Source organism: Amblyomma mixtum, chromosome 8 (genome assembly GCF_055824585.1).
Source record: "Amblyomma mixtum isolate Tamu chromosome 8, ASM5582458v1, whole genome shotgun sequence".
NCBI classification, from domain to species: Eukaryota; Metazoa; Arthropoda; class Arachnida; order Ixodida; family Ixodidae; genus Amblyomma; species Amblyomma mixtum.
In genome coordinates, this window is record NC_143019.1 from 82,015,081 (window position 1) to 82,086,512 (window position 71,432).

Consider the following 71,432-nt stretch of genomic DNA (forward strand, 5'->3'; position numbering starts at 1 on the left):
GATAATGCTAGCGTTTTTCCAAGCTCTAGGTACGCTCGAGGTCACAAGGCATTGCGTATACAGGGTGGCTAGTTTTTCGAGCACAATCTCTCCTCCATCCTTCAACAAATTGCTGTTATCTGATCCTCACCAGCTGCTTTCCCCCTCCGCATTGCTCCCAAGGCTTTCTTTACTTCCTCCTTCGTTACTGGCGGGATGTCCCATTGCTGTGTTCCACTGCCTCTCTCAGTAACATTCTGATTGCAATCGCTAGTGTATAGTGTACACCTATTTATTTTTCTTTGTTGCACTTACACTTGTTGCTCCCTTCGGAATTTGCGTATGCTACCCCTACGTAATGCCCAAGATGAATAATCTTTAAAGGAGTATTGAATACAGGAAAAAAAAACTGGAAAGACACTTACCGGAGCGAGAAATGAAGAAATACCCCCTAAACTCGCTATTCTGGCCACAAAGACGAAACAAGCACAGCTGGTGCTCATTACCAGCTGGAAAATGCGTGAGTGCGCCCGCCATATGAAACGACCGGCTAAACGCCAGTCATGGTGCACATGAGCTTGGGTGACGGCCCCCGATGGTGTTATGTCGAGGGCGCTCAATCTTCACGTGAGGAATTAGGAGTTAAAGTTTAGTGTCATATCTCATGTGATTAATTTTACGGCTTTCCTCAACGCCGTCAAGAGATGAAGAGCCAGGTATTAACTGGGTGAGACCAGTCGAGGCTCCTATTGTGTTTAAAGAAGATATACCAGTTGTTTCAGCGAACAGTTTCAAAAATTTTCAAATATATGGTTATTCGGGTAAAGGTATGGCTTTTGCGGCATAGTATTACTGGTGTTGGCGGACACTAGAAAACCGGTATATCGTATTAAGTAGTAAGCTGGTTTACTAAATTTTAATGATTAATTTTAACTAATAGAGTTAGGCGCCTAGTTGCAATTAGACATTTATAGCCAGTGGTTAGTAATAGCCATACCAGTTTTTAGAATTTCGAAAACGCGACCACCCGTGGCACTCTGGCTAGACAAAATTTGGCATTGTATAGCCACGCTGACTGGAGGGGTTGCTTTGCCTGCATGCTTTCGAAAGCGCATGTATTTTCACCCGACGCAGCCAGATTTTGTCGAGCTACAAGGACGAGGTTAATCGCGTTTTCGAAGACCTGAAAACTGATCCGGCTATTACTAACCACCGGCTGCAAATCTCTATTTGCAACTAGTCACCTAACACTATTAGTTAAAAAGTTAATTATTAAAAATTATTTAACAGCTTACCACTTAAGTCGATTAACCGGTTTTCTGCTTTCCGCCAACATTTGTAATACTATGCCGCAAAAGCCATATTTTTACCCCAAAAAGCCTATTCTTGAAAATTTTTGAAAGTGTTCGCTGAAACACCTGGTATATAGCCCAGAGCGCTCCCCTACCTGCCCCAGTATTTTCCTTGCATTAATTGCATTTTATTTTCCTTGCCCTACAAGTTAGAGCCCTTCGGGAGAGGGTTGACAAGGTACATGTCTACACTCTTAGGACTGAAGGACCGCTGGGAACGTCTTTTGGTGGAGCATTCGTTTGTACCATATCCGCTCCTTTAAACAGAATCGCCGGAGTCCTGCCAAGTGCACCCCTTCTCTAGGAGTTGGTCTAGTCCTTCTATTACGAAAGTACTGAAAAAAAAAGCTTCGCCGAAGTGACCAACCTAACCCCCGAAACTGTGAATTGCGAGCCGAGACGCGATACCCTTTACTACCACTGAGACGGTCATCAGTAAATAAAATAAATTGGGAAATTGTTTTTTGAGGAAAGGAAATGGCGCAGTATCTGTCTAACATATATCGCGGACAACTGAACCGCGCCGTGAGGGAAGGGAGGAGCGCATTCTCGCCGAACAGAAGAAAGGCAACACAGCTTACGACCGCAGACACTTCCTAGCGCGTCTCTTCAGTGCCAGCGACATCGTGTTCATGACCAGAGCACCTGAACAAACAGGGAAGCCGACGAAGGCTCAGCCGAAGTACAGAGGGCCCTTGGTGGTCAGTGTAAGCATTCGAGTCTCCCACCATCTCCGGACGCCTAGCGCCAGCTAGGCGATATCACGAGAGCTAGAAGGTGAGAACCACGGCCACCTGGACCGGTGCGCGCGCGTGACCTGAGCGGCCGTGTGAAAACGGAGACGGGACTGTAGAGAGGGCGGCAGAGAAAGAGGGGAGCAGGAGAGCGACGCCGACCGTCATGTGATTTAGATCATGTATCCGAGAAATGCCTTCAATAAACATGTTCAGTTGTAACTGGTGTGATCGATCAAGGCGACCAGCGACTGACATCAGTCAGGTCTTACCATCAGACACGTACAGGGTGACCGAGCTTGATCAGGGCAAGAACACCCGTTTTGCGACCTCAGCTCACGTTTCGCAGCTAAAAGGCTGGACGTCGACAACATCTCAAGATTGTCTCGAAGGCGACGAGTTGTCGGCTGAGGAAGAAGAGAGTGTGACTGAGGCGGACAGTGTACCGCTTCCGAGGCGTTCAACACGCAAGCGACCGGTGCAGAGATAACCAGCAATTTACGAAACGTTCGAGAATGCAGGCAACTTGTTTATTTCACCTGCTGACTGATGTTCACGTCAGTTAAATGTTTCTTTTACGTGTGCGCACTGTTTCCGTTCGTTCTAAGCTTTTTTGTGCGTTTGTTTTAACGAGGGCGTTAAATTCTGTCAGGATGCCCGAATGTAAGCGATCGTACGACGCAATTTCTCATCGGCGCCTACTCCCGTTCAGACGGCGGCAGTCGTCTCCTCGACTCAAGTGGCGCTCACGTGAACCTGGCTCGGTGCGCCGGTCGGTACAGAGTGCATACCGCATCGCCTGCCTATCCTCTTCCATTTCTTCCCGGCGCCGTCAGGACGCCGTTTGTGTTTGTGATGCTTGTGTTTTCGCGAGTGCGGCGCGTCGACTCATCAGCGTCGGCGGCAGGAAGCACAGAGGGAGTGTGTGGTGCGCGAGCTACCTGAGCGGACGTGCGTGTAAGACTGTGCGAACCCTTTTGAAGTGCGCGAACTTGAATTGTAACTGCAATATATCCGTTGTTTATTCCAAAAAATTTCTGTGTGCGTGGAGTGTTCTTACTCGCTCCCCCTTCCTTTTTTCGGTCATCGCTAACAATCCGCAGCCTGATCCGGAATTCAATTTCAATCCGGCCATCACCTTTAAAGAGATCACCTCTCTTTATCAAAACTTTCATGGTCTCTATCCCCCTCCCTATAAAGGCCTCACCAGGGTGGAGGAGCGCTGGCTTCTCCGCCTCTATACCAATACTGTACTGTGCCCGGCAGTACTTAAGCACTTCAATTCATCTTTCTCGGGTGCGTGCCCACACTGTGAGGAGGAGTTTTCGGACACCTACCACATGGTGTGGGCATGCCCTTCCAATCCTGCCTACCCACCCTACCTCCACTCCACTCGAGAGGACTGGGAAGCTACCCTGCGCGGCTGCTCCGAACTCCATGCCCAACAGGCATTGGTAGCTAGAGCCCGGGCCGCTGCGGAAGCTACAGGGATCCCGGACTAGGGATCCCTCCTAGTGTTTGTAAGGGGCGGGCTCTTCCGGCTCGCCCCATCAACCTCTCACTGTAAATAGGAATGAAAGTTTTCCTCCTCCTCCTCCACCGTTTTGAAACAAATGCACCAGAATGTGAATTGCGGCTTCGGGGGGTATAAAAGATTGTCACTTACCGACAGAGCTATTTCGAGAGGTGGTGACGATTCGGTTTGCAGCCTTCGGGCTGCGGCCGTGTATCTGTTTTTTCAGCCAGCGTCTGCTCCGGCGGACGCGGTTGTTGCGACGCGCGTCTTTACTCTCTCTTTTACTCTGTCCCCTTATCTTTCAACTCTCCGCTGCCTGTACGTGGCAGCGGTGGTGGCTCGGCTGGAGCCAGTTGGCAGGCCCGTGCACTTTTCCTTTTCATCCTTCTCTCAGTCGCAACCACCACCACCACAGAGCTATTTGAGATAAATTGTGACAGTTACAAGACAGCCGCTTCTCATATGTACCGAACTGCATGACTGATCTTTGCTCAAGTTTTTCGCCGTTTCCCTGGAGCTCAAAGTGCTGTTAACGTTCAGAGGAATCAGGGAAGCACCTAGTTGTGTGAGACGCGGGTCATAGATGTCTATAAAGGGTGTGTCACCTAAGATTTTACACAATTTTTAAAGATAGTTTGTTTTAGTTAGGAGAGCGCTTTTTTTCGGCACATCATTGCCAGCGGTGTAGTACATCACATGCAGCCAAGACATGCTACCAAGCAAGCTGGTTAACTAATATTGAATAGTTAACTTTTTAACTACTACTGTTAGTCTCCTTAATTAAGGGGCATGTAGCCCGCAGTAACTAATATTCATATCAGTTTTTAGAATTTCCAAAAAGGCAGTAACCCTCGGCGCTGTGACCCAACACATATTGGCTGCATCGTGCAAAATACACACGCTTTCGAGAAGCTTGTAGGCAATGCAATCCCTCCAGCGAACGTAACTCGTCGAAATAGCCAGAATTCCTTGGGCCACAGCGTCGACGGTAACCGCTTTTTCGAAATTCGAAAAAATGGTATGAATATTGTCACGTTTTAGTGACGGCAGTCCAGCGGTCAGGAAGGCACCAGAAATACTTGCAAACGAAGCTCTTTATTAGGGCTGACTTGCGCCCGCAAAAGAACTGAATCACTCGGTGGTGGCGTAAGCAACAAGCGTGCTCGTCGGTCGTCGAACTACGAATGCCCGCTGCTCGCGGCATCGTTCAGTTTAAAGCCGGCAAGAAACTTCGAGATAACAGGTCGAGATCATCTAGACTAATCTAGAAACACGTAGATGCAGCTGTTCATGGCTGTGAACAAGCGAGATAAGTCCGGTCGCTCCTCGCGTCACGAACAAAAATGATAACACCCCTTTTCTGCGGCCTTGCGCGAACGAACGAACACTACAATGATACGTGGCATTACCCCCCTTCCAAAGAAGCATCGTCTCGGTGCTTTAAAATGAAATTAAACACGGAGAAAAACTTCGAATATTTTAGCGTTCATAATATGGCTTCAGGCGTACGACATGTACGACTTCCGGGCGTGGGCGGCGTCGCTGAGATGCTGTCGTGCCGTCGGGGATGACTTCATAGTCGAGGTCACCGATGCGACGGAGAACCCTGTACGGGCCAAAGTAGCATCGCAGCAACTTTTCGCTCAATCCACGGTGGCGAACTGGCGTCCATATCCAAACCCGATCACCTGGCTTGTAATGCGTGTCTCGTCGGCGCAGATTGTAGCGTCGGGCGTCGGTGTGCTGCTGGTCTTGAATGCGAAGCCGCGCAAGTCTTCGGGCTTCCTCGGCGCGATGAAGGTAGGCGGCGACGTCGAGGTTGTCTTCGTCGGAAACGTGCGGCAGCATTGCGTCGATTGTTGTCGTGGGCTTCCTGCCGTATACCAGCTGGAATGGAGTAAACCTGGTTGTCTCCTGGGCGGCAGTATTATAGGCAAAGATCACGTAGGGCAGAATAGAGTCCCACGTCTTGTGTTCGGCGTCGATGTACATGGAGAGCATGTCTGCGATGGTCTTGTTCAGACGCTCTGTGAGTCTGTTGGTTTGCGGATGATAGGCAGTTGTCCTCCGATGGCTTGTCTGGCTGTACTTTAAAATGGCTTGCGTCAGCTCCGCTGTAAATGCCGTCCTTCTGTCTGTGATGAGCACTCCGGGGGCGCCGTGTCGCAGGAGAATTTGTTCCACAAAAAATTTTGCGACTTCTGTTGCGGTACCATTAGGCAACGCTTTTGCTTCGGCGTATCGGGTCATATAGTCGGTGGCCACGATGATCCACTTGTTACCTGATGATGAAGTCGGAAAGGGGCCGAGGAGGTCCATCCCGATTTGCTGAAAGGGCTTAGTTGGCGGTGGTATGGGGTTCAGGAGTCCGGCTGGTCTAGTCGGTGGCGTTTTGCGTCGCTGACACTCACGGCACGTTTTCACGTAATGGGAAACGTCGGTAGCTAGCCGCGGCCAATAGTACTTCTCCTGGATGCGGTGCAACGTGCGAGCAATCCCGAGATGCCCTGCAGTCGGCTCATCATGACATGCCTGCATAATTTCTTGCCTGAGATTTTTGGGCACGACAAGAAGATGCACTGTCCTGTTGGGCGCGAAGTTCTGCTTCAGAAGGACATTATTGTGAAGGACGAAGGACGACAGTTGGCGCTTGAACCCCCGGGGAGGCGATGCGGTCTTGCCTTTCAAATAATCAACTAGGCTTTGCAACTCAGGATCCGAGCGCTGCTGCTGCGCGAAACTGCTGGCGCTTACCGGTCCTAAGAAAGCATCGTCGTCTTCCTCTTCCGGTGCTGCGTCTACGGGGCCTCGCGATAGGCAGTCTGCATCCGAATGCTTGCGGCCAGATTTGTAGACTATAGTTATGTCGAATTCTTGAAGACGCAGGCTCCAACGAGCAAGGCGGCCGGAGGGATCTTTCAAATTGGCCAACCAGCACAGAGCATGGTGATCGCTCACAACCTTGAATGGTTGTGAGCGATGGTTGTGAGAATGGTTGTGAGCACATTCCAAGCTAATTAAGCGCGGAATCGTTGCGACATGCTTGAATGCAGCCTTGGATAAATCGTGTGAGCATGAGATGGCACAGAGCTTCGATGCGCAAATTGAACGCTTTCACCAAGCCGGGTACCCAGAACACCTCATCACTAGCATTAGTGAGGACCTGGTTAAGAAGCGCAAGCGGATGTTGATGGGAGAACAGGGTCAAAAAAACAAGGATAAAGAAAAACAACCGACGGTGGTGATTCCCTATATTCACCGGCTTTCGCACAACCTGAAGAAAGTGGCCAGCAGATATAAGATCAACGTGGTGCTTTCTGCTCCCTGCAAGCTGTCACGCGTTTGCACTTTCAACAGAGTAAGAAAGGTTAAGCAGTGCAAAAAGAAACACCAAATTCGCGCCACTGAATGCACGGCTGATGTTGTGTATGTTGTTCCTCTAAGCTGCGGCAAGGAATATATCGGCCAGACAGGTCAGTGCTACAATGAAAGAGTGAGGCAGCACAAGATTGCTGTAAAAAATGGCTATGGCAGCCACATGGCCACTCACTGCAAAAGCTGCAAATGCCGTCCTGGTTTTGAGAACACCAAATTCATTGCAAGATCAAAAGACAGATTAGAGCGTGAAATAATAGAAGCCTATTACATCAAACAGAGGGGCGATATCTGCATAAGCAAGCCATCTGTGTCATTGTCAGAAGAAGAGATTAGGTTTCTGAGTGGGTCTCTTGCAGCGTTATAATCATTCCTTTGGTCCGTTTGGCACGTGTATCTTTGTTAAATCACCCCTTGTTTCTGGTTTGTCTGTATCTTTTTGCATGCAGTGTGGTTCTTAAGTGGTTTTTTCTGTGAATAAACTAGTTGGAAGTTGGCGCCAGTCCTGTCCTGTTGTGTGTGTTGTCTTCGTTTTTTTAGCGCCAGTACGCCTTTTGCGTAAACATGTCATGCTACAACCAACTAGCTCAAATCAAAGTATTGCTCAAAGTATTGTTGAATGGTCATCCGTACAGGTAACGGCGAAATTTGGACGAGGCCCAAATAATGGCGAGACATTTTTTCTCTGTCGTCGAATAGTTGGCTTCGGCTCTCGACAGTGAACGGCTAGCGTACGCGATAACTTTCTCCTGTCTGCCATTTTTCTGAACGAGGACCGCTCCTAAGCCCACCCCGCTTGCATCGGTATGAACTTCGGTTTCGGCGTTTTCATCAAAGTGCCCAAGCACAGGAGGGGACTGTAAGCGGCGCTTCAGCTCGTTGAAAGCTTCCTCTTGCGGCCTTTCCCATTTAAAAGGCACGTCAGCCTTGGTAAGTTGGGTCAAAGGTTCAGCGATGCGCGAAAAGTTCTTGACGAATCGCCGGTAATAAGCGCACAATCCAAGGAATCTGCGTATAGCCTTCTTGTCATTGCGCTGTGGAAACTCTGCGATCGCAGCCGTCTTCTTGGGGTCTGGGCGAACTCCATCCTTGCTTACGACGTGACCAAGGAACAGCAGCTCCTCGTAGGCGAAGTGGCACTTCTCTGGTTTCAGTGTCAGGCCTGAAGACTTGATCGTTTCCAGCACTATCCGAAGCCTTCTGAGGTGGCCTTCAAAGCTTGAGGAGAAGACAACAACGTCATCTAAGTAGACTAGGCAAATCTGCCACTTCAAGCCTGCGAGCACCGTATCCATTACTCGCTGGAACGTCGCTGGGGCAGAGCAGAGGCCGAATGGCATCACCTTGAACTCGAAGAGTCCGTCTGGCGTGATGAACGCAGTCTTCTCGCGATCTCTTTCGTCGACTTCAATTTGCCAGTAGCCGCTCTTCAGGTCCATCGATGAGAAGTACTTAGCGTTGCAGAGCCGGTCCAGTGCATCGTCGAAGCGGGGGAGGGGGTAGACATCCTTCTTCGTAATGTTGTTCAGGCGGCGGTAATCGACGCAAAAGCGAAGGGTGCCGTCTTTCTTTTTCACTAGGACGACCGGTGCTGCCCAGGGGCTCCTCGATGGCTGGATGACGTCGTCACGAAGCATTTCCTCAACTTGCTTGCGGATAGCTTGGCGTTCTAGCGGCGATACGCGGTAGGGGCTCTGTCGCAGTGGTCGTGCGTGTTCGTCTGTGACAATGCGGTGCTTGGCAAGCCGGATTCGTCGCACATTCGATGCTGATGAGAAGCAGTCGGTGTACCTTTGAAGAAGACTGCGTATTTGGTCTTGTCTGCTCCGGGGTAATGCCGGGTTGATGTCGAACGTGGGCTGATGGCCTTGTTCAGATAGTTCTGAGGGTTGGTCGGGTAGGGCGCATACGTCTCTGATGTCTGCCAGCTCGTCGAGGAAAGCGATCGTCGTACCTTTGTTTACATGCCGGTATTCTTCGGTGAAGTTGGTTAGCAACACCTGGGCTTGGCCATTTCGGATTTTTGCGACTCCCCTCGCGACACCCAATCCTCGATCCAGGAGTAACTGGGTGTTCCCCTCGATAACGCCTTCGGCATTTTCGATGTCTCCAGTACCTACGCCGACGAGAACACTTGATCGGGGCGGCACGCTCAAAGCTTCATCGAGGACGTTTAAGGCAACGTGATGAGTCGCGCTCGTCGCAACAGGTATGGCTTTTTCCGTGCAAAGCTTGATCGACTTAGATCGAAGGTCGATGATCGCCCGATGATCGTTCAGGAAGTCCATTCCCAAAATCACGTCTCTGGAGCATTGCTGTAGGATCAGGAAGGTTGTCGCATAGGTTCTCCCATTTACAGTAACTCTCGCGGTGCAGCGTCCTGAGGGCGTAGTAAGGTTGCCACCTGCGGTGCGGATCAGCGGGCCATCCCAGGTTGTTGTTACCTTCCTGAGTCGGACAGCGAATGGGCCACTCATGACAGAGTAGTCAGCTCCCGTGTCCACCAAGGCAGTAACCGCGTGACCGTCGACCGTAACTTTAAGGTCACTTGTTCGCGTTCTCGTATTGTACGTTGTCTTCGGTGTCCGATCTCGGCTTCGTCGAGTAGTGAGGCTGCGGTGGGCGTACTGCGACGTTACTTCACTGGGCAGCGGTAAAAGCTTCAAGTCTGGCCGCGTCGTCGTCGTCGGTGTCGTCGTCGTCGGTGTTGTCGTCGTCGGTGTTGTCGTCGTCGGTGTTGTCGTCGTAGTTGAGGAATGGTCTTGAGTACTCGTCGATGGAGGATCTTTGTCATTGCGCTTAGAAGCAACCTCACCTCCAGAGGCTGCTTTATTTAGTTTAACCTTCGGGGGCTGGGGGAGTGTCCACGCACGGCGTAACCTCGGCTAGGAGATACAAAGCGCGGGGACGATGGCGACGGGGAACGTGATAGGCGGCTCGGCGATGAGTATTCTTCCCGACGCAAAAACTCCTCGATTTCGGCTGGTCGCTGGCCGGATCGGGGTCGTGGAGCGTCGTAAGAGAACCCTCGGATGCCCAGTCTTCTGTATGGGCAGTGCCGGAGGACGTGACCGGCTTCGCCACAGTGGAAGCATAGTGGGCGGCGCTGGTCGGGAGTTCTCCACTCATCGCATTTCCTCGGCTGCGCGCGTCGCTCGTAGGATGGGCGGGTTGGGGCGAGTGGGCGGCGGTCCAACGCAGCTGGCTGAGGGCGATAGGGGCTTGGGTCCCGTCGTCGAGGTGCAGGACGGCGCACAGCTGCGGCGTAAGTCATGGCTGGGGGCTGCAGAGGTCGCTGGCCGGGTCGGGGTCGTGGAGCGTCGTAAGAGAACCCTCGGATGCCCAGTCTTCTGTATGGGCAGTGCCGGAGGACGTGACCGGCTTCGCCACAGTGGAAGCATAGTGGGCGGCGCTGGTCGGGAGTTCTCCACTCGTCGCATTTCCTCGGCGGCGCGCGTCGCTCGTAGGATGGGCGGGTTGGGGCGAGTGGGCGGCGGTCCAACGCAGCTGGCTGAGGGCGATAGGGGCTTGGGTCCCGTCGTCGAGGTGCAGGACGGCGCACAGCTGCGGCGTAAGTCATGGCTGGGGGCTGCGAGGCTGCGTGGGTGTCGGCGTCACACCCAAGGCCTGTTGAACCTCGTCCCGGATGACGTCAGTGAGAGATGAAAGTTGCGGCTGCGTTCCCGTTGGCAGCAACTGTCGCAGCTCCTCTCGCACAACTTCACGTATAACCTCCCGCAGGTTATCGTTGTTAGCGGTGTCCATGCAGCTTGCTGACAAAAAGCGCTGCTGGCGGTCATACTGGCGGGCTCGGGCGTCAAGAGTTTTCTCCATTGTGGATGCCTCTTCTACGAATTCCGCGACGGTTTTCGGTGGGTTGCGAACGAGGCCGGCAAACAGTTGCTCTTTAACTCCTCGCATAAGCAACTTCACCTTCTCTTCTTCCTTCATGCTCGCGTCGGCACGCCGGAAGAGACGCTTCATTTCCTCAGTGTACACAGCAACGGTCTCGTTTGCGTGTTGTATGCGAGACTGTAGCAGCTGCTGGGCTCTCTCCTTTCGCACGACGTTCGTGAAGGTCTTTAGAAGCTGCTCCTTGAAGGTTTCCCAGTTCGTGAGGTTAGCTTCCTCATTCTCAAACCAGACTTTTGCTGGTCCCTCCAAGGCGAAGAAGACGTACCTAAGTTTCGTGGCATCGTCCCAGTTGTTAAAGACAGCCACACGGTCGAACTGTTCCAGCCATTCTTCGGGGTCGGCGCCAGGCGAAGCGTCGAAGGTTGGTGGCACCCGGGGCTGGTGAAGAATGATTGGAGTCGTCGTCTGGGGCAAGCTCATGGTAGACGTTGCGGCTGGCTTCCGCTTCCGGGTAGGGTCCGGCAGATTCCCGAACTCTGGTGCGTCCCCTTGCAGGCGTCGGCTAGCGCGGTGGACTGGACTCAGGTCCTGCGGTTGATGACTCAGAGGGCTGGCGTCACGGCTTGTAGGGCGTGTCCGGAACATGGAAGGCTACCCCGCACCTCCACCAGATGTCACGTTTTAGTGACGGCTGTCCAGCGGTCAGGAAGACACCAGAAATACTTGCAAACGAAGCTCTTTATTAGGGCTGACTTGCGCCCGCAAAAGAACTGAATCACTCGGTGGCGGCGTAAGCAACAAGCGTGCTCGTCGGTCGTCGAACTACGAATGCCCGCTGCTCGCGGCATCGTTCAATTTAAAGCCGGCAAGGAAACTTCGAGATAACAGGTCGAGATCATCTAGACTAATCTAGAAACACGTAGATGCAGCTGTTCATGGCTGTGAACAATCGAGATAAGTCCGGTCGCTTCTCGCGTCACGAACAAAAATGATAACACCCCTTTTCTGCGGCCTTGCGCGAACGAACGAACACTACAATGATACGTGGCAATATTATTACGGTGGGCTGCACGCCTTTGAATACTTAAGGAGACCAACAGTATTAGATAAAAAGTCAACTATTCAGTATTAGTTAACCAACCAGCTGGTTAGCACATCGTAGCTATATTCTGGTGTACTACACCGTTGAAAATGCGGTGCCGAAAAACGCGCTCTTCCAACTCAAAAAGCCTACTTTTAAAATTGTGTAAAACCTCAGGTGAAACACCCTGTATGCCTCTTTATATACCTCGCCTCGTATTTGTATATCACATTTGACAGTCGTAGTATTTGTAATCTATCTGCCATTATAGATACTGAAGTGCGCTGGCGTATTTATTGAGGCAGATTCTTTTCCGGCCGCGGTGGTCGAACTTCTATGCAGGCGAAATTCTGGAGGCCCGTGTACTTGCTATGTCAGTGCACGTTAAGGAACCCCAGGGTTCTACATTCTCCGGAGCCGTTTACTACGGCGTCCCTGATAGCCTGAGTCCCTTTGGGACGTTAAACTCCCACAACCCTTTCCTTACACACCTTGTCAGGTAGCCCGCCTTCCACTGTCGTGTTTGTTTCGAAAATTGCTTCCAGGGCCTTGTTGCGCAGTAGTCAAGGATGCGATGCCATGTACACTCCTAAGATCAATAAGAAAAATTTTGAGCTTTAATTACGTCAAGACATGATGACTCCTACTTCATTTTTTTTATGTATAATTCAGTTAAAGTTTAGCTGGGTCGTCATTTTGCGGCCGCGTTCTATTGTCGTTATCAGCAAAAACCAACGCGCGATCGCAAGTGGCAAGATATAACGCTGCCCATTCTGTTATTCCGTACATGCAAAATCTCCAGGAAGAGATTCATTCTAAGCAAATACAAAGTGCATGAAAAGCAGCCGCAATAGACAGAAACCTGCTCTTATCAAAGGAAAGCATCGTAATACATACTAAGTATAATAAATACATGCCCACTGACTCCACTTCATTCACATTTTCAGCTCACATTATTCGCCCTCGCATTGTAACAGACTTCTTCATACGCACTTTTCGTGTTCATGAATTCATTGCACAGGAATGCCGTCCCCGCATTATCAATTAAAAGGTTATTTGACATGTCTTTTCGAAATGTAGCTCCTATCCCCCATCCCTATCCTGAACGGTTTTCGTTTTGCCGCTTTTTTTGTGTGTGGCTGATGATAATGGACGGATTTCAAAAAAAATTTTATAGCCGCATAATTGGCTTGTGCTGTCAGACGGACCTGCTTTACGAGCGATCGGAGAATATGTAGTGTGCTCTTAGCCCCCCTGATATGTCTGCGGGTGAGAAAATATTTCATAAATTGATCAACATTAGCATATTCGTGCACGATGTCTATCGCTTCCCACAATCGCTGGCTCTAGCCGGAATATTCAGAACTCATCCAAAGTTAAAAGATACTTTTTCGTTGAATGTACTTTTCTCTCTTTACTACTGTCGATGTCGACTGTTTAAAGTTACCGCAGCTTTCACTGGCAAAAGATGAAGGTTCTTTTCTTCCTCCTTTCGCTAATTTTAATAGCTGCCGCAACGATCGAGTAAGTACCAAAGTTCTTGTTGGTTATGACAGGCGAAAATCATGTTTTGCACCGCATTTTTGTTGCCTTAAATTAAAAAAATCGCGCAGTGAAAGGCAAAACCAACTGAACGACTGATTAGGCCTTTCAGATTTGTTAAATAGTATTAAATATTTATAACATCGACGTGGCTTGAGGTTCGAAAACGTTTACTGTTTCACACCATGCAGCCATTTACTGGTAGCATTTAGTGCGTATGAATTTGTTTTAGATACAGTGCTACGTCCGTGCTTAAGGATAACATGGAAAGACTACGAAGGTTAAGTTACTGCTGAACGCGAAAAATTAGTGAAAAGGTCTCCAGGAAGGGCATTTTCCGCTCCTGATTCATACAGCGAGAAAGTTGTTCGTCGGTTACAGAAGTTTACCAAGCGGCCACTTTGTCACTAGTCCGGGCACAGCCAAGAGATAACTAGTCTGGATGCTTTCCACTTACTGTTTGAGTAGTCCAGAACCTATGCAGCGTTTATCTGGCGATGAAGGCGGTTTGACCCCGAAGCATGGAGCCTTCGCATACAGTCGGGGACAAAAGTGTCTGGGTCCCGCCGTAGTGGCTCAGTGGTTATGGTGCATGGCTACTGACCCGATAGACGCGGGTTCGATCCCGGCCGCGGCGGTTGAATTTCTGTGGAGGCGAAATTCTAGAGGCGCGTGTACTGTGCGATGTCAGTGCACGTTAAAGAACCCCAGGTGGTAGAAATTTCCGGAGCCCTTCACTACGGTGTCTCTACAGCCTGAGTCGTTTGGGACGTTAAACCCCATAAACCAAACCAAACCAAGAGTCTCTGGACCACATGTACCACAAATGAGGCCGATACCTCTACTATTCACTGATGACGGCTGTAAGCCACACTTTTGGCAGTGAAGTCAAAATTTTGTTCTTTCACCTCCGGAAGTGCGGCTTCCAGGCGGCTGTTTATTAACAGAGCTATGGGCTTCGGTTGCAGAACGCGAGATCCAGAGACCTTTGTGCCTGACTTTACGGCTTGCCATTGCCGCCGCTGGCACTTCTCACAGTCCGGAGCACGGCGCATCGTGGCTGCCGACTGCAGCTCGTCCGACGTTCCCACCTCTTCCATCGCTTATACCCCGTTTCATACATAGCAGGCAACGCTGCCAAAGCTAGCACACCTGTTCGCGCAGACTAAGTCCGCATGCAAAAAGCAGTTCACCACACAACCAAAGCGAACACAAACATATTTCGCAGCGACAAATCTTAAAAGCCGTGACTGGCACCTCCTGGACTTCGTCTTACCTCTTGCCACATTTTCGTCTTCCGACTCGTCGAGACTTCGAGAAGCTAAAGTACACGTGGCGGTATGATACGCAGTTGGTAAAGCAAATGGCTTCCACTAAATGCGCGCCCAAAAAGTAGTTCACTCTCCGTGAAAATTATGGCCAGAGAGCCCGAACACTGAGCGCCTCACAGCTTGCACTGTGATTTTCAATGCTACCGTATCTTTTCTTACCGTTCTTTCTTTGTATTCGTCCAAACAATGACCGGAGTTTCGAGAAGAACGAATGATACGAGGCGGAGTGATATGGTTTCGCGGACGCACTACTTCAGCAACCTCCACAGCGTTGCCTGCTATGTACGAAATGGACTCCGCTGAATCTCAAACAAGACGAAGTAGCCATGGAAGCGTGAGGAGCGCTCGTGCTGCGCTACAGCTAAGCGGTTATTCACATGTTAACGAAGCCCATTATAGTTAAGCTCTTCATTACGGATTGCCCCAGTAATAGCGACTTGTTCGCAGCATTTTAGTGTAGGTCGAGATAATCAGCTCCACTGAGTGATAGTTAACAGCAGCAGCACCAAATGTCGAAAGAGATGGAGGCACCCTTTTCGATTTTTTCATCACAGATTAGGGCCCCCTTCAATTTTTTTTAAGCACAATGTAGGCACCCTTTTCTTTTTGCTGAACTTTTGCACTCTACACTGCGTAAAGAAACAGACGCAGTCTCCAACACGTGTTAAAACAATTCGTATTCAGTATTGTGCGCGGTTGTTTACACCAGTGTCAAGTCCAGATTCCGACACTGCGCTAAATGTATATTCTTCTTGGAGAACAAGTGTCTTGGGTCCTGAGTGCGCAAGACACGCCGTGTGCATCCAACCGGTAAATGTGCATGATGACGTTTTATACTGAGCACGGTTTTTAGATCATAAAGTAAGAAAAAGTTCCTGGGCTAATTGGTTCATTTCCCACCCTACACGTTATATGTGCCAGGAGCACTGTTTGGGTTTAACTGCAAACACAGGCCTGGCACTTTTCGCTGTCAGTGGAGACAGTTGTAACTTGCCTGCAGCAAATCATTTACAACATACTACGCCAGATCTTTCTGTTCGAAGCAAAACTCTTCTTTACAGAGAGTCGCACAGTTCCAGTAAACTTCTTTACGTGTAGCCGAATGCTCGTGCTTATTTATTATCACGCTAAATTTCCCAGTCTAAAACCACATTGTCTTAAAGGGCCAGAAGGCACGGTATATTTCTTCATAAATACCAATTTGCCTGCGTTTAACGCAGGTCTCGAATTAAAGACTTGTCCACAGCAGTTTTCGCAAGACGGAACACAAGTAAATCCATCCTTGCCTTGTTGACCAAAATTTGGGGGTGGACTGGGTAAGCCTACCAGGAAAGTGCAGGACATATTATCTCTTTCGTAAGTGTTTTCTTGCTGTTACAATACTTTGATTGCGATAGAAGTGGGAGAGCCACGAAGGCGAAAACTGTACAGCGTCTATGTGAAGACTACACCTGCCAATCGTGGCAGGTGTTGTGGGGAGGATTTCCCTTTCCCTTCTTTCGATGGTTGCAAGTGCTAGGTGGAGAGAAGAAAATCTGCCTTTCCAGATGCCTTTCTCCTCCCAGCTGCATCAGTGGATCATTGTTTACGGAGCTCGCCTGCTAACCTGAAATACGCGAGTTCGATCCCAGCCTCGCAGGTAGCATTTTGATGGAAAAGAAATGATATAGACACGTGTACTGTGCTATCTCAGTCCACGTTAAAGTACCGCAGTTGGCAAAAATCATTCGAGCCCCTTCACTACGGCGTCCCTCATCGCCTTAGTCACTTTTGAATTAACCATCCGGCCATCGTGATTTCCCCTCCGCCATCCCTTCTTTCACAGCGCAGAGTAACCAGCCAAACTCACCCCTAATTGATCTTCCCTCCCTTCGTTCTCCCTCTTGGTTTCTAATGCAACAGGGTTGGATTTCTCAGCTAGCAAAAAAGAATGAATGCCGGTCATAAAATTCGATCATTGGCTAGGGGTAACGGACGTAACTAGAGAGGATAATTCTGATTGGCTGGAAAAAGTGGCTTCACGAGACCGGAAGTGATAATATACGCCGCGATGTATCTTCACTGCGTCCGTGTCCGCACCTCAACACCTTCGGGGAAATATATAACCGCCTGCTGGATGACTCCAAGAGATCTATAGTCGCGTGCAAACAGATAACTAGGGTTCTGCTAACACAGCCATCAAAGAATGACAGCAAACTGGATGTAAAGGCATCAACAGTTTTTGATGCAATCGCATTGACAGTACATACTGCAATTAGGTGTGTTTTTAAATTTTTTCCTCACTAATGCTGCCACGAACTTCGCACAATGAACGAGGAAGCGAACCATGCATATCGGTGACTAAGTAATCGAGTACGAGCCTGCCTTGAGGGTTGCCAAAGGATTTACGATGAAATGTTTTCCCACATTTTACTGTAGTGCATTGTAGTGGACAGTGCGGGCAATGCCAGGACGCGAAAATATAAAAAGTCAACAATTTGTATATTCGCCTTCGAAGCATTTGCTTTTTTGAATTCTTGAAATATAAAGCAATAACACGAATATATCCATGCTTTATGATTTTCGCACCATATTTTCGCAACAGCGAATGCTTGTTATGATTTGCCGAGAACCCCTTGCCGTCGAACGGACCTGTTAACGCTGTCACTTCATACCCTGAAAGGGTTACTGCCCAGGGTCCGGACATTTTTGAAAAACAAGCCGACTGCATAGATAAGGCATCGAAGATAACCTCTGCAAAATACTAGAGCCATGCGCGCCCCGAAAAGCTGCGAAAATTCAAATCAAAGCCCGCTCGTTCTTTCCTTCAACAAAAACGGCCCACCCCACTACTCTGAACCCCGTTGACGTCATGGGGGGTTACTTTCGCTAAAGGCACTCCATTGGTGCATCGTTCTGACTGACGGGAGAAGGTTGGGCGTAGCCTTGGCGTCGCGTCGTCTGCACAACGCTTTCCGCAGCGCCTTCTATTCTGGCTCATGCCTACAAACCCGCATGAAGGAACAAAAGAAAAAACTGCGGAGGGAGCGTACGGCGACAGCCTTGAACTCTAGCCATAAAAAGTAAAAAAAAAGTAAAACTGAGGGAGTTGGTTCGCCCCCCCGCCGTGATCACGTCACGAGACGCTCTGCGTGCGCGCTCCCTTCTCAGTTTTTTTTTTCTCCTATGCAAGCCCCCCAAAACAAGGTTTTAATTAGTGGTGCAGCAGAGCCTTTCCCTCGCTCGCCCACTTGACCGCTCCGCAGAGACACCGCTTATCCTTCATGCATCTTGCGTACGCCTTGACTCCAATGAACGACATGGGCTTCAGAGCGGAGAAAAGACACAAACACACAGAACACAAACACACATGAAGAAAAGCAAACGGGTGATTGCCGGGCCCGCACTTCGCCGTGTGTTTCGAACAGAACCGACTTCCGCCCCTCCGCTCGTGAAGCGGTGGGGAGGCCTAAAAAAATGAAAATAACAAACAGATGTATGAAAGGATGCGCTCGCTAACAAGTCTAGGTGGTCGAGCCGATCGCGCCTCTCGATCGTTCAGTGTGTGCGCCCGCAGCGCCCCCCCCCCTCCCCTCGAACAGACCCAGCAGCAAAAACCAAGAAAAGAATTCTATTGAAGGCGGGGCCATGACGTAGCCCTGTGACGCACTCCACAGACACCACCCCTCCGGCTTACATCGGAGAACGAAGGGGTGATTTTGCCTTGCCGAGCCTACTCGACGAGGAGCGGGAGAGAAAAATTTCGAGGAGGGAATGGAAGGAGAGGAGGCTCGCTCAAAGTGAGGTAGAGAGTGTTTGCGACCATGGGGTGGGCAGGGGCCCTTTAAGGCAGAGCTCGAGTTTCCCCTGAATTTTCTCCTGTTCGAAACTTACCGTGCTGCCGTTACCAAACTTCTCCACTTGTTGGTCGGGGCTCGTGTCTGTATCATGTATCTCTCCTCTGTCTCGTGGTCTCGCCGGGTGTTTAACTTGTGGGTTTCTGAGTGGACACAGGCCACCAACCACCGCGGGTTCGAGCTTCGCGCGAGCCAAGGGCCCCGATCAGCCGTCACCACACACACACTGGGACACCGATGCAGTGCACTCAACCTCCGCTAGGAGGAGAGCGATTCGCCGCAAAGAAATAGGCCTCCAAGTTCACCAAGGAGACGTTTATTCACGTCGTCCTTCAGCAGTACACATACACTCAATCGTCACCCCGTCCCGGGGGCGCGCGAGGAGCAAGGCTCCGCTGCGCGCACGAAGCGACTCGAGCAATGCGCGCCGCTAGCACGCCGCTGCAGGAGAATGTCCCCGCGGCAGTGCTGTGATCTCCCTCTCGTGTCGACCGTTGGGCGGGTTGCGAGAGAGTGGGCAATCAACGCAAGGTACGCCTGTCGGAGGTCGCTGGACCCCGCTGGACAGGCTCGAGCCGCTGCAGGTCAGAGGACACGTGCGGGCGAGCTCGAGTATATGCACTGGTCCGAGCGGCAAAGGCCGGCAGGGACAAACAGTAGCGTACGCACCTTACGCTGTCTCGGAGGGGTCTCTCTCCGGGCCCCGCTCGGACGGTCGCGCGGTGCGCGGCCGCCAAAGCGGGTCCCGAAATCCCGCCAATAGGCACCAATGGCAAAGGCCGTTTGGGAGCCGGGGCAGAGCTGTGGCCAAATGACAGTGGTTAGTCACCTAGCCGCCTCTCCACCGCCTGAGGCGGGAGCAAGGGAAAGAGGAGAAACAACGCGGGAAGCCGGCACAGCCGCGCAAAGGCAACGGCGGAAAGCCAGGATTCCCACAAACTCAGCACGTAGAAATAATTGTCCACTCCAGTGTGTTATTGTTGGCATGTCATTAGCCTTTGCCTATTGGTCTGTAAAGTATTTTTGTTAATTTTGAATGTTACGGTGAGAACAATGGTGAATATAATCATGTCACCACGCACTTAAGTAGAAAGCCGCGATCGACGGCATATTTCACATCTTCACCAGCGCTGCGACGAGGAACAAAGACAGAGAAGGAAGGACAGGGACAAGCGCTACTAACCACTGAAAGTTTATTTGAAAAAACACAGATTATATGCACACAATTGACAACGCAAAAGAAAGTTACGAATCTAGATACGAAATTTAACACTCATGTATGGTTACAGAAGGTGTGCTAACGCACGTGTCGCTGTTCTTGTATAGGCTTCACACAACTCCCTAGTCAGCTGATCTGGATGTCTAAATTTAATCTTAGCCCTGTTTAGCAGTGGAAAGCATGCTTTTTTATTAGACACCTTGGATACACCCGGTTTGTTAGATGACAGTCTCTGTAATGAAGGGGCAGATTTGATGAAGGAGCACCATTCAAAGATGTTTTATGCTGGTGTGTTGGGTAGATGGGAGAGTTCGGAGTCGTTGCTAGCTCGCTGCTGCTGCTGCTCGCTGCTTGACGGAACCGCGGTCAAGCTTCGAACCCGTTCCCACCACCACCAGGACAGGAGTGCCGCCAAGTCAATGAGTTGGGTGATGGGAGGAAGATTACGAGTGGGTTTATTTACATTTTTACATCATGGTGGTTAGAAGTGAGAGTGAAGTGAAGCTGAAGTGAGGCTCCTCTGCCGCATTCGTTGTCGACTTTTATACCCTTCTTGTTCCCTAAAGTCCCTAGGTTGAGGACGCCCACGCCGGAGTTGGAGGGGCCTAGAGCTTTCACTTGGGCTCACAAACACAACACCGCACTTAGGGTCACGCCCCCGTCACATGTGAAGTTTGAGGGAAAGAAGGTTTCCGTCGAGGCAGCGTCGACTGCGGTAGGTGATGGTTTCCGGCCAGCCAACGGTTCCGCGGGTCACCGACATCTGTTGTTCATCAAATGACACCCGCCGCTCGAGGCCGGAAAGTGGTCCCTCGTCCTTGGAGATGCTCGAATGATACCCGCCAGCCCGTCGCAGTGCTTGGCACACCAAAGAGCCACAGGAAACGAAGCCCTTTGTTACCCGGCACGGTCACGGCAATTGAGGAAGATAACGCCCGTCTCCCCGCGGCGGCGGCGGCGTTCTACACGTGCAGACACTTCGGAAAGGGAGTCTGGTTTTGCTTAAACTTCACCCCGTCGTTTTGGTCCTGCACTCCGACCGGGCAAACTCCGTAATTGGAATCAGCGGTCACGTGGGTCCTCTCCGTGCGTGTGGTCCATGGCGGCAGGCCCGAAAGTAATCACGCTCAAGTCGCTCGCAGCCATACACAGTAGAAACATATGTGCCGGCTGCTTCGATCTCAACAGGCGTAAGCGTGTATTTTAAGCATGAAATGCTTTTAGCTCCCGTTGTCGGCAGTGTGGTGACGTCACGCCGAGACCGAGAGCCATCATCCGGGCTCTGAAACGATAACATCCGGGCACCGTACGAGACGAGTTTTAACGAGACTCTCTAAGCCCTCCTACGCGACCGGCATGCAAGCGCCGGTTGGTCTCCAAACGAGTCACAAAAAATAACTGCTGCCAGTGCCTTCTCAATGTTTATCAAGATATTAGTCGCGCTCTGCGTTTGATACTGCACGGAATTATAATTTCCGATTTCTAATAACGCGTGCAAAAAACACATACATGCCACAAATTTCCTGCCCTCTATCAAGATATCAGTCGCGCTCTGCGTTTGATACTGCACGAAATTATAATTTCCGATTTCTAATAACGCGTGCAAAAACACATACATGCCACAAATTTCCTGTCCTCAAAAAACGTTGCGTTCAAAGGGCAAGGCATCGCGCCGAATGGGTGGTGGCGTTCCTACCTTCCTGTAAGGTGCGGCTCAGGTGTCCACCGAGATGGCAGAGAATTACTGCGTAATTTCCTTTCCTCAAAAAGCGTCGCGTTCAAAGGACGAGGCATCACGCCGAACGGGTGGTGGCGTTCCGCGGACTGCCTGGCAGCGCTACAACACGCTGTCGCGTTCCACTCCTAAAGGCGAAGCTTAAGCGTCATTAATTAGCAGTTTATTAGTATTTAGTCATTAATCAGTCATTACACACTAATCAGTAATTTGTCATTACTTCGTCATGAATTATGTGTGACGTAATCCAGTGGTAACATCACCAGTGTCACATACGCAAAGTGGTGCTGAAAACGCTTTCGCCTCTACGCACTTCGGACAGTTTCGAACGCGCTGCATATACATTCTTGTCAGGCCTGCGTCTCGTCGTGTCCGCGTGCGCTTCGCATTATGCCCGTAAACATTTCATGCTTACTCTACTCTCGGTTACGGGCGAGGAAGAGTTTTTATGTATTTCCCGGGTTGCCCAATGTAATTCTTGCCGCACTTAAAAGATGATTCATGATCCACTTGGCATGCATTTTTTCTTTTGCCTCTTTTTTGCTTCAGTTCCCGGGCTCTTTTGTCAACAATAGCACAAACAGTAGCACAAATATTGCGGATCCCAATTTCTAGATGTTTATGAACAAAGCGCTCAATGAATCGTTATATTAAATAATCTATGTACAGTAAACTCTATTTGAAGGCATCTCCTAATGCAGGTTTGAGACAATGGCATCCTCACTGAGCTACCTCACATTTACGCTCGCCAAGCACCCGGTTGTTCAAGAGAAGGTGCGTGAAGAAGTCAGAGATGCTGTCCGCGAGCAGGTAAGGATGAAAGCTAAGTGTTTCAGCTTATGTTCTTGTCTGTGAATGAGTTACTACAATTTTAAAGACCGTCTTAACTCTCTCATGTATAATAAAACAGTTCTGGCAGTGTTTGCTTTGGGACGCACTAGTTTGCTCATTTATATGATAATTGAACAGCTCAAACAAGACAAAGTAGGAGAAGGAGCACAAATGTTTCGTCCTGTTTGTTCGCGCTGTTGGACAATTATCAGCCATTACCAGTTCGCCCAATCTGTCGTTCTTCTTCATGATTACGCACGGATTACTTCATAGTTCAGCACACTGCACATAAAGGTACCGTCTTTGTCAAGAGTAACCAGGCTGCATGTTTTGCGTCTAGCTTGTATAGTGGATCCCTTGTGGCTTTCCTAAAGATCAAGAGGTTTTGGATGGTAAGAAGACCCCCCATACTTACCTTTAACGACTATTTCAGCTTGAGGGAAGCTGTAGGGGCTCCACTGTACGACCTAGAAGCAAACCATGCAGCTTGGTTACTTTTGACAAAGACTGTACATGGGGGAAGCGCTTCTCCTTCCTTCATGTGCAGTGTGCTGCATGATGCGCAACAAACTAGTGAATCTTTCATGTTGCAAATCTTTTTCATCTGTTCCATTCTATTCAATTCTTATCGTCCGCATGCTGGCTGGCAGATGACAAAGCTAACATAACTGTATAATCAATATCAAAGGGCGAAATGAACAAATCTGAAATTTCACCTATCCCTACTACTGTGTCGTATTTTCGTCAGATCGATGATGTTGCTGCTCCTCGAGAGCCGCTCCTATCTAGTCGCAGAAAAAGCTCTTGACATTAGTAAAAAAGCGAACAGTGATAGATGATTATGAAGAACAAAGCGAGAACTGCTTCACGGCAAAAAAGAAAAAACAAATGTTTGTTTTTCATAGCACACAGCCAAACAGGCTTTGGAAAAAAGGGCTTGAATGATGGACAGGAAATTGAAGCGCCATTAGTGCCGCGCGGACGCAAATCAGAGCCAACAGAGATGAGCAAGGTCTTTAGATCCTTGATCTTAGGAAAACAACATGGCGAGCGAGACAGTGTGTGCCATTGCGTTTCTTGACAGAATAATAACGAAATGCTGCAAGCTGTTCGCTATCGTCAGGAAGCACGGAAGCAGCTACCGTTATTATTCCCCGATTAGCGTCTGGCGCTGCCTATGCTACCATTCTGATATCCCGCTGGCTATGTTCGCACCCAAAAACTACATTGTCATTAATTCAAAGCAGGAAAGTGAAAAGCAGACTGAATCTAGGGGAGGCATAAATCAACTCCCGACCACCTAACTGAAGCAAGCATTCTTCGTTACGATTACGTGCACGTACCGCTATTCGCAATACCAGGCATTTCGTTTTGCATAACCTGTTTTAGTGCCTACTGCTCACTGAAGCTCAGCACAGCAAGTTAGCAGTCATCTAGTGATTTTTTTTGTATATGCGCTACTTGTACTCATGCCGCGACGTTAATTGGTGAAGCTGAGAGTAGGCATTACGGGGGTATAATACAGGATCTCCAATCTTTTTACAAGCGTGGCCGCACACTGGCGTTTACTAGGGCGCCACTGTTTACTGCGCGGCACGCTGTGTAATATCGAATATTTCGTGCAGGGCACGCTGGATTACGAGACTGTGATGAAGAGGCTGAATTACCTGGAACAAGTCATGAACGAGACTCTACGTCTGTATCCTCCGGGTCTAACGTGAGTGTGCCGGCGACTATCCAGCATGCACGGAGCGTGCGATATACATTTGTTTATGCGCGTCACCCCTCTTATCAAGAAGGTGGCAGGTGATCTGCCATTAGAGACTGCTATTAGATGTGGGCGCGGATGTGTGCGGCGACCACCTGGCAGAAATATAGAGTGCTGTCCGAGCAGGGCATTTTTCGGTGCCTTTGTTTTTCAGAAAGGTAAAGGACGAGTACTACTAGCTATACCTGAAAACAAGAACTGAGCTATGATGGCACCTTAGAAGGTGGCTGCGAAATAACTGCGTTATGCAGCGTGAAAGTCATTGGGCGTTCATACACCGTACAAGTATTTATGCTTATGTGGTCGTGGTGCCTAATTGCCTGCAGTGATACAATGCCAAACGTACGCGACCGAACTCGATGCAAACTTCGATTTTGACCCGGGAGATGAGAAGCTACGGGAATCATGGTTCAGAACTGGAAAAAGGCGAGTTCACACTCTAGTGTGCGCAACAAGCCTTTCAAGGAGCAATACTTCGTTCATGAAGTTATCGCTTAATCTTAGAGAGCTATAATGGTACCCTGTCAGCTAGAACTATTAAAAAACATCTTTCGTGGCCGATTCCGTTGAATGCAAAGAAAAAGATCTTATGATTCGCCGGAAGAAATTGATGTACTTCAGTAAGGCTGTCGATAAATAGCATCCAGCGAAAGCATGGACTCCCGTACTCATGTTTTTTTTTTAAAGGAAACTACGTCCTAGCAGTCCCAGTTTCTACAAAACGATGACAACTCTTTCGCTAAGTTAGAGAATGATGTGCACTGCGCGTGTGTCATTCACGCTTTCGTACATTTTTTTTTTCTGAATAAAAATGATTCACAAAAACGACCGACCGTTCGACTCACGAAAAGCACTTCCGCTAAATCTCCGCAACCTTCACGGTTCGCTGCGAAATATCTTGATATTGCAGTACTGCTACGCTGTGAATGCTGGACGTGCGAGTCAGTGAAGCTAGAGTGGCTTTTTAGTACAATCAATCGTGTAAACAGAACGTTCATGATCTCCGTTCTCTAACAGAAAAGCTTCAACATTCCATACGCCATCAAATTCCTTCCGAATGAAGTTTTTCTGTGGCTCACAGCTATTGCCTGGGTTGTTTCATCATTCAATGAGCTGCACAGACAATAACGCGGCAGCGATCTGTTAATTATTATCGAGCTCGTTCAGTGGAGATCACAAATGCAGGCAGCAAGCAGCCGCTATACTCTAAGTGCGTCATAGAGAATTATTTTAAAGCAATTATATTCGTCAAGCTGCATTCATGACTGTACGAATTACACACTGGTCAGGTTTCCGGTGATTATCAACAAAGGAGTGAAACATGGGACAACCGTATGCTCCGTCAAACGGCGTTCATAGCACTCCTTTGCTTCTAACAGTGCCGAATGTGCTGCCCCATTCGCCATGCACTCCGAATTTGACACCCGTTTTTTCGCACCTCTTTGGGGTGGTTGGAAATGAGTTGCAGAAAGAGGGGGGGGGGGGGGGGAGTAGTGTAATGACGTCGTCATCGGCAGTGGGAAAAGGAGCGTCACCTTTTTGAGTACAGACATGTAACGGAGCATGGAAGCTCTTGTTGTAAAGGACAACCGATGATCACCACTACGTGTGGAAATAAGCGCTCAGAGAAGCATTGTTGTTGCACTGATTTCCTCCGTTGTATCTACCCAGAACTGACTCGTATCTTGTGTTAGTTGACTGGGAGAAAAATTGGAGCTCATCAGATCACAACGCGGAAGAATGTACTCTTCACGCTTATTTTCCAATCACGTAACTGATTTGCCACTGATGATGCCGATTTGCCACTGATGGACGCTATCTGAAATTATTTGCAGGTTTGTCACGAGGGCGGCTTTGCAAGACTTCGAGTACAAGGGAATGAGATTCAAGGCTGGGACATGCTTCATGGTGCCGATCTACCAAATACAGAGGGACGCACGCTTCTGGCCTGAGCCTCTGGAATTCAAGCCTGAGCGGTGAGAGGGCAGCCTTTAGACAAACAACTGCACACACTCAGCTGCGACACTGCCTTTATCCCTTTATGTTCTCACGGTGGACAGCATCTGTCGTGTCGCGCCATCATCCTGACAGCCCTTGAATACCGATGACTGCCAGCCGATTGTTGGCTCTTCGAAACTGCTAGCATAACTTTGTTAAAACTTCCAAGATGTCGAGATTTCAAGTCATGAAGCTTGTGAACGCCCAATTTCGCGTAACAGGTTACACCGATATCTAGTGTCTAGTGGACTGCATTTGGCACTTTGGGTTCAAAGTCGCTTACCGACAAGTCTAAAGGCTGAAACGCCTGATTCCCATCTGTGTGCTGTGAGAAATCAATAGAGGCTTTTTATTGTGCGGACGTGATTTATTGGAAAACTACGAGAGGGGTACTGGTGCGTTGTTAATTGCTGCTCTGCTTTTTCACCGCTAGATTCTCTCCTGAGAACGAAGGCAAGCTCAACAAGACGGCCTTCGTTGTGTTTGGCGTCGGGCCTCGCAACTGCCTTGGCATGAAGTTCGCCGTGCTGAACTTAAAATTCATTATGGCGAAACTGGTGCAAAAGTACTGCTTTGAACTCGGGCCGTCGCAAATGGTGAGGACCAGATTTCTATGTTCAGCCGCCGGTAGATCCGGATTCACATTTCACTGTCTCGCACTCAAGGGAATTCGGTTAGCAAGAAAATTTAAAATTAATTCTTCTAGCTGTTCTATTCATCACTGTGTATGAAGTGTTTGCTAGCTTGCTCATTGTTTTCCTTTTTTTTTCTTTGCCTACATAGCCTAACGATCAGAAATACCGAGCCTAGAAAGCAACCTATACGTAGCCGTTACGCACACAGTATTCATGTGCTGCAGTAGTAGTAGTAGTAGTAGTGGCTATTTATTGACATTTGATATGGAAGGTAAAAGAATGTTTGCTGCCCCGGCATCTGCTATCGCGACTGGAAGCACCTGAGCTGGGGCAGCTCATGTGCTGTGCGATGTGGTAAATGTCCTCCAATATGGTTTCCCTCCGAAATCATACTATACCGTACCCTCCCATACCACACCATACAAATTGTTTAACGTGCACCGTGTTCAGTTCGCGTGAAGTGAGGAACTGAAAGCACTCATCTGCAGCGTGGCACTGGACAGCCACTTATGCAGTAAAATACCTCAGATGCGTTGACTTGGTTGCCATGACTGGGATACTTGTAACGTGGTAAACGCTGCTTGATGCTCCCCGGTAAATTGATATAGTGTCCACCTTTTGACCACAGTAGTCATAAACTACTGTCCTAACAGCGTACGAATATTCAGGACATTGGTGTAGTGGATAGTTGATGCCCTCCGGCCAATTGATATATATAGTACCTACATTTTGACCATAGCGGTTATAAACTATTATTGTCCAGTATTTTACTATCAGCGTACGAATATTCAAGACATTCTGGTGTAGTCGGTAGTTGAAGTCAGTTTCACTCGAGTTGTATTTGACGCTTTTTTTTCTGTTTTTTCAGGGAAAAATGACGTTGGCCTCACATGCCATGGTGTCTGAACCTAGCGAAGGACCATGGGTCATCTTTCGTCACGCCGAGTCCTAATAATGGCGTGCTGTGCGAATTCGTAGAAAAGTGTGTGTTATTCTTACGGAAGCTGACGATACGGCTTGAATCGAAGCGCTGTGATACTCTGCACGACACGTGTTTTTTTTTGCCGCCACAGAAGGAATAAATGGTGGCACCTCTTTTCACTGCGTTGTTCTGAGGGTTTCGGTAACTCTGTATATACTCTGAACTCTAATTAGCCTTCATGGTAGGAAAAAGGGAGGAAGCCATCCTCAAACGCATTCTGTTTTTAGAGTCAAGAGTATGCTGCCCAAGCGCCGGGGTAGAGCTTCATCACCAAAAATGCTGAGCATTTCCGGTTCCTGAAGAAAACAAGTTACCTCTTCAATAAACTGCGAAGTTCTTGAAGTTACGAAGGTTTTAACCGAAGCTGTGAATCTTCGCTATTTGCCAAACTAAAGACCTCCAGTGCCGCGTTTAGGAGCCCACTCCCATTGTTAACTGCAACAAGTTCATGCGCTTTGCGATGGGATTATGCCTCCGTTGCAAAGATTAAGCATTTCGTATATTTAGTGATGGAAATCTACCCCGAGACTTGGGCAGCATACCTTGCCGCTTAAGGAGAGTGCCCAAGAGGGCAGATTATTCCCTTTATTACACCCATATAGGCTACTTCATATTCAGAGTATAAGCGACAGAAATTCGTCGGTCGAATGAAGTAAAAAGAAATTACTGCTTGTGCAACGAGAGCAGCCATTTAGTCTATATGATAATCAACAATTCTCCTTCAGGATGGAAGATTTCGCTCTTTTCTCTCCCTGGCAGTCCAAGTGGTAGACGAAAGGAAATTGGACAAAGTAAGTTGTTGGGTGAGTTGGTGATGATGTTCCATATATACAGCGTGATAAACGGGACAAGATGAGAAGGAAAACCTCGTGAGGACAAGCTTCGTGACAAATACGAATGCGTATCAGAAAAGATGGGTCTTCGGCGTTTTGCACGGGCTCTTGCCTGGATTAGCTCCTGTAAGACATTTTTGCGCTGATGCATTCCGCTTCCGTGGTGTTGTTTGAAAACCTCGCAGCGCCAAAAGGAGGGCTGCTTCTCCGGCGTTTAAAAGAAATCCTAGGCTCAGAAAATGCCGGATAGGTTCGTGTTCCAAAGAACTGGCGTCTGAAAAAGACCAAAAATAACAAAATTGATGCTTAATAATTCAGTATCTTCCAGCCAAATTGACGAAACGTGAGCAAATTTGGCACATTTTGGTTAACTGTGTGTAATATCTTTGAGCATTATTGAAAAGTTCTTCATTTTTCGTGGTTTAAGCGTACCCGTCACCACGAAAGCGCGAACCACAGATATCAAGGCACCAGTAATCATAGCTTCATGGGTCGCCTTTCTGTGGTGACGGGTAACTTTTAACAACCGAAACAAATAGACTGCTAAGTACAGCTCAGAGAACGTTTGCACTCTTAAGTAAATATGCACCATCGATAAATGTACTAAATATGTTTGCGTTTTGGGAATTAGACCGGAAGATATTGAGCCTCTGACTTATATGAATGACTATTGTCATTTATGGTCTTTCTCAGAGCGCCACGTCTTACAACTGTTGATAGAACTAAGAACAATCCTGCATTTTCTGATATTAACACTTCATTTAAAGGCTGCAGAAGCAGCCCTCTCTTTAGCGGCGAAGGTTTTTTTAAACAACAGCACGCAAGCAGACAAGAAAACGCAAGTATTGTCACAAGGCAAGAATAATTCAGCGGCATGCAGACGCCGGTGCTCAGACTATCTACTAAATCTATCGCAATAGGCTACACGCACAGCTAAGTCTTGTCGCTGCCCCCCCCTCCCCCCTCACGAGGTGGAGGAGTGACCTGGTGTTCCTGGTGGCGGTATACCTCATGTTTTAAATGCAGTGATTCCTGCGCAATGTGGGATTCGTGTTCTATTCTTAAATGAACATTTAGTGGTTCCATGTAGTTGGCCCTTTCAGGCGAAACTCGAGAGTCCATTATAAACAACAAATGTCTCAGTGCCCTTTCTCGCCGCGCAACTTCCCTGCCTCACTGCCATCGTCTTTCGCACTGCGTGAACCCTCCATTGCGGCGCCCGTCACAGCCCAGGTGCAGCTTCCAAACGTTGAAGGCTGTACCATCAACACGGTTACAATTGGCCTCTTAGCGTACACTGCTGGAGAGACGCTTTTCCTAGTGGCCCTGAAGTAACCCTGTCCAACGCCATCTAGTATAAACTTCCTAGTATAATCTACCTACGCGATTTGCTTTCCTTTCTCACGTTCACTTTCTGGTCTTGAAATCCAATTGGTTCCCCTGAGGGACCGTTGATTACCATATCCCTTCGCATGGCGTGCCCTACAATTGTCTATTCCCCCCTCTTGATTTTGGACAGGACACCTGTGTGGCGCGATTCTGAAGCGTCTCATCGCAGCGGTTAGTTGAAGAGACCATCCAGGGTCACTGTACGTCTACCACAAAAGTAAAGTTCTTCCGAAAGCAACTGCGCTCACCAAGATAGCATTGATAATGGAAACAAGTAATCATTCTGCCTAATTTCAGAAACCCTATTTCGCCACAATGGCGATTTCGTACTCCGCACTTCATGACCTCTTTGCAGCATCGAAATGTGTTCCATGCAGCTGTTTCTTCATTTTTAATAGTTCCCATGGAATTAGTGGCGTCGATGATGTCTTGTTCTTCGCTAGTCATAAAATGCAACGTAGACGTTTCCAAAACACTACAAAATTGTTTTGTCATCGCCTCGTCTAGGCACATTTTTCAGTATAGTTGCGAAGTCGACTCTTGTCGCGGTAGTCTTCTGTCGCTACAACACGGGACTGCACATTTCTACAGAAAATCCTGTTGTTGCTAAAAGATTTCGTTTTGTCAGGTCCTGAAATACTCATAAAAATCTCTTGTAACAACACAAAATTTTCTGTTGTTTATTGGTAGGGTGTTGATTTGAGTCAATGATTAATTAATTGAACAATAGCGGTCGATTTGCTTCTCCTGAAACATAGCGCACTTATTTTCACAATGACATACTTCTTGTGGTCCTATTCGTCAAAAGAATTGTTTAAAAACACGGATAAAAAAAGAAACAATGAATATGTGCCTTCTCGTTGGTTGTATTATATTTATGGCGTATAAAACGCCTCACTGCCGACACGCGTGGACGAGGCCCTTCCGAACCCTGTCCCTACTTACTCGTAGGAGCACACGGTTGGTGCGCTCCAGAATGTGATAGCACTGTTTAGGACTTCCTTAGAGCTCGAAACAACCCCGTGTTGAGCATGTTTCCCTACATGGACAGTCTGCAAGCAGCCGTTGCAAAGATACGCAGTTAGGAATTCTTATAATGAACTTGGAGGCAGCTCATGCATTTTGTTTATAAATTGTGTAAGTGATTATATCCTTGTAAATGTGTCCGCCGCGGTGGCTCAGTGGTTACGGCGCTCGGCTGCTGACTCGAAAGACGCGGGTTCGATACCGGCCGCGGCTGTCGAATTTCTTTGGACGCGAAATTCTAGAGGCTCCCGTGTGCTGTGCGATGTCAGTGCACGTTAAAGAACCCCAGGTGGTCAAAATTTCCGAAGCCCTTCACTACAGCGTCCCTCATAGCCGGAGTAGTTTTTTGAAGTTAAACCGCCATAAACCAAACCTTGTAAATGTTGGTGATCTCGATCGCTAATAACCTACGCCTATGTATTAGCAGCGTATACACAGATGCAGTCGCCGTTTAGTCAAAACATCTTGAAAGCGACAAAACTTCTTCAACGCCCTCCTCTCTTCCAATTTCCACTACGTGTGCTGAATCGAACACTCGAGGTCGAATCATGTAGCAAACAGCCAACAAATATTCCGCTCACGAAGGCACAGAATTCTCTCTCATCTCTAATACAAATCAATAAATGCGGCGAAGGGAAGAAAAATGAAGGCGATGCAGTAATACGCCGACCGCAGAGACTTCTATGCTGGGTACAGAAAGGAAGCGACATGTCAGTGACCCTTGCGCAAGAGTTGGCGTTCACGCCGGTCTCGCCAACCGGGAAAGTGGGGTCGAACGAGTGAGAGCGCGCTCTCACTCACCCGTTCGATCTCCTTTAGTGTTTTAAATTACGTTTGAGTCGCTTCAGTACTTCGTCCGGGGGTGTAGCTCAGATGGTAGAGCGCTCGCTTAGCATGCGAGAGGTACTGGGATCGATACCCAGCACCTCCATGGAATTGTTTTTGTTCCTTCTTTTACGGAGTCGCTTCATGTATAATCGCAAAATTAAAGAAAAAATATGTTGAACAGAGAATTCACCCTGAATATTATAAGGGCAACTAAATAAAGTATTACATCCAACTTGCCTTCTCCTAACATTGATTAGTCGGTTATAGGTGGCAGCGTTCGGAGAAAAAGAAAAGAATTCAGAACTTAGTTTGGCTTGCAGTAAAAGTTTGTTTTACTGGCTGAACAAGGTTTACAATATAAAGTCGCAGACTAGGCTTTTCCCTTTTTTATTTCTAGTCAAAAAAAGAGAGCGAACGATACAAGGATGCAGAGAAGAGACGTACACACGACTGCTTCGTGCAGCACTCTGTAGGTATGAAATGTTTATGCACGTTTTTTTATGGGACAAGATATATTTCAGAAGACACCATGTGATATCTTGTGTGCTTTTATTTGTACATTATGTGAAGATTAATCGGCGCGTTCATATAATAGGCGGTGGCCAAGGTGGCCAAATCCTGCTCTGATGACAGGCTGCGTTAACGGTGCTGGTCACCGAGATCAGACTGCACCCAATGTATGGTAATTCAATACCAGGGCTGTAAATATTCAATTACAGAATCAAATGAAGCGACATAGGAGAGGTCGTCGTCCTGCAATGGGCGTAGTTACACTTTATTAGGATTTATTCCTACTGTAAACGTAAATATCTGGTCACACTCAAAAACACTCGTTCTCCAGCCGATCAGAGAATTTTTACGTCTGTGAAAAGACAATCATGTCGTTCTCGTAAATAAGGATTGTGCTCTAACCCGCAGTTTTAGTCATCCGAACAATGTTAAGGATTACTGTTATTCTTGTTAAGAATTAGTGGTTCATTCTTTAACAAAGTTAAATGCTCCATCATGTGAAAATAAAGATGCTTTCTCGAAGAAATGCGCTCTGCGCGTCATTGTTCGACATTAGATCCGTAACTGCAGGGTTATTCGTATTCTATTTGTGCTGAACAGTTTTGACTAGCGCATACCCCTTGTTTTCGTTTTCCAGATGCAATGCATTTTCACAAGAATATTTTCCGAGTATCCTGCAACATATCTTTGGAATCGCTTTACAGCACCTTAAAAAAATATCGATTTCATACCTGTTTTGTGAGCGCACACTACCCTGCAAAAACAAAATAAAAGGTATCCTTGGAGGTGCTGGGTATCGATCCCAGTACCTCTCGCATGCTAAGCGAGCGCTCTACCATCTGAGCTACACCCCCGGACGAAGTACTCAGGCGACTCGAACGCAATTTAAAACACTAAAGGAGATCGAACGGGTGAGTGAGAGCGCGCTCTCTCTCGTTCGACCCCGCTTTCCCGGTTGGAGAGACCGGCGTGAACGGTGCGTGGTTGTGCGCGTATTGCGCGCGTAGTTGTGTGCTTATTGCATAGAAGAACTTCCGTAAAAAGGGGGAAAACTTCAATCAAACTGGTTCGCGTCTGAAGTTACCGGGCTGCTTAATAGGAGCCCGCCATAGCCCTAACTCAACACTGCATCCCCATCAAAACATCAAAATTCAGGGAGGCACACACATGCATCTAGGCACGGCAGCCAGCTTGGAGGTTCTTCGCGTGCAGCATATACACTCCTCACCAAAGCACACTGTTCACGAAACACAGATTTGGACGATCTTGGTGGCTCGGCATGTCTGTCCATCATACGGCTTTTCCAAAGGCTGAATAGTCCCATCAACACAAACAGGTCATAAGGCACAACAGAGTTTTTGCCAACAGGCAGAAATCTAATAGTGTATGGTGTAATTTCAATGTCCTTCTTAAGAGTTCGTTGTAGTATGTCCCAAAAGAACATGGCATCACGGCACAGGATGAAGCAATGATCAATTGTCTCAGGCACGTTACACAGACGGCAATTCACATTCCAGGGTACAAACATCCCCTTGTCATTAAGAAATGTCTTGAAAGGCAGCGTCGCTGTGTGTAGTTTGAAAAAGAGCGTTTTAGCGGCTGCCTGAATGCACATCCGCCTATCACGCTTTAGAACACTGATGTCCAAAGACCCCAGATAAGGCTGCCGATACAATGGTGTAGGGAACAAAGACTCAGTGAGAGCCTGAGTCATCTGTTTTCTCGAGAGGCTATAGAGGTAATCTAAAGAGAAGCGCACAGTGAGGAAATTGAAAGTGACAGCAACCTCCTTAAGGAATACCCATAAATTCCCCTCACGAGCCTGCACATTCGGTGCGAATAAGTAAGGCAAATGAAAACTAAGCCGCTTAATGAGCACAGCTACCAGAAACGGGTGGTTTGCCGATTTGAAAAAGAAAAAACGGGAAACAAGTTGATGCACGAACAGGTGAACAAGACCCACTCAACCACCCTCTAAGGGAAGGAACAAGTTGTCACGCCTCATGGACTCCCATTGAGAGCGCCACACGAATGTTTCAAATATTCTGTGTATTGCTTGCACCTTCCTCCTCGCACAATGCAGGACGTGAAGGACATACGCGAGCTTTGCAAACAAAAATATGTTACAGACCTGTGCCCTCGCAAACACTGAGAGTTCCCTACCCATCCAAGCCTGTGTTTGCCGCCGTAGAGTTACAATTTGTGAATCCCAGTAGGCTGTACCGTTGCGAACTTGGTGCAGCGGAACGCCTAGGTACTCAAGAGGCCTACAGTCCCAGCATATGCCACCGAACTGGCTTCGCCTAGTTCCCCAATGACCCAATGACTCAGCCTTTGGATTTCTCTAAATTAAGAGCCGCGCCTGATACATCGCAGAACTGTTTAGTCAAGTGTAAAGCCTGAAGTACACTCTTTTTGTCAGAACAAAAGAGGGCGATATCATCAGCGTAGGCTAAAACTTTAACTTCACATTGAGCCAGAGAGAAACCGCGGATAGCTGCGCTGTTAATTATACTGAGAAAGAGGGGTTCCAGATATAGGGCAAACAACAATGGAGACAGTGGACATCCTTGACGAACAGATGCTTCTAGCTACACCCCCAGACGAGTAACGCTGTGCAATGGGAACAAACTTAAACCGGTAAATGAGATCGGACGGGCGAGGGTGGAAGAACGCGCGCTCACTCCGTCGGCACCATTTCGGAAATCTTGGCAGCGAGCCCTATGGCCCTACAGGCTGCTCCGAGTCAAAGCGGGTTGCTGTATACGTTTCCGGCTTAGCATTACCGTAGCCGGTAGTAGAGTGACAATGGCAGACAGGAGCTGGCGTGGCATCCGTCATTAGCTGTTCTTGCCCTTGGCGTTCTTTCGGGTTGCCCCACAGCACCTGCGATACACAGCTTTAAAAAAGTTAGATGTTGGGCTAGTTGGTTTTACGACAAAGTATTAATCTTTTTAGCGCAAACACGACACAGAAAGATAGGAGGAGAAACATGGGCGCTTTTGGGGTTGTCAGGGGGGATTTGCATTCCTTTCTTTCTTCCTTTCTTTCTTTCTCTCTTTCCTTCTTTCTTTCTTCCTTTCTTCCTTTCTTTCTTTCTTTCTTTCTTCCTTTCTCTCTTTCTCTCTCTCTCTCGCTTTCTTTCTTTCCTTCTATCTTTCTTTCTTTCTTCCTTTTTCCCTTCTTTTTTCTTTTTCTCTTTCTTTCTCTCTTTCTTTCCTTCTTTCTTTATTTCCATCTTTCTTTCCTTGTTTCATTCTTTCTTTCTTTGTTTCCTCCTTTCCTTCTTACATTCTCTCTTTTTTTTCTTCCTTTCCTTCTGTCTTTTTCTGCCTTTCTTCCTTTCTTTCTTTCTGCATTTCTTTCTTTCCTTCTCTCTTTCTTTCTTTCTTTCTTTCTTGTGTCGTGTTTGCGCTAAAAAGATGAATACTTGGTCGATGTACACCAAGCGGAGTCCCGGTGGGAGGAATATAAACAAGTTCAATAGGATTTTTTTTATCTTGTTAGGGGACGTCTGTACTCTGTAGGAGCTGTTCAGTACCAACAAAACGTCGCACAGTGCCTTGTGTGGCGTATGGATTAATAACACTTGTAAAGAGGAAGACGCTTAGCAGACGGAGCAACAGAACCGATGCGCGGAGCGAGGCGCACTCTTTATTGAGTAATGTCTTAACAGAACAAATAAAAAAGAACGCATGACTGAGCTTGTGTAGATGAAGAATTATTTGACTGCTGGTCGTCCTCGTGGACAGGCAGGCAATATAGAGAGCAAAGATTTGAAACATGCCGAAATGGTGGCAAATGGCGGAAAGCGAAAGCGAACTTCAATTACCAGAATATGAATAAGAAATCTGCGATTGAAATCTGTGCACAATTTTTATCATCCTAAAACTGGTATATAGATAAAGAAAAATACATAAAGCACCCGTCTAATGTTCCGAATAGAAGGGACCAGAGTTTAAAATTTTACGAACGTCTCTTTAGAAGTGATGTACTCCGTTATTCGTTCTTTGTTGGCTCAGTCAGTGAATGGAATGAACTGACGACACATGTTGCTAATTTTGTATCAAACGAGGCTTTTTTTCCTCTTTCACGCGTTAAGTGTATGATTTCTTGTTTTGTGTATGCGAAAGTGACCTCTCTACTTTAATCCTTATTAGCAATGCAGTACCAAATTATAAAGAAATACATAAACAGGACTGCAGCTGACCGTTGTTTCTGCTAAATGTTTTTTAAGAGTTCATTAAGCCTTACTCTTTTAACTGAGAGCGAGAACAGTCGACGGTGGCGAGTTCTCAATAGCGTCTGAGCTTAGCCCACAACACCCAAGTACCCGGCAGAGCAGCTGGGACGGCAAAATCGGAACTGGTCATGAGATATTCATTGATATCTTCTGTATAATATCGTTTTTTTTTAATGTGACATTCTTTCCATACCGGCCACAGTGACTCGGCCGCCGAGCCCATGGTAGCCGCACCGGATGCTAGCCATAGTGTTCGCATTTTAATGATGATAAAATGCTAAAGAAACGGAAGTGTGTTGGGTGACGCCAGCGCAGGTTAAAGATCCCCATGTCGTCGCAATTAACTCATGCACGAATCTGGAAACATGGACCCCAACATCGGGCCTTGTTGGCTTCCACAGCTGACAGCAGTCTGCATATGTATGTATAACTCTCTTGTGCAAAAGTGCACTTGCCAAATTAAAAAAAATATATTTCAGGGCCTGCAGTAAGGTGCTGGGACTGTTAAAAGAAATATGGAGGTGCTGGGTATCGATCCCAGTACCTCTCGCATGCTAAGCGAGCGCTCTACCATCTGAGCTACACCCCTTTTTTTTTATTTATTGCCTGACTTCGGCAAGAACCACAGTACACAAATACACTTACAGAGCGCAATGAGCCATAATTAACAACACTATCCGTCCGGGGGTGCGTGGCTTCATCATATTAAAACTCCTTAAGCGTCACCAAAGGCTCGACTCTTTCGAGCCACTCGGGAGCTTCAGGAGCAACTGAGCTACACCCCCGACGGAGTACTCAAGCGACTCGAGCGTAAGTTAAATCGGTGATATAGATCGAACGGGAGAGGGCGGACATGCCCTTTCTCCGTCGACCCCGTTTCGGATAACTTGGCAGCACGCCGAAGCCCAGTCGGCCGGCGCGACAAGGAAGGACGGAGACTGTGTGTATAGCTGGCTCTTGTATGATATGTGAGGCCAGTTGAAGAAGGGCAGAGGCCGTACAAGGTTTACATGAGCTGCTCTGCTAAAGATTCGTATTGCATTGAATCATTCAAACACCGAAGTGCTTCACAAACGTCGTGCTAGTCGCAGTGGGCAGCACTTGAAGCGGCTTCTTCTAGGCTGTCTGGTGGTGATCCATTTGTAACAGGGTATTGAACTAAGCCGTATAAACGCTACACGGGACATACCGGTGACTTGTGGCTGCCAACATTTTGCCGGCTCTCATCCACACGTGTGTGAGTTAGCTACACCTATTTTTATATGTTGAAAAAAAAATCTATTAACGTAATATACAAAAGCAGTGATAAATGACCCGGTTGATTATAATTTTAAGAATACAGTAATATGGGATACAATCGAACAATAGTTATGGTTAGACTATGAGAGGAATGATAATAAGGGTGTCGCTGGACACTGCGCGAGGGCGATAAAATGCAAAGAGAGAAAACAACACAGCGTCCGGTACCTTAGGACTGTGAGACCGCCGATACTCCACATAAACCCCAAAAACGCATATAATGCGTCTTTGAATGCCTTCAGGAAACGAAGGCACGTGCTTAGGTTACCAGTCAATCGCGTTGACGGAGTGGGAAATTGAATTCTTAAGCAGAAAACGTGAACCCTCCACGTATGCTTATCAACGGCAGACGAGAAGCTACCGCAAGCACACTGACGCCACCATTTATGTTGTGTTCATTAATTTTTTTTATCTTTTGATCAGTTCACAAAATATTAATTTCCCGCTTACTAAAATCAGTTGACAGTCTGCGCCCTATCTGTACATGTGGTTTTTACGTCGGGTGTTGTTCGTACGCATGTGTAGCGCAGAATTAAGCTAAGCATAAAAACCCAACCAGCCTCATTTGCAACTTTACTGGCTATAATAGGCTTAACAAAATTACTGAGAGTAGTCGACAAGTTCTTTCTTTTTAGAGCGGAAAAATATATCATGTGCGGAAGTCTTTTATTCACCAAGGACATCGCCCCACATGCACTCGCTAATCTTTCAGCTAGTTGCGAACTCCGCGGCATGATGGCCAACACGTTTCATCTTTGCTTTACCGGTCGGTTCGAAAGTTTCAACGCTCTTTTCTGTCTGCGTAAATTTATTAAAAGGCATCTCGTCTAAAGCGCCCAAAGCTGAACCCTTTACTCTCATATTGTAAAGTCCTCATATGGCATATGTATTCATCTGAATAGAAATTAGAGGAAAAGCTTTCACAGCACACCACAGTGCGTAGAGGTTGGCTGACATGCCAGTGCTGACAGAGGTAATTTAAAGCACCCCAGTTCGATATTATGTCGAAAAATAATTTTTAGCGCTGAACTTTCTTGCATAATTCGTCCGCATTAATATATGACTCAGCAAGCACTGCTCCCACGCAGATGACATTAAACGAAAAAAGGAGCAGCTGGTCGGGGAGCAACAATGCTCTGGGCTTGAATGCCAAGTAATGTTTCATATTTCGATAATGATGTGTTTGCATACTTAATATGTGTGTCTAACATTCTGCAGGCGTCTGATGAAGTGTGTGCGAAGACGTGAATGTTTATTATATATGCGTTTATTATATTACAATGTCTGTGCCTTTACTATATTACAAGCTGCGCATGTGCAGCTTTTATCCGTCGGCCCATCTCTTCATCTCGAAAAAAAAAGAAATTGCCTTTGACTTTGAATTTGATAGAATGTATGTCGAAGACTATATCACTCAAAGGAGACTCTTGTGTTTCTTCGCAATGTATGTCGAAGACTATATCACTCAAAGGAGACGCTTGTGTTTCTTCGCAATGTATGTCGAAGACTATATCACTCAAAGGAGACGCTTGTGTTTCTTCGCAATGTATGTCGAAGACTATATCACTCAAAGGAGACGCTTGTGTTTCTTCGCAATGTATGTCGAAGACTATATCACTCAAAGGAGACGCTTGTGTTTCTTCGCAATGTATGTCGAAGACTATATCACTCAAAGGAGACGCTTGTGTTTCTTCGCAATGTATGTCGAAGACTATATCACTCAAAGGAGACGCTTGTGTTTCTTCGCAATGTATGTCGAAGACTATATCACTCAAAGGAGACGCTTGTGTTTCTTCGCAATGTATGTCGAAGACTATATCACTCAAAGGAGACGCTTGTGTTTCTTCGCAATGTATGTCGAAGACTATATCACTCAAAGGAGACGCTTGTGTTTCTTCGCAATGTATGTCGAAGACTATATCACTCAAAGGAGACGCTTGTGTTTCTTCGCAATGTATGTCGAAGACTATATCACTCAAAGGAGACGCTTGTGTTTCTTCGCAATGTATGTCGAAGACTATATCACTCAAAGGAGACGCTTGTGTTTCTTCGCAATGTATGTCGAAGACTATATCACTCAAAGGAGACGCTTGTGTTTCTTCGCAATGTATGTCGAAGACTATATCACTCAAAGGAGACGCTTGTGTTTCTTCGCAATGTATGTCGAAGACTATATCACTCAAAGGAGACGCTTGTGTTTCTTCGCAATGTATGTCGAAGACTATATCACTCAAAGGAGACGCTTGTGTTTCTTCGCAATGTATGTCGAAGACTATATCACTCAAAGGAAACGCTTGTGTTTCTTCGCAATGTATGTCGAAGACTATATCTCTCAAAGGAGACGCTTGTGTTTCTTCGCAATGTATGTCGAAGACTATATCACTCAAAGGAGACGCTTGTGTTTCTTCGCCATTTTGTCCCATGTGAAATTACATTTCCGACGCATTTCTTTCTTTTAATTCGAGAAAAATGTCCACAGCGAGTGTGCATAAAATATCGGCTAGAATATGAATGGATTTCAGTTTGTTGTAATGACGACACCAAGTTGTGGATTTTTACGTTCTTTATTAGGTCCTTGCAAATATTCATTCCGTATTTTTTTTTTCGATTGGATTCTGACCGGGACCTTGACTTTCATCCTGATGTCCTACTTGTGAACGGCATGTTTTCATTCTTTCGGAATAAGCGCCAGTGCGTTCTTCATTGGAAGTCCAGGGCTACTTAATCCTTGGCCCACGCATCATCATCATGTATGCAGTTCGCCTTGAGAAATATGCTGCAGGAAAACTCTATGCGGCATTGGTCGATATTAAATACTGATAGAACGGCGGAAGGACAAAGACGATGGTAAATGCAAACTCGAGCGCAAGAAACTTGCGATAAACAGCAAAAGCGCCTGCGTGGAGGCAATAAGGAGAAAAGAAACCATTGTACACACAGGCAGTCCCCAATCGAGATTTGAGCTCACTGGAAATGCGTCAGGAGACTCGAAAAAGAACGCAAATGTTGCTAAAAGAAAAAGAATTCCACAGTTAGTTTTCCCGTATTAATTTGCCAACATGAACAAAAAACAACCCGCGTAGATTTTGGTGCTTAATAGCTGCCCGCTATTCTAATGGTGGCTTCGACTGGTCGTTTCAGATCGCTCTAGAGCGCTCTGAGATGCAGCCGCACGTTCGGCTGGTCGAAATCAAGCGCTCTGACTACATTCGGCTGGTTCTTTCAGAGCACCCGCCTCCAGCTCAGAGCGCTCTGAGGCGCTCCGAGAAAAAAGTCGGAGCGGCCCCGAGATGTGTTCACGTGACAGAGCCACTTCCGCCGTTTCGCGGAGACGGATGCGAAGCCAGGGTAGCCAGGGCACATCACGACCGGTCTGGCGAGGCATTCTTACGCATCCGTAGAAGCAAGTTTTGGCGCTTTAAACGTCCCTGCTGTGTGGCTCTGTGAGGGTAAATGTCGGAAAGCAGACGAATCATTAAGCTGGGTACGCCGTCTGTGCTGTTGTCACATCTGGGGGCTGCCGCGGCATATCCAGAGTGGTACAACGGGACACTAATTTTTTTTTCGACGCGAGCCGGAGACGAAGAACTGCTGGGGCAGCGATACAGGTTCAGCGGCGACGGCGGCGTGGGCGATGCAGACTGTGTGATTGCTGTCGTTGACACCAGCCGCAGCGGCAGCGCCACTGCGGTGTGGCGATTCCGGAAGTTAGGTCCTTTCCCTCCTTCTTGCGCTTTCGCTCTGAAAACTTGCTGACCATTCGGCTTGACCGGTCTCGCTGTGCGCTCGGAGCTAGAGCGGCTCTCACGTTGCCAAATCCGAACCGGGTCGTGGGAGCGACCAGTCGAAGACACCATAAGGTATCCTTCTCGTCGGTTCAAATACTAACCGAATTGCGGAACCAGAATGTGCGCAGCTGTTCAACAACACAATCTTATCAGTAAAGGAAGACCTGGCTGGTCGAACCATCGTCGCTGTAGTCTGGCACGAAGCTGGACCTTCGTGGCTGGACCTTGCGGCTCTGGAAACGTTCTCTGAAGTAGCGCTCTCATGATACTTTCTTAACTTGCGAATATTTATAACAAGTCTTTTGTCCTTTCTTTTTTCTTTCTAGGCCATCCGTCCTGAAGGGGCACCACTAAAAAATTGCAGGGCTTTTTTTATTGACCGCACGGCAAGAGCACTCTGCCGTCCATCCAGAGGCCAGAAGCTTTTCCTCTCAGGCCATAAGTGCATTCACACTTTAAAATATCAGGCCTTCTAAAGGCATCATTTGCCAACAAGACGGGTCTTATCCTGGAAGCAAGCATGATGCTGGTAAGTTCAAGGCACTGATAAATGTGTTCAATGCCTTTAGCATTCCTGCCTATCAATGTTGTCCAAGCTCGAAGAGGTGCTAAAGAAAAAAAGATCTTGAAAATGTTCGGATGTTTAAACGTGCTTTAGGTTGTTGCAACGTAGGTGCTCCAATTTACTACTCTTGATGAAAGAATCATCTTTATGATGCAAAACCTTGAACAAATCTGGCCATCATGTGCCAAATGCAAGTGCCATAGAACATAATGCACAAAGCATCATGTATCAAAAATGTTCTGAAAAAATCAGCATATTGCATTTTCTTGCTTTATGGCATTTTTTGCTTGAAGACCTCATTTAGTCTAATATTGTTTGAGACAGTAAAAAGCTATGAGAACATGAAACAGTTATATTTACTAACTTCACTTTATTTTTTTTAGGGATTCTGAGGGAGAGCCACACACACGAAAAACTCAAGAAGCTCATCCAGGGCCGAAGCTATTGGCATTTACGGGGACCCAGCGTACCCTTTGAGGCCTTATGGCAAAACCTTATGGTTTTGAGCCACAATGCAAAGCAATGTGGCTCAGTGGTTGTTCACTGCAGCTGTGACATTGTGCGGGAGACAGTTTGGTGTCTCCAGTGACTACTGATGTCGCGTCAGCTGATGTGACTGCGCTGACTTTCTGTTGTGCAACACCCTTCATTTAGCTCGTTCATACCATTCAACACTTCAGTTCTACTTTTCATAAAGTGTGTTGCACCGCGTAATTAAATACCAGTAGGCCTATTGCACCACAAATCCAAAAGTTTTAAGCTTGAAATTGTGGCAAGTGCAAAGTGAGAATGGTAATAAATGCACGTTGCAGTGTCCAGAATGTGTGCACTTCAGTTGGTCACCCCCCCCCCCCCCCCCCGAACTTCCTGCCATAGCTTCTCAAGGCGCACTTAATTTATCCAACTTCTCACCAGGACTGCTACGCGACGGAGCAAAGTTGCTATGCAAAGTCCAAGCTATGCAAGACAACACACTGCAGAACTAACTGCCAGAAGAAACAAGGAAACATAAAGCCTTTGTGAAAAGATTTTAAGTCTCCCAGCCTGCCGTATAAGCAGATGCAGGGCTATAGGAGTAAGCGCGACGTGTCTGATGACCCGGAGGAAATGCACAAGATCAGGCAATTTTGGCATGCTGTTGGCGCTGGAAAGCACCTAACCATACCTGATGTGTGTCTTTTCGCTCATAGATTTGTAGCGTTGAGAAAGAGAAGATACGTTCCACTTGGGGGTATCCCTTCCTCATGTACATCGAGGAAGCGCGATTCTTCTACCCCTTGATCGATTGGCTGAAAACTACTGACCATCGTATACCAATCGGCTATGGCCTTGAAATGGCTGCGTGAAATACACAAGATGTTCTTGAGGCATCATGAGCAACACCAATTCATGATCGCGGACTGGTTGCGTTTTGACAAGTCCATACCACCATGGCTCATAAGAGATGCATTTAGCATATTCAAGGGCCTATTTGACTTCAAGCACGTTCTTAATAGCGAAGGAAAGATCTGGCCCGTATGACCTGACCGCACCGAGAGGCGATGGGCTAAAATGGTCAAGTACTTCTGCGACACCCCAATTCGAAGAGGCGATGGGCTAAAATGGTCAAGTACTTCTGCGACACCCCAATTCGAAGAGGCGATGGGCTAAAATGGTCAAGTACTTCTGCGACACCCCAATTCGAAGAGGCGATGGGCTAAAATGGTCAAGTACTTCTGCGACACCCCAATTCGAAGAGGCGATGGGCTAAAATGGTCAAGTACTTCTGCGACACCCCAATTCGAAGAGGCGATGGGCTAAAATGGTCAAGTACTTCTGCGACACCCCAATTCGAAGAGGCGATGGGCTAAAATGGTCAAGTACTTCTGCGGCACCCCAATTCGAAGAGGCGATGGGCTAAAATGGTCAAGTACTTCTGCGACACCCCAATTCGAAGAGGCGATGGGCTAAAATGGTCAAGTACTTCTCCGACACCCCATTTCGAAGAGGCGATGGGCTAAAATGGTCAAGTACTTCTGCGGCACCCCAATTCGAAGAGGCGATGGGCTAAAATGGTCAAGTACTTCTGCGACACCCCAATTCGAAGAGGCGATGGGCTAAAATGGTCAAGTACTTCTGCGACACCCCAATTCGAAGAGGCGATGGGCTAAAATGGTCAAGTACTTCTGCGACACCCCAATTCGAAGAAGCGATGGGCTAAAATGGTCAAGTACTTCTGCGACACCCCAATTCGAAGAGGCGATGGGCTAAAATGGTCAAGTACTTCTGCGACACCCCAATTCGAAGAGGCGATGGGCTAAAATGGTCAAGTACTTCTGCGACACCCCAATTCGAAGAGGCGATGGGCTAAAATGGTCAAGTACTTCTGCGACACCCCAATTCGAAGAGGCGATGGGCTAAAATGGTCAAGTACTTCTGCGGCACCCCAATTCGAAGAGGCGATGGGCTAAAATGGTCAAGTACTTCTGCGACACCCCAATTCGAAGAGGCGATGGGCTAAAATGGTCAAGTACTTCTGCGACACCCCAATTCGAAGAGGCGATGGGCTAAAATGGTCAAGTACTTCGGCGACACCCCAATTGGAAGAGGCGATGGGCTAAAATGGTCAAGTACTTCTGCGACACCCCAATTCGAAGAGGCGATGGGCTAAAATGGTCAAGTACTTCTGCGACACCCCAATTCGAAGAGGCGATGGGCTAAAATGGTCAAGTACTTCTGCGACACCCCAATTCGAAGAGGCGATGGGCTAAAATGGTGAAGTACTTCTGCGACACCCCAATTCGAAGAGGCGATGGGCTAAAATGGTCAAGTACTTCTGCGACACCCCAATTCGAAGAGGCGATGGGCTAAAATGGTCAAGTACTTCTGCGACACCCCAATTCGAAGAGGCGATGGGCTAAAATGGTCAAGTACTTCTGCGACACCCCAATTCGAAGAGGCGATGGGCTAAAATGGTCAAGTACTTCTGCGGCACCCCAATTCGAAGAGGCGATGGGCTAAAATGGTCAAGTACTTCTGCGACACCCCAATTCGAAGAGGCGATGGGCTAAAATGGTCAAGTACTTCTCCGACACCCCATTTCGAAGAGGCGATGGGCTAAAATGGTCAAGTACTTCTGCGGCACCCCAATTCGAAGAGGCGATGGGCTAAAATGGTCAAGTACTTCTGCGACACCCCAATTCGAAGAGGCGATGGGCTAAAATGGTCAAGTACTTCTGCGACACCCCAATTCGAAGAGGCGATGGGCTAAAATGGTCAAGTACTTCTGCGACACCCCAATTCGAAGAAGCGATGGGCTAAAATGGTCAAGTACTTCTGCGACACCCCAATTCGAAGAGGCGATGGGCTAAAATGGTCAAGTACTTCTGCGACACCCCAATTCGAAGAGGCGATGGGCTAAAATGGTCAAGTACTTCTGCGACACCCCAATTCGAAGAGGCGATGGGCTAAAATGGTCAAGTACTTCTGCGACACCCCAATTCGAAGAGGCGATGGGCTAAAATGGTCAAGTACTTCTGCGACACCCCAATTCGAAGAGGCGATGGGCTAAAATGGTCAAGTACTTCTGCGGCACCCCAATTCGAAGAGGCGATGGGCTAAAATGGTCAAGTACTTCTGCGACACCCCAATTAGAAGAGGCGATGGGCTAAAATGGTCAAGTACTTCTGCGACACCCCAATTCGAAGAGGCGATGGGCTAAAATGGTCAAGTACTTCTCCGACACCCCATTTCGAAGAGGCGATGGGCTAAAATGGTCAAGTACTTCTGCGGCACCCCAATTCGAAGAGGCGATGGGCTAAAATGGTCAAGTACTTCTGCGACACCCCAATTCGAAGAGGCGATGGGCTAAATAGGTCAAGTACTTCTGCGACACCCCAATTCGAAGAGGCGATGGGCTAAAATGGTCAAGTACTTCTGCGACACCCCAATTCGAAGAGGCGATGGGCTAAAATGGTCAAGTACTTCTGCGACACCCCAATTCGAAGAGGCGATGGGCTAAAATGGTCAAGTACTTCTGCGACACCCCAATTCGAAGAGGCGATGGGCTAAAATGGTCAAGTACTTCTGCGACACCCCAATTCGAAGAGGCGATGGGCTAAAATGGTCAAGTACTTCTGCGGCACCCCAATTCGAAGAGGCGATGTGCTAAAATGGTCAAGTACTTCTGCGACACCCCAATTCGAAGAGGCGATGGGCTAAAATGGTCAAGTACTTCTGCGACACCCCAATTCGAAGAGGCGATGGGCTAAAATGGTCAAGTACTTCTGCGACACCCAATTCGAAGAGGCGATGGGCTAAAATGGTCAAGTACTTCTGCGGCACCCCAATTCGAAGAGGCGATGGGCTAAAATGGTCAAGTACTTCTGCGACACCCCAATTCGAAGAGGCGATCGGCTAAAATGGTCAAGTACTTCTGCGACACCCCAATTCGAAGAGGCGATGGGCTAAAATGGTCAAGTACTTCTGCGGCACCCCAATTCGAAGAGGCGATGGGCTAAAATGGTCAAGCACTTCTGCGGCACCCCAATTCGAAGAGGCGATGGGCTAAAATGGTCAAGTACTTCTGCGACACCCCAATTCGAAGAGACGATGGGCTAAAATGGTCAAGTACTTCTGCGACACCCCAATTCGAAGAGGCGATGGGCTAAAATGGTCAAGTACTTCTGCGACACCCCAATTCGAAGAGGCGATGGGCTAAAATGGTCAAGTACTTCTGCGACACCCCAATTCGAGGAGGCGATGGGCTAAAATGGTCAAATTCGAACCTGCAAAGGAGAACGATTCCTTGTAAGGGGAGGCGTCCCAAGCGGTTCCTGCTTCACGAACATTATAGACACTATCATCAACATGATCGTGACGCGGTATTGCTTGTACCAAACCATGGATACATTTCCGGTCGAGGAAGTCTATCTCGGAGACGACAGCGTATGCGTCGTACCGCTGGGCACCAACACCTCCGACATCGCCCGTGTAGCGGCGGAAATGTTTGGCATGACACTTAACACGGAAAAGACTTATTTAACAGGAGCCCTGGACAACGTGCATTTCCTGGGGTACTTCAACCATCAATGGGTACCTTTCAAGCCAGCTGACCATCTTATAGCTCGATTTATAGAACCAGAACATCCGCGTGAGCTTGCTGTAGAAGCGGCTGCTTCGGCAGTGGGACAGTTGTAGACCTTGTTTCTCTTCCGCTTCAAGCCTTTGTCTGGTGTCAGATAGCCGAAGAGATCGGCATGAAGTATGGCTTTACAGTGGCTGACGCAACACAGTATCTTGTGACCTTTCACTATCGTCACAAGTATGTAACAATGGCTGGCTGGTCACCAGCCAAATTGACAGTGCCGAACCCCATAGATGGTCGGATAGATAAAATCAGAGCTTGGCCCAGCGAAAAAAAGCACAGCGAGCATGGAAGTAATGTGCACGGCGAAAATTGCTCAGGAGCATCCCTTGACGAAAGGGCATGCATTCAATGCAGATATCTGAGGAAACTACTCCTGAATCAAGCACCACATAAAAAATAGAAAGCAAAAGGGACAGCTTTTAGCGCCACGCCACAAAAAAGCGCATGAAACGTACCAACAGTTACGGCGTGAAAAGGTAGCCTGAAGGGAGTTCTTGCAAAGATGAAAGATGAAAATGCTGCAGTTTCATCGTCGAAAATTGAATAAAGGCTCTCTGGGCTGCCCGAAAGGCAACGAGAACAAGTGAGAGCATGCTTCAAAGCATCCAACAGGAAAGGAACTCAAGGCATGCGATACATTCAAGAATGGATACTGGCGTGCATTTTGATGTGGCTGAAAAGCCCGAAGCTTTACGAGCATTTCGAAACACAGAATAATGGTGCTTCCCAGCAAGAGCTGCTAGCTGAAATACATGAAAAACTATAAGAGCAGCTTTGGGTTCAGTGAAAGTGTGCTGGCTGCAGTTTTGCAAAACACCAAAACTACGGATGAGTTCGAGAGGCCCAGAGGCATCCTTGTAGACGAAACGAAGCTCTCGGAGAACCTGAAGGTGGCCAGCGGTGGGTTCATTGAGGGCTTTGTTCATTTAGGAAGCCTACACATCTCCAGACCAAAACATGCAGAAAATGTGATCATGGCTTGGTTGTGCTATTTCAGTCATTTTTCGGGCCAGTTTCAGCAAATCTTGGGGTATTTGGTCCCCACAGCAATGTCAAAGCTGATGCCCTGTTTGTTGATTTTGTCAAAACAGATGGTGCTTCATGGAACCAAAGTAGGTGGTGGCAGTTTGGCATCAAAGGAAGCATGAAGAGGACTGTATGCAAAGTCAAACACCCAGCTGATGACAGCAGAAGTCTCCACCACTTCTTCTCAGATTTTCCTCACTTAGTGAAATGCGTACAAAACAGTGTTGTGAAGCTGCACAGGCCTTCAGATAGAAGAGTTAAAAATGACGTGGAAGTGCGACAACAGAAATGTTGTCAGACTGCAAGCAATGCCTCACGTGACAAGGGCTGTCATAGAACCCAATGGGTTTGAAAAAATTGAAGTTCATTATGCCTTCACTTATTTTAGCGATGGGGTGCTGAGAGGGTTTTCAGCACACAAATATGACATCAAAAGTGCCTATGGCAAAGGCTGCAGTGACGCAACAGCGTCTTTTTATCCAAATGTCGAAGCTCATCTCCGCAATGACGTCAAGGTGCAGCCGTGATGCCACGAGTCTGAAATCGCAAGCTTTCGCCAAGGTGAAAAATTCGAGGGCTGTCTTGTTCCCGTTCCATCGACCGAGCGGTGAGAGAGCAGCAGCCACGCCCCCTGCCGTGGGTGGTGCCACCAGTACCTACAAAAGCTCACTTGATTGGACATCATTCTCCAAACTTTATTCCCCAGCCATGGGACCTGGGGAATACGGCTGTTGGTTTGTTACTGAGACACTCTCCTATGTAAACTGTAAAATATGTAAAAATAAACCTACTGTACAGTTTCCTCCGTAACGGTGTTCGACACAGTCCTTCAGAGCCGTGACCAGCGGGTCTGAACGAGTCGGACAAGAAATTTAAATTTCATGAATTTGAAAAAGACAAGTCTTGATATGTAGTGCTGTCGTAGAGGTACAGCAAGGCAAACAGGGCACAAATGAATGAAACAGTTTAGAAACAAGCTTGTATGCAGTAGCGAACACCTTGCTGCAGTGGCTGCACTGGTAAGGATGCTCTCCGGTGTGAGTACTCTGGTGTCTCTTGAAATGATCCATAGGCACTGTAGCATAGCCACACTCGGGGCACCGAAAGCACTTTCCGCATCCTCCTGAATTTGATAGGACATGGCTGCACATTGTAGCTCCAGTGGAAACTACAGAAGCTGAGAAGACTGCAGTAGGAGGCGATAAAGGTATCAATATATGCCAGTATCTTGCCAAAAAGCACTCCTAGCACAGAGGGACATCCGGATCTCATACTTGTGTGTCTACTAGGTTACATGCCATAAATACAATTTAGGCATTTTCATTTGGTTTTCAGAGAGCACTGCATTTGTGTGGCTGCCCTTCTTAATGCATTGTTTACTGGCAAGATGTGTCAGAAAGCCAAAATACTTGGCTTATTACATTTTGTATTCACCATCGCACACGGATGCACAGAACGCACCCAAGAGGCAACACTTCGCCACTGATGGCTATCACCTGTCGGTTGGCGAAGGTATCCAGGAGCTGGCAGAGGTCTTTGCCAGAGGCCATTCAAAATTCTACGGAGTGGGCATTCTGGCACCATTCTCAGGTGCACATGCCAGGTACATCATCCACCAGTGCCATCACAGCAGATCCAAGGGACATCAGCATGGGGACTGCTATGAGTATTGCATGCCATAAGAACATACACCATGGGAAGTCCACGACTTCCACTATCATCATCAACCCTCTTTCCCTCTATAAGATCGAGAAGAAAGATCAACTAGAAGTTTCCGAATTTGAGGATTCCACCTGAGGCTTCGAGCAGTGCGGACGTGCTCTGTATGGCCTCTGACCTCGCGACCAGTTTCTGGCAAATTTCTTAGACTTTTGTTCCTGTGAATTGTGCGAAGGATTCAGAAAGGTGCTCCATGCCAGCCGGATTTCGTCAGGTACGACCGCAGGTTACCCATTTTTCGGGACTTTAAGTGTCAACGCTTGGTTAACTGCGTTTGGCCTTACACTAGGCTGAACGCCGATGCCGTGCCGCTGCGACCCGCTCGCCACGTGGACCACCCAGAATGATCGCATCATGAAATACGTCGTAGAGGGCGAAGACATTACTCTGGCGCAGCTTGCCGAAGGAGGATGGAAGACCGTTCTCAACTTGCAAGAACGCTACTGGCGCTCCGAAGCAAAGAACGCCATTCATGGGAACGCAGACCTGACGGACGCGCCGGAGATGCCAGGCAATGAGACCGCAACTGGCGTTCCTCGTAATGAAGGCACCGCTCTCATGTCTACCAGAAAACGACTATAAAGTCGTCATCAGGCCGCAAGGCATGGACTTGCGCACCGTCGCGCTGCGTAACATTCTCAGACACTGCTCCTTTCGACGTTGGAGTCTTCCCGCTCGCGCGCTTGCCTTGGTAGCGTCATCGCCAGCTCTTTTTTCATTGTATTCATTGCTCTCGCACATTTTAATTGTAAATCCACTGTTTTTATTGTATATATTTTTCTTTAATATATTTTTTGATAGTGCATAGCATTTGTAGCGTGTTCTGTTTCCTGTAGTGTGCTTGTTTAGAAAAAATTTATTTACATATGTACACATGCCAAGGTTACAAGATACATTCACGTTAACAAAAACACATGACATGTAAGGTGAGCCAATTAAAGAGGTACCATAAACATTTCTAAGTAACTAACAGCAATGGGCAATGTAAAATAAGAATGCATATATACCGATTAACAGAAGAGCGAAAAGTCGATAATTAGTCATTGAAACATTGAAAAAGAGACCTTAGCGCCAGTTTGGCCTAAAAACCAAGACAAGACGACCGTTATTAACAGAAATAAATGGGCATGACCATTGTCGGAGAAACTCTTCCTCACCCAAGAAAAAGAGTTCCTCGGACAAAAAACTAATCAGCTCCCGTCGGAGACGGCCGAGAATTGGCCACACAGCGCGGCGTCGAAAGCCACTGGCGACCGCGGCGCATCGACTGCGCCATAAACTAAAAAGACCTGCAACTATTAACAGGCGAGCAAAACGGCCGCTGGGGAAGCGGCCGCGGGAGACGAAGCACGAAATGCCCTGCCCACGAAATCCCGCATGAACCGCGCGCCAAAAGACACGCGCTACAACACAGGTGACTGTAGCGTGGCGATTAGATTCCGGGAGCGGGCAATTCGGACAGGTACTGGAGCGTAACACACCCCACCGCTCTAACCGATCACAAGTAGGGAGCACTGCCCAGCCAAGTTTCCAGACAAAGTCACGTAGATGATCTGGGAGAGGTGTCGACGCTAAACGCGCCCACTGAACGCGGCGCATAGGTGAGCGGCGAGACGCCGGCACAACAGGTAACAATAGTGTGCCCATAATGTCCACCACACGGTCTGCAACGATGCTGACAGCAGGTGCTACTGCTCTTACATGCCTGTAAAAGGCCACTGATGAAGCGTAGAAAGCGGTAGGTTGCTCTGAAGTGTGCTTTATTCTTTTGTGATTAGTTGCGATGCACGCGCGATGGAAAGACCGGAGAAGCTCAATATTAACTTCCCCGCAATGGAGCGAGCTATTCTCGTTGACCTGGTCGAGAGGCACACGGTTCTGGAGAACAAAAAAAACGACACCGTGTCCGTCGCTAGAACGAAGAAGGAATGGGAGATAATCGAGAGGGAGTATAACTCTCAGCACAACGTGCGCCCGCGATAGTGGCTCCAGCTCAAAAAGTGCTGGGAGAATCTGAAGGCGAAGTGGAAGAAAGGGAATGCGGACAACACTCGGGAAATTTTTAAGACAGGTGAGTCCTGTATTTTTTTCATCCTTTATTTTTTTTCTATGCTGAATAATTGACAGTTCCTGTCCCAGATTACAGAAGTACTGCTCCTATTGCTTGCTGCATGCATAGCAGTCTCCTTACGCATTTCCAGAGTCGTCACGAAGGCTGAAGTCTTGTATTAATAACGTTGTGCAACGGCATGGAAGCTTAGAACCACTGTGGTGAGCTGTTCCGTGTCTAGGTAATGCTTACAGTTATGATCACGGTATCATAGCATAAAACTCAAGTTGGTCGTCCAAACAGCACGACTGGCATTGTATGTGACAAATGTATTCCGGAAATGTTTCCCTTCAAAGCAGGCAATGTTTATGTTTTATGCTCCCTGCTATGTCACATAACCTCTGAAGTATTGATCGAGTCACTGCACGACTCAAAATGGCAAAATGTCAGCTAAAGGACTTTGAAAGCAACGAATGCAAGTGTGAAAAAAAAAGTGCAGAATGCATTTCAAGTGCCCACTTTATTGTAGACCATTCAAAGGCTAAGGTGGCCTACAGTACTAGCAAAGATTGAACAGTGTTTCTTGATCCAAAGTGATATTTCATTAGATTTGCCCTTGTTGCAAGGTCTAATAGCAAGCACTTCCTCCGCATAAGGTGATGCAGACAACCCGCTGTGGTCCTGGCACTATCAGAGCCCGCAGCGAGATATGGAAATGGAGGAGCAATCCATGAATTCAGCAGCTGTTCCTGCCACTCCGCCTGCACCACCTGCACCAGCTGCTGTGCCTGCACCAAGCACCTCTTCCGCGCCAGCCACACCAGCAGTCGCAGCAGCTTCGGTGCTTCCTGCTGCCTCTGCAGCAAGGGCAGGAGGTACCAGGCGCAATGCGGCGAGCACACAGAGGCAGTCGCTAGTTCCCCAGGAGCTAGCGGCTCGCCTCAGTGCTGTGTCCTCAGACAGGGCAGAAAGGACAAAGGAGCACCGGCTCCGTATGAGGCTCTTGGGAGCCGAGCACCCCGACAAGCTAGCCAAAAGAGCAGAAACCCATCAATTAGAGATCGAAAACTTAAAGTTGAAAAATGACATTAGGAAGTCAAAAATGATTCTTTTAGACTTGAAAATTAAAGCTCTAAAGGGCGAACTTTGAGGAGGGTGTGGTAGGGGTGTGGTTGGAGGTGGGGCCATACAGGGGACCATACAGGGTCCTTGCATGTATCCCTTGAAAGTAAATTTCTTCTGAACGCAACTGCGCTCTCCAAGATGGCATTAATATTGTAAACGAGTAATCATTCTGCCTAATTTCAGAACGCTATTTTGCCACAATGGTGATGACGTCCCCAGTAGTTCATCATCTGTTTGCCGCATCAAAATGTGTTCCTTGCAGCTGTTTCTTCATTTCTAATATTTTACATTAAATAATCGTCGTCAATGATGTCTTCTCTTTCCCGCCATAAGATGGAACGAAGATGATTCCAAATTACTAAAATATTGTTTTGTCATGCTGTCGTCACGCCACATTTTTCTGTGCAGTTGCGAACTTGACTGTTGTAGCGGCAGTCCCCTCTCGCTACGACAGGGGACACACTTCTGCAGAAAATCCTATTGGTACCAAAAAATTTGTTTTGTCAGGTCTCGAAATATTAGAACAAATGTCTTGTAACAACAGAAAATTTTTTGTTGTGTTTCTCGGTAGGGTGTTCATTTGAGTCTGTTCATTAATGATTCATTATTCCAACAATAGCACTCGTTTTACTCTTCCTGAAACATAGCGTAGTTAATTTCACAGCGATATACTTCTTATGGTCCTATTCGTCCCAAGAATAATTTAAAACACTGACAATGAAAAAGGATGCATATGCCTTAACTTTGGTTATATAATATTTATGGGGTATAGAGCGCCCCACTGCCGACACGCCTGGACGAGGCCCTTTCGAACCCTGTCCCTACTCACTCGTAGGAGCACGATGGTGGTGCGCTCGCTTAGCATGCGAGAGGTACTGGGATCGGTACCCAGCACCTCCATGGAATTGTTTTTGTTCCTAATTTTGCGAAGTCGCTAGATTTGTAATCGCGAAATGAAATAAGAAAATATCTTTAACACCAGTTTGCCCTGAATAGTATAACGGCAACGGAATAAAGTATTACATCGAAATTACCTTGCTCCTAACATTAGATTAGTCGGTTATAGGTGGCAACGTTCTGAGAAAAACGAATTCACCAACGACTTTGGCTCGTAGTAAAAGTTTGTTTCACTGGGTGGACAAGGTTTACAATATAAATTTGCAGGCTAGGCTGTTGCCCCTTTTTTATTTCTAATATCCTACATATGATCATGATTTTTGGCATGTATAAACAATATACCAAATCCCAGTGACCACACCCCCAATAGCATTGACGCAGCCGACTGAAATGCAATTGCAGCACAAGCGAAAACGCGAAAATAAGGTTCTATAGTTAAGATAGTTAATCGTGCAGAATCTGGACCTCTTCGACTTCTCTTCTGGGGCCCGATGGCTGCCCTTCATTGTACTAATACTTCATAATAAAACGTGCATGAGTCGGAATTCTTCCACTTTTGAAATCTGGTTTGTGTACAGTCCAAGCGCTGGCTCATCTGTCGTGGATATACGCACGGTACGCAGCTGTGCGGTACCGGTTGCTCGGGGCAAGATTTATTTTATTTATTTATTTATTTATTTACAGAATACTGCAGACCCTAAGATGGGTCCAAGCAGGAGGGGCAAAAGCACAAAAAAGAGGCGCGGCAGATTACATAGCACAAAAGTAACATAACAGTAATAGAACATAGTAAAGAACAAGGGGAAAAACAACAACAACAACAACAACTCAGCAATTATCAATAAGTAATTTTGTTAATGGCAGGAATGCTGTTTACAACCTCAGGCGGGAGTTCATTCCATTGAGTTATTGCGTGAGGAAAAAGTGAGCATTCAAAAGCATTGGTTCTAGCGCTGTAAGGTGTTAGTGATTCCGTGTGACGATGTCGTGTTAGTCGCGTTGTGATCGGTTTAAGAAATAAATCTGGGCTCATGGAGAGTTTGTTATTTTTGAAGATCGACGCTATGTGACAGCAGAGAGTTTTAGCAAAGCGCAATCCGCTTACGTGGGGACGCAGCCTCGCCTGCGCAGTGTCAGCTATGCTCCCCGCATTTCAGAGTCACTGGAGCGATACTACCACACTTGGTCCTTCGGCGACACCTGCGCATACTGAATGCGCATGCGCAGTTGGCTCCATCCCCGATGGCAAGCGTAAGTGCCGCCAAAAAACGGAAGCGCGGGTCGGTAGCGGATAACGGAGTGCTTTATGCTTAAATTCCGTATTATATCCATATAGGTTGACGATGTAACAAAGAGCGGCTATTTTGAACCTTAAGTGAAGGTCGACTGTGTCATGACTTAGCCAATGACGACCACATTCGTCCTTATCTTTGCACTTTAACTCGTATTGCTTAATTTGTGCCTCATAAGCTTATGGCAGCGTTGCATGCTTTAAGATAATAGGCTTGGCAGTTCCGCAACGTATCTGCACCTTGAAAATTGAGCGTCACGTGTAAAATACGTGCAAATGTGAAATAGAAAAAAAAATTTCCAGCTGGATTAAAAACGTATTTAAATGAGTAACGTGCCGTGAAAACTTCTAATACTGACCAACCTAAGTGTTTTATTGGATCTCTCCTAGGTGTTACCTTTATTAATCTCTAGGGTATCCCGTCAAACATCTGAGAATATTCAAGCGTTAGGAACTCCAATCGATCATTGCGAATTGGATATTTGCATTTCGTTCTAACACTTATACTCTTATGCACTTCGAGTTTCAAATGAACACAGATATACTAAAAAAGCTGAACATCCAGAAGGGCACTTAAACGAATCGGTCTTTCTCGCGGGAAATGCTAAGCCATTGTAGAAGCTTGGGCGATTTACTGTTAAAAGAGCGCGAATGATACGATGACGCAGGGAAGAGACGTACACACGAGCGGTAAGCAAAATTGCTAAATGGCTGCTTCGTGCAGCACTATGTAGGCATAAAATTTTTAAGCACTGTTTTTTACGCGACAAGATATGTTTCAGAAGACACCACGTGATATCTTGTGCCATTTTTTTCGTACTTTATATGAGGATTAATCGGTGCGTTCATATAAGAGGTGGTAGCCAAGGTGGCCAAATCTTGTTCTGATGATAGGCTGCGTTATCGGTGCTGGTCAGCGAGATCAGGCTGCACCCAAGGTACGGTAATTCAATACCAGAACTGTAATTATTCAATTACAGGGTCAATTGGAGCGATATGGGAGATGTCGTCGTCCTTCAATTGACGTTGTTAGAATTCATTAGGATTTATTCCGACTTTAAACATAAATGTCTGGACACACGCAGGAACATTTGTTGTCTAGCCGATCAGGGAATTCTTACGTATATAAAAATGCAATCATGCCGTTTTCATAAATAAGAACTGTGCTCTAATCCGCAGTTTTATTAATCCGAACGATGTCTTTGTTGTTAAGGATTACCGGCTCATTCTTTAACAAAGGTAAATGCTCCAGCATGTGAAAATAAAGATGCATTCTAGAGGAAATGCCTTCTGCGCGTCATTGTTCGGCATTAGACCCGGAGCTGCAAGATTACTGCTATTCGATTTGTGCTCGACAATTTTGACGGGCGCATACCCTTAGTTTTCCTTTTCAAGATGCACTGCAGTTTCACAAGAATATTTTCCGAGTATCCTGCAGCATCTGTTTGTAATTACTTTACAGCACCTAAAAGAACTGATTTTATATTTGTTTTGCGAGCCCACACCACCCTGCATTAAGAAAATAAAATGCATCCATGGAGGTGCTGGGTATCGATCCCAGTACCTCTCGCATGCTAAGCGAGCGCTCTACCATCCGAGCTACACCGCCGGACGAGGAGCGTTGTGCCATGGGAACAAGCTTAAACCGGTAAATGAGATAGGATGGGCGAGGGTGGAAGAATGCGCGCTCACTCCGTCGTAACCGTTTCGGCAGCGAGCCCTATGGCCCGACAGGCCGCTCCGAGTCAAAGCGGGTTGTTGTATGCGTTTCCGGCTTAGGCATGTACCGTGGCCGGTAGCAGAGTGACAAGGGCAGACAGGAGTTGGCATGGCATTCATCAAGAACTGTTTTTACCCTCGGCGTTCTTTCGGGTTGCCCGATAGCACTTGCGATATGCAGCTTTAAAAGAGTTAGATGTTCGGATAGTTGGTTGTCCGACAAAGTATTAATCTTTTAGCGCAAACACGACACAGAAAGATAGAAGGACAAACACGGGCTGTTTGGAGGGCTAGGAGAGGGGGGGGGGGGGGATTGGTTGTTTTCTTTGTTTCTTTCTTTCTATGTCGTGTTTGCGCTAAAAAGATTATTACTTTGTCGATGTACGCCAAGCGGATCGTTCCATAGGCGTCGTGGTGGCAGGAATATAAGAAGGTTCACGAGGATTTTTTTGTTCTGGTTAGGTGACGTCTGTACTCTGTAGGAGCTGATCAGTATGAACAAAACGTCGCAAACTGCATTAAGTGGCGTGTAGCTTCTAAAGCTGGTTATTGAGTCATGTCTTAGCAGAACAGATCGATAAGAACGCACGATTGAACTTGTGTAGATGGATAATCGTTTGACTACCGGTCGTCCTCGTGGACAGCCTGGAAAAATAAAGACGGAAGACTTTAAACATATGCCGAAAGCACGGGAAATGGCAGAAAGTGAACTTCAATGTCCAGATCTTAAAATTGGAATGAGAAATTTCGGATTAAAGTTTGTGCGCAACTTTTATCATCCTAAAACTGGTATGTAGATAAGGAGAAATACATGAAGCATCCGTCTAATGTTTCAAATAGATGGGACCCAAGTTTAAACTTTTACGAACGTCTTTTTAGAGGTGATGCACTCCGTTATTTGTTCTTTCTCAGATCATCAGTGAGTGGAATTTTTGCCACCACATGTTGTTAATTTTGTGCCAAACGAAGCTTTTTTTTATGTTTCACGCGTTAAGTGCATGCTTTTTTTTTGTTTTGTGTATGCTAAAGTGGCCTCCCTACTTTAATGCTTATTAGCAATGCACCACCAAATTATAAAAAAATACATCAACAGCACTGCAGCTGACCGTCGTTTCTGTTTATGTTTTAGCAGATTTTATTAGGCCTTACACTTTTAACTGAGATCAAGGACAGTCGATTATGGAGGGTTCTCAATAGCTTCAGAGCTTAGCCCTCAACACCCAAGTATCCGGAAAAGCACCTGGGACAGAGAAATCAGAACTGTTAATAAGATATTCATTGATATATTCTGTATAATATTGTTTGTTTTTTTTAATGCGACATTCTGTCTATACCAGCCACAATGGCTCGGTGGTTTTGAAGCTCGGCCGCCGAGCCCTTGGTCGTCGGCTCGGATGCTATTCATAGAGTTCGCACTTCAATGGTGACGAAATGTTAAAAAAACAGCAATATGTTGGTTGACGCCACCGCAGGTTAAAGATCCCCATATCGTCGGAATTAACTTACACCTTAATCTGGACACGTGGGCGCCAACACCGGGCCTTGTTGGCTTCCACAGCTGACACCAGCCTGCATATGCATATATGAATCTGTAATGCAGAAGGGTACTTTCCCGATTAAAAAAAAGATCTCCGGGCCCTCCTGTAAGGTATTCGGAGTGCAAAAAGAATGGAGGTGCTGGGTATCAATCCCAGTACCTCTCGCATGCTAAGCGAGCGCTCTACCATCTGAGCTACACCCCCGACTGAGCACGCAATCGACTCGAGCGTAACTTAAACCGGTAATAAGATCGAACGGGGGAGGGAGGACATGCACTTTCTCCGTCGACCCCGTTTCGGATAACTTGGCAGCGCGCCGACGCAAAGTCTACCGGCGCGACAAGGAAGGACGGAGATTGTGTGTGTAGCTGGCTCCCATATGATACGTATGGCCAGTTCAAGAAGGGCAGAGGCCGTACGAGGTTTACATGAGTTGCTCTGCTAACGATTCGTTTTGCATTGAATCATTCAAATAACAAAGTGCTTCACAAACATCATACTGTCCGCAGTGGACAGCAGTTGAAGTGGCTTCTTCTACGCTGTCTGGTGATGGTCCATTTGTGGCAGGGTACTGACCTAAGCAGTCTAAACGCTGCACGTGACAAGGCGGTGACTTGTGGCTGCCAACAGCTTGCCGGCTCTCATCCACACGCGTGTCAGTGAGCTACACCTAATTTTTTATATATTGAAAAAAATTCTATTAACGTAATGTACAAAAGCAGTGATAAATGACACGGTTGATTTTAATTTCAGTAATACAGTAATATGGGATACAATCGAACAATAGTTCTGGTTAGACACAGAGAGGAATGACAATAAGGGTGTCGCTGTACACTGCGTCAGGACGATAAAATACCAAGAGAGAAAACAACACAGCATCCGGTACCATAGGACTGTGAGACCGCCGAACCCAAACAACGCATATAATGTGTTTTTGAATGCCTTCAGGAAACGAAGGCACGTGCTTAGGTTACCCGTCAATCGCGTTGACGGGGTGGGAAATTGAATTCTTAAGCAGAAAACATGAACGCTCCACGTATGCTCATCAACGGCAGACGAGAAGCTACCGCAAGCACACTGACGCCACCATTTATGTTGTGTTGATCAATTTTCTTTATCTCCTGAACTGTTCACATAAAATTAATTTCCCGCTTACTAAAATCAGTTGACAGTCTGCGCCCTGTCTGTACATGTGGTTTTACGTTTGTTGTTGTTCGTACGCATATGTAGCGCAGAATTAAGCTAAGCATAAAAAACCAACCAGCCTCATTTGCAACTTTACTGGCTATAATAGGCTTAACAAGATTACTGAGAGTAGTCGACAAGTTCTTTCTTTTTAGAGCCGAAAAATATATCAAAGTGCGGAAGTCTTTTATTCTCCAGAGACACTGCTCCACATGCACTCGCTAATCTTTCAGCTAGTTGCGAACTCCGCGGCATGATGGCCAACACGTTTCATCTTTGCTTTAGCGGTGGGTTCGAAAGTTTCACCGCGCTTTTCTGTCTGCGTAAATTTATTAAAAGGCATCTCGTCTAAAGCGCCCAAAGCTGAACCCTTTACTCTCATATTGTAAAGTCCTCATACGGCAGATGTATTCATCTGGATAGAAATTAGAGGAAAAGCTTTCACAGCAAACCACAGTGCGTAGAGGTTGGCTGACATGCCAGTGCTGACAGAGGTAATTTAGAACGCCGCGGGTAGGAATTATGTCGAAAAATAATTTGAGCGCTGAACTTTCTTGTATAATTCGTCCGCATTAATATATAACTAAGCAAGCACTGCTCCCACGCAGATGACATTAAACGAAAAAAGGAGCAGCTGGTCGGGGAGCAATAATGATTTGAGATTAAATGTCAAGTAATGTTTTATATTTCGATAATGATGTGTCAAATATTCTACAGGCGTCTGATGAAGTGTGTGCAAAGACGTGAATGTTTATTTTATATTCCTTTATTATATTACAAGGCCTGTGCCTTTAGTATAGTACAAGCTGCGCATGCACAGCTTTTTTCCGTCACCCCCTTTTTTCATCTCGGAAAGAAAATAAATTTGAATTTGGCTTTGATAGAATGTACAGCCTTTGTCAAAAGTTTGGAGCCCAGGGGGTTTGCTTCTGAGCCACACTGTGTGGTTCGTAATGCATCTCCAGCGCTACAAATTACCTGAAGGTAAGATGATTTCTGGTCCTGCCTCCTCCAATGGGCAGGGTTGCCATGAATGCTTCAGGAGTCCCACTACAAGGCTTAGAAGCAAACCCCCTGGGCTCTAAACTTTTGACAAAGACTGTACGTCGAACACTATCTCACTCAAAGGAGACGCTTGTGTTTCTTCTCCATTTTGTCCCATGTGCAATTACATTTCCGGCGCGTTTCTTCTGTTTTTAATTCGGGAAAAAGTTCACAGCATTTGGATTCTGACTGTGACCTTGACTTCCATTCTGATGTCCTACTTGTGAACGGCATGTTTTCATTCTTTCGGATCAAGCGCCAGTGCGTTCTTCATTGAAAGTCAAGGACTACTTAATTCTTGGCCCATGCATCAGCATCATGTATGCAGTTCGGCTTGAGAAATATGCTGCAGGAAAACTCTATGCGGTATTAGTCGATATTAAATACTGATATAACGGCAGAAGGACACAGACGATGGTAAATACAAAGTCGAGCGCAAGAGACTTGCGATAGACAGCAACAGCGTGGAGGCAATGATAAGGAGAGAAACCTTTGTACACACAGGCAGTCCCCAATCGAGATTTGAGCTCACTGGAAATGTGTCAGCAGACTCGAAAAAGAATGTGAAATGTTGCTAAAAGAAAAAAATTCCACAGTCAGTTTTCCGTATTAATTAGCCAACATGGATAAAAATAACCTGCGCAGATTTTGGCGCCTTATAACTGCCCGCTAATCAAGGTATCCTTCTCGTTGGCTGAAATACTAACCCAATTACAGAACCAGAATGTGCGCAGCTGTTCAACTTTTCACAATCTTATCAGTGTTCATCAAGGAAGACGTTTCCTAAGTTGTTACCCAAACGCGTATCTTCATGTTTCCATGCCTCGAACTGTTATGAGTGATGCGCAGTTGCATTTTTGCTAACCAACACTAAACTTACCTATAGCTGTACGCTTCTCGACCCCAAGAATAAGGGAGTTAAAACCGCTTTGCAGAGCATTTATCAAATATTGCCCTCAATGTTTTCTCAGTATAACTTCTCCATGATTCCCTAACGACTGAAAGAGAGCTAAAGTAATACCCGAAGTTAAAACTAGCAACCACTGCCATCCTTTGAACTACCCTTTCATTACATTAACACAATTTAGATTCTCAAATACATCAATTACGGTGAATTTAAGAATTGCCTTCAGGATCACAACACCGGGTTCAGATGTCGCGGTGGGTTAGTGGCCATGGTGCTCGGCTGTTGACCCGAAAGATGCGTGTGCGATCCTTGTTGCGGCATTCGCATTTCGATGGAGGAGATATGGTACAGGCTCGTGTACTGCCCAATTTAAGCGGACGTCAGAGAACCCCAGGTCTTCGAAATTTTCTGGATTCTTCCAACACTACAGCACCCCTCATATTCTGAGTCTCTTTAGGACGTAAAACCCCATAAACCATAAACCGACGACAACACCGTAGTAACGTTTTTTCCGTTGGATATTCAAGCGAGACTCGACTAGCCTGATTCATTCACAGCTAATTTCATGATATGGTGCTAGGAGAAGAATTGGGGCACTTTTTCGCGATTTTTTTCCAGGGATTTGACCGGTTGCCACATCATGCACTTTTGTGGAGCCTAACATAACTGAAAATTGAGTGTGATGTAGTAGTTCGGATTCAGGTTTTAACATTTCAGGAACTCCGTTCATTACCACCAATAGCCACCTTTCATCAGATAAAGTAATGTGCGCGATGCAGCATGGAAGTGTCTTGGAGCTCTTGCTGTTCCTTACCTTTATAAACATTTTAACTTCTTGCTTGTCACCCCAGATGAGGTTATTTGCAGCTGTTTGTGTCACATAACGCAACATGCGTTATGATTCTAAAAATAGTCTTCCCAAGTTGATCTCAGTTCAGTTAGTGAATGTCATTCGTCTTGATACTGACCCTTAATTACTTTAAAACTTAGTTTGTTTTTTTACTTGTCCCTGTAATTGTATTCAAAGATCTCACATTCTTCATTGTACTCTAGTCCAGCTTTTCACTATTAACAAGTACGTCCTAGTCCATTTTCAAGCTAACATAACATGCAATCATGACACTAACCTCATTCTCGAAGCGCATAACTCTTGCTTGTGTCTTCTAAGCAGTAATCTCCAACACGCCCCTACGCACCCTAGAAGACGTTACCGAGGGCACTTATGACAGCTTACATGCTTCTAATGCGAAAGTGCCATCTCATCGGGATCTTTGTTGTAAGGTTCATTAAAGATTTGTTCCTTTCCAACAATGCACCTACACCTAACCATTGGTTTGCATTAATAAGGAAACGCAAACACTAAGTTCACCTTTATTGGCCAAGAAGTACCGAGGTTTTGTGGCCTACGGTCTGCGCGCTCGCCTTGCAATCTGAAGGTCGTTGGTGCAATTACCATCAACTTCTAAAGATATTTTCTTTGCTCTGGAGGTCACTATCTCGTGGTCCACTGCTGACTTCGTGCGAGAATGTGGTGATAATACTCACGAATATCGTGCCCGCCTTTAGAGCTAATGGGATATGTAATGCTCTCACATTAACGATCATAAATGTCTCAGATAACGGTGCACGGATCAGCCATCTGAGACGTTTCAAAACGTTTGCTTATCCTACAAGTTGGCGTCCCTCAGGTGAGGGTTGAGAGTATACTAGTCTACACTCTTGGAACTGAAGGAGTGCTAGGAACGCCTTTTGATGGAGTATATTTTTTTGTGCGAAAGTCCCCACCGTTTCATAAGAGCCGCAGTCCTGGCAAGCGTACGCCTTTTGCAGGAGTAGATCTCCTCCTTCTAGCTCAAAAAAAATAAAAATAAAGGTGCGTTGATGCGATGAATTGATCCGTGGAACTCTAAAAGACGAGCCGGGGTGCGATACCTTTTGACTACACCATAGACGGACATTAATTCTTTTGAACACATATGCATGCTTCATTTTGAGTACCATGGCAGCTTCCTGCGGACATTTCGCGCACTTCTCTGGTTCAACTTCACAGATCGCTGCCGCGTTGAAGATGGCACAGCTGAGTAAACGATGAAAGAGTCCAAGCGGCAGCTGCACACAGCAGAAAATATTGCTCGGAAGCAATTTCACGGTGCAGGGTATGTTGAAGACTCCAACTTAATTAACTAGATAACTGGTGCTTAAAGCCGCATAATTCTTTGCATAAGCTTCACTCGAGCGCTCATCGAGAATCCGCACTGGAGTAGCATTGCAATATGAAGTATTTAGACATGTTTCGCATCGGATAAAAAACGTCGTTTAAGGGATCTTACAGAGGTGTTTTCTTCGAACCGAAGCTTCGCTCATTTCTGCGCAGTGTTTTTCATCGGAAGGCCACCGTTTTAAAACAAAAGTACCAGAATGGGAATTACGGCTTCGGAGGGCATAAAAGATTGTCACTTAGCGACAGAGCAGTTTCGGATAAATTGTGACAGTTACAAGACAGCCGCTTCTCGTATGTACCGAACTGCATGACTGATCTTTGCTCAAGCTTTTCGCCTTTTCTCCGGAGCTCAAAGGGAGTGCTGTTAACGTTCAGCGGAATCAGGGACGCACCTAGTTGTGTGAGATGCGGGTCATAGATGACTATAAAGGGTGTGTCACCTAAGACTTTAAACAATTTTTAAAGAATTTTTTTTGTTACGAAAGCGCTTTCCTCAGCATAGCATTGCCAGCGGTGTAGTACATCAGAATACAGCCAAGACGTGCTAACTAGCAGGCTGGTTAACTACTGTTAGTTAACTTTTAACTACTACTGTTAGTCTCCTTAATTAAGCCCACCATAATTAATATCCATATCAGTTTTTAGAACTTCCAAAAACGCAGTAACCCTCGGTGCTGTGACCCAACAAATCTTTGCTACATCGCACAAAATACAAGCGCTTTAGAGAAGCTTGCAGGCAAAGCAGTCCCTCAAGCGAAGGTAACTCGTCAAAATTGCCAAACTTTCTTGGGCCAAAGCGCCGAGGGTATACCGCTTTTTCGAAATTCGAAAAAATGATATATATATATTACTTACGGTGGGCGGCGCGCCTTTCAATACTTAAGGAGACTAACAGTATTAGTTAAAAACTTAACTGTTCAGTATTAGTTAACCAACCTGCTAGTTAGCACATCTTAGCTGTATTCTGGTGTACTACACCGTTGAGAATGCTATGCAGAAAAAGCGCTCTACCAACTCAAAAAGCCTACTTTTAAAATTGTGTAAAGCCTTAGGTGAAACACCCTGTATGTCTCTTAATGTACCTCACCTCGTATTTGTATATCACAATTCACAGTCCTAGTATTTATAATCTATCTGCCATTTTAGATACCGACATGCGCTGGCGTATTTATTGAGGCAACTTCTTTTCCGGCCGCGGCGGCTGAATTTCGATGGAGGCGAATTTCTAGAGGCCCGTGTACTGCGCGATGTCAGTGCACGTTAAAGAGCCCCAGGTGGTTGAAATTCTCAGGAGCCCTTCACTACGGCGTCGCTCATAGCCTGAGTCGCTTCGGGACGGTAAACCCTCACAAACCATAAACCCTTTTCTGTCCTTCCTCTAAGAGCACTTGCTGCTGGGCTAGTTGGTTTTGGTTCATATTTGAATAGGTTTTAGGCGCAAAAAACAGACGAGACACATAGGAAGGTAACAGGACGAAGCGCCTGTTACCTTGTTACCTCCTTCGGCGCTTCGTCCTGTTACCTTCGTATGTGTCTCGTCTGTTTTTTGCGCCTAAAACCTATTCAAATTTCCTTCTTCTGTCGTGTTTGTTTCAAAAATTGCTTCAAGGACTCTCTTGCGCAGTAGTAAAGGATGCGATGCCATGTAGAATCCTAAGATAAATAAGGAAAAGTTTTCAGCTTTAGTTACGTCATGACATGATGACTCCTACTTTATTTTTCCTATGTATGATTCGGTTGAAATTAAGCTGGCCCGTCGTTTTGTGGCCGCGTGCCACGGTCGTTATGAGCAAAAACCAACCCGCGATCGCAACTGGCAAGAAATAACGCCGCCCCATTCCGTTATTCCGCACACGCAAAATCTCCGGGAACACATCATACATTCTTAAGCAAATTCAAAATGCATGAAAAGCAGCCGCAATAGACAGAAGCCTGCTCTTATCCTAGGAAAACGTCGTAATGCATACTCACCACAAAAAAATACAGTCCCACTGACTAAACTTCATTTACATTTTGAGGTCACGTTATTCGCCCTCTCGCATTGTAAGAGACTTCTTCATGCGCATTTTTCGTGTTCATTAATTCATTGCAAAGAAATGCCGACCTAGCATTATCAATTAAAAGGTTACTTCACGTGCCTTTTCGAAATGTAGCTCCTATCTCGCATCCCTATCCTGAACGGTTTTCGTTCTACCACTTTTTTGTGTCGCTGACGATTATGGATGGATTTCAAAAGAAATTTTATAGCCGCATAATTGTGTACCAACTCGGGTTTTATTGGGGCCTTCAGAGTTACTAAAAGCGGTTTCTCTGGTTCTCTGTGTGACTCCTCATAACTATGGCTCACAGTATCTGCTTACTTCGGTATTGTGACCAAATATCAGATTCTGCCACCGCGCGGTTCTCGTGTAAAAGCACATTGGTCAGATTTCTGACCCACATCACTGTAAAAAAACTCTAGTCATTTCGGCCATCACTACTGCGAATTAAGAGAGGTAATAACGCCTCCGTGTCTTTCGTTCCTAGAAAGCCTACTGCGAAGCTAGCATGGGGCGGGCTCACCTTGCCCACATAACCACTGATACCGCAACCTCCAGGGTTGCTACGTCCCGGCAAGAATATTCGAATTTCTTCATTTTGGAGTTCTTATAATAACGGCCTCTGAAGCCGGATAGCGCGAAATCATTTATGACAATACCTTAATATTGTGCTTCAACCGCTATATACTGTGACAACTGACTCGCTACTGCCAGGTTTCTACGAACAATATTTCTTTTAACTTGGGCTTGAGCCTGGCTCACTATCCCATATGCTCTCACATGAACTGCAGTTTCTGGCCCTGTTCACCAAATAGCGCACGAATTTTACTCGCGTAGTCGTGATCGAGAGAGATAGAGTGAGATTTTAATGAATAAAGGAGAGGTCTGTCTGGTTATTAGCCTTATTAGACAGTAGTTATTAGCCTAGCATGCTACTCCAGAGTCGTGAGCTAAACTCACCACTCCTCTATTTTCCGGTCCTGGTTGTGTTCCTGGTACTTTCTTGGTTGGGTTATAGCGCGCCAGACAACTGATCACTAGGTACGTAGTCGCCTATCTTTTGATGACAGATAGGTAGTCTTCCAAAGGTTTACTGCGCCATCAAATTAAAACGTCATAGAAAGGTGAACAAAAAATGTGCAGAATACGTAGTAGCTAGGTAGGTAGACTTTAATGATGAAAATCAGGTGAATGTTTCTTGAGGCCTGAGGGTGGGGTCCTCATTCCAGGGCTTCACTGGCTTGTGCTGTCAGACGGACCTGTTTTATGGGCGATCGGAGAATATGTAGTGCGCTCTTAGACCCCCTGATATGTCGGCGGGTGAGACAATATTTGATAAATTGTTCAACATTAGCATATTCGTGCACAATGTCTATCGCTTCTCACAATCGCTGGCTCTAGCCGGAGTTCTCAGAACTCATCCAAAGTCAAAAGATGCTTTTTCGTTGAATGTATTGTTCTCTCTTTACTGCTGTCGAAGTCGACTGTTTAAAGTTACCGAAGTTTTCGCTGACAAAAGATGAAGGTTCTTTTCTTCCTCCTTTCGCTAATTTTTATAGCTGTCGCAACGGTCGAGTAAGTACCAAAGTTCTTGTTTGTTATGAAAGGGGAAAATCATGTTTTGCACCGCATTTTTGTTGCCCTAAATAAAAAATGGCGCAGTGAAAGCCAAACGACCTTAATGACTGATTAGACTTTTCAGATCTGCTAAATACTATTAAATATTTATGGTTCGAAAGCGTTTACTGTTTCACGCTTTACTGGTAGCATTTAGCATGTAGCATTAGCCTTACTGGTAGCATGGTAAATGTTACCATTTACTGGTAGCATTTAGTGCGTATGAATTTATTCTCTGCACAGTGCTACGTCCGTGCTTAAGGATAAAATGTATAGACTACGAAGGTTAAGTTACTGCTTAACACGAAAAATTAGTGAAGCGGTCTCCAGGCAGCGCCTCTTCCGCCCCTGATTCATACAGCGAGAAAGCTGTTCGTCGGTTACACAAGTTTACCAAGCGGCCACTTCGTCACTAGTCCGGGCACGGTCAAGAAATAACTAGTCTAGATGCTTCCCACTTACTGTTTGAATTGTCCCGTACCTATACAGCGTTTATCTGATTATGAAGGCGGTTTGACCTCGATGCATAAAGCCTTCCTGTACAGTCGGGGATAAAAGTCTCTGGACCACGTGTACCACAAACCAAGCCGATACCTCACGGCGCATCGTGGCTGCCGACTGCAGCTCGTCCGACGTCGCCACCTCTTCCTTCGCTTATACCCCGTTTCATACATAGCAGGCAACGCTGCCAAAGCTAGCGCACCTGTTCGCGCAGGCTAAGTCCGCACGCAAAAAGTAGTTCGCCATACAACCAAAGCGAACACGAACATATTTCCTAGCGACAAATCTTAAGGGCCGTGACTGGCACCTCCTGGACTTCGTCTTACCTCTTGCCACATTTTCATCCTGCGACTCGTCGAGACTTCGAGAAGCAAAATTACACGTGGCGGTATGATACGCGGTTGGTAGAGCGAATCGCTATCACTAAATGCGCGCCGAAAAAGTAGTTCACTCTGCGTGAAAATTATGGCCAGAGAGCCCGAACACTGAGCGCCTCACAGCTTACACTGTGATTTTCAATGCTACCGTATCTTTTTTTACCGTTCTTTCTTTCTATTCGTCCAAACAATGACCGGAGTTTCGAGAAGAACGAATGATACGAGGCGGAGTGATATGGTTTCGCGGACGCACTACTTCAGCAACCTCCGGAGCGTTGCCTGCTATGTATGAAACGGACTCTGCTGAATCTCAACGAAGATGAAGTAGCCATGGAAGCGTGAGGAGCCCTCGTGCTGCGCTATAGCTAGGCGGTTATTCACATGTTAACGAAGCCCAATATGGTTAAGCTCTTCGTTACGGATTGCCGCAGTAATAGCGACTTGTTCGCAGCTTTTTAGTGTAGGTCGAGATAATCGGCTCCACTGAGTGATAGTTAACAGCTGCAGCATCAAATGTCGAAAGAGATGGAGGCATCCTTTTCTATTTTTTCATCACAAGAAGGGAACTCTTCAATTCTTTTTTGAACCACAGATGCAGGCACCCTTTTCTCTTTGCTGAATTTTTGAACTCTACAGAAACAGAGACACTCTCCAACACGTGTTAAAACAATTCGTATTCAGTATTGTGTACGATTGTTTACACCAGTGTCCAGTCCTTAGTATGGCGCTGCGCTAATTCTACATTCTACTTGCAGAGCAAGTGTCTTGGGACCTGAGTACGCAAGACACGCCGCGTGCATCCAACCGGTAAGTGTGCATGATTTCGTTTCATACTGAGCACGGTTTTTAGATGATAAAGTAAGAAAAAGTTCCTGGGCTAATTAGTTAATTTCCCACCCTACACGTTATATGTGCCAAGAGCACTGTTTGGGTTGCTCTGCAAACACAGGCCTGGCACTTTTCGCTCTCAGTGGGGACAGTTGTAACTTGCCTCTAGCAAAACATTTACAACATACGCCAGATATTTCTGTTCGAAGCAAAACTCTTCTTTACAGAGCGTCGCACAGTTGTACTAGTAAACTTCTTTACGTGTAGCCGAATGCTGGTGCTTAATTATTATCACGCTAAATTTCGCATTCTAAAACTGCAGTGCCATAAAGGGCAAGAAGGCTCTTTATCTCTCTTAATAAATAACAATGTGCCTGTGCTTTGCGCAGGCCTCAAAATAAACACTTGCCCACGGGATTATTCGCAAGACGGAATACATGTAAATCCATAATTGCCTTGTTGACCGAAAAGTTGGGGGATGGACTGGGTAAGCCTACAAGGAAAGTGCAAGACATATTTCGTATTTCGTATGTGTTGATTTGCAGTTCCAATACTTTGACTGCGATAGAATTGGGAGAGTTACGAAGGCGAAAACTGTAGGGCGTCTATGCCAATCTTGGCAAGTCGTGTGTGAAGGATTTCCCTTTCTCTTCTTTCGACGGTTGCAAGTGTTAGGAAGAGAAAAGGAAACCTGCCTTTCCGGATGTAGCGGAGAGGAGGCAGAGGGCGGACTAAAAATGACTGAGCAAACACGAAAATGTCTTAGAATATCTCAGAAAAATTATAGATGACAAAGAATTGTTAAGCACATTAATGTTTTATAATAACGCCTCAGCGAAATTAAAGATGTACTTACGAGAATGACTGGGGAAATTTAAACATTACGAAAATTGCTTCAGCAAAAGATTACGTTGCCAAAGCGGAGCTTGTGTGAACGGGAAATGTTGATGTATTAACCACGATGAAAGCTTAACCGCTAAGAAAGAGACGACGCAGGCTCGACCGTCTACCATTGATCCACACGCAGCTCACCGTGCTCGAAGAGTGCAAAAACAGCGTGTCAGAAGAGCGCGTCATCGACTCTCAGGCTATCCCACCCTTCAACAGATTAGGAAATATAATGTAGAAAAAATGTGTCCAAAACTATGCGCATTGAAATGTTCTCTGCATAAAACCAGTTCACCTCCCCTATATTTTTTTTCTTCTCGCCTGAGTTGCGATAGTTTGTATGGCAAGCTATAGACAAGAAAACGCACCCGCGTTGAAAAAATAATATTTTCCAATTTAAGATTAAGAACTTATCACATGCAGTTTCACTAAATGCATAGGTTACACAATTTTAAAAAGTAGGCGTTTGTGAGTTAGCAGAGCACTTTTTTCGGCATAGCATTGCCAGCGTTGTAGCACATCAGAATACAGCTAATACGCGCTAACTAGCAGGATGATTCACTAACAATGAAAACGCAACTTTTTAACTATTACCGTTAGGCTCCTTAATTGCTGAGAGGTGTGTAGCCACCATAAGGAGTAGTCTTATCAGTTTATAGAATTTCGAAAACGCGGTTACCCTCAACGATGCGGTCCAACAAAGTTAGGCTTCATCGATCCAAAATACATGCGCATTCGAGAAGCTTGCAGCCAAAGCAACCTCTCTAGTACAAGTAACTCGTCGAAACAGCGAAAATTTATTGGTCCACAGCGCCGAGGGTACCTGCGCTTTCGAAATTCTTAAAACTGATATGGATATTAATCACGGTGGGCTACATGCTTCGCAATAATTGAGGAGCCTAACAGCAATAGTTTAACAGTAAACTATTCAGTATTAGCCTAGCAGTTAGCACATCTGAGCTCTATTACTCCGCCTCTGACAATGCTATGCCTAAAGAAGTGTTTTTTCAACTCAAAAACCCAATTTTCAAGAATTGTGGGAAGTCATAAGTGAAACACCCTGTATACGTGCAGCATTAGCA

At 46.6% G+C, this 71,432-nt stretch overlaps 2 protein-coding genes and 4 non-coding genes across 6 annotated transcripts; 3 read left to right on the forward strand and 3 right to left on the reverse strand.

Annotated features, from left to right (window-relative positions):
• Nucleotides 1-21,534: 21,534 nt before the first annotated feature.
• On the forward strand, nt 21,535-27,739 carry LOC149333206 (cytochrome P450 3A1-like). The gene is made up of 6 exons (XM_089557677.1): nt 21,535-21,951; nt 22,257-22,365; nt 24,012-24,103; nt 25,990-26,130; nt 26,586-26,748; nt 27,656-27,739. The coding sequence occupies exons 2-6, from the start codon at nt 22,267-22,269 to the stop codon at nt 27,737-27,739; spliced, it is 579 nt and encodes a 192-aa protein (XP_089413803.1). The 5' UTR covers nt 21,535-21,951; nt 22,257-22,266.
• A 4,136-nt stretch (nt 27,740-31,875) lies between these two features.
• Nucleotides 31,876-31,948, forward strand: TRNAA-AGC (transfer RNA alanine (anticodon AGC)). Its single transcript has one exon. It is a non-coding gene; the product is annotated as a tRNA-Ala (tRNA).
• Nucleotides 31,949-33,136: 1,188 nt separating this feature from the next.
• Nucleotides 33,137-33,209, reverse strand: TRNAA-AGC (transfer RNA alanine (anticodon AGC)). Its single transcript has one exon. It is a non-coding gene; the product is annotated as a tRNA-Ala (tRNA).
• A 3,905-nt stretch (nt 33,210-37,114) lies between these two features.
• TRNAA-AGC (transfer RNA alanine (anticodon AGC)) lies at nt 37,115-37,187 on the reverse strand. The gene has a single exon. It is a non-coding gene; the product is annotated as a tRNA-Ala (tRNA).
• A 13,236-nt stretch (nt 37,188-50,423) lies between these two features.
• On the forward strand, nt 50,424-53,323 carry LOC149333210 (uncharacterized). Its single transcript, XM_089557678.1, has 2 exons — nt 50,424-50,634; nt 52,830-53,323. The coding sequence occupies exons 1-2, from the start codon at nt 50,424-50,426 to the stop codon at nt 53,321-53,323; spliced, it is 705 nt and encodes a 234-aa protein (XP_089413804.1).
• Nucleotides 53,324-58,874: 5,551 nt separating this feature from the next.
• On the reverse strand, nt 58,875-58,947 carry TRNAA-AGC (transfer RNA alanine (anticodon AGC)). Its single transcript has one exon. It is a non-coding gene; the product is annotated as a tRNA-Ala (tRNA).
• Between the last annotated feature and the right edge of the window lie 12,485 nt (nt 58,948-71,432).

Excerpts from the sequence above, each read along its gene's own strand:
- LOC149333210 (XM_089557678.1), top strand. The coding sequence starts at position 50,424 with ATGCCGTGCCGCTGCGACCCGCTCGCCACGTGGACCACCCAGAATGAT. Across the intron at positions 50,635-52,829 it reads GGACGCGCCGGAGATGCCAG|GTGATGCAGACAACCCGCTG; the intron begins GCAATGAGACCG and ends CCTCCGCATAAG.
- LOC149333206 (XM_089557677.1), top strand. The coding sequence starts at position 22,267 with ATGGCATCCTCACTGAGCTACCTCACATTTACGCTCGCCAAGCACCCG. Across the intron at positions 24,104-25,989 it reads CTGTATCCTCCGGGTCTAAC|GTTTGTCACGAGGGCGGCTT; the intron begins GTGAGTGTGCCG and ends AATTATTTGCAG. Across the intron at positions 26,749-27,655 it reads AACTCGGGCCGTCGCAAATG|GGAAAAATGACGTTGGCCTC; the intron begins GTGAGGACCAGA and ends CTGTTTTTTCAG.